Raw genomic sequence first — 71261 nt, forward strand, 5'->3', positions numbered from 1 at the left:
AGAGAAGGATTTTACTTGCTGCAAATTTCTGTACCGGAGGTTTTCTTCTCCAATTTATTACCTAGAAAACTATACTTGAGTCAAAAGGCCGCACGCCCAAGGCCGTGGCTAGTATCCCCACCCTGGCTGTTATGGACTCCCATAAAACTGCATAACTGTGGCTAGAGAACTCTTCCTGTCTGACAGCTGAGGCTCGACTCCACCATGTCAACCCTTCAGCCTTTTTGGTGATCAAAACTGCTTTTCATAAGAGAGATCTAGCCATACTGGTTTAATCTGCTTGCCTCCCCCAACAATGTGAAGTTCGAAGTGAAGGCCTTTTGAACTTTAGTAACTTTGAGGGGTGTGTGCACAGCAGTGCTCTGTATAACAAGAGAGTACAGTGAGAGAAGAACCTACGACCAGCAGCTTACTGGCAAGGGCTGAACTCAGCAATGGGATGAATTTGGCTGCACGGTATACCGACTATGTGTATAGTCTTGCATGTGCTAGTGGTAGTGCACGTTCAAAACTACCTTTACGGTCTCTAGGATATTGGATATATATCACTGACAAATTGGAATTCATTGGAACATCAAAGCAATGTTCATTGTAATAGATACTGCAATATGACTCGAAACCATCAAATTGAATGGTTTGCAGTTGTTCTAGAAGTCATTTTCTTCGAACTGTTTATTTACAATTTCTTAGTTTTGAACTAGTTCACGATGTAAGGGCATCAACTTAAGCAGGGTGTGATTTATTGCTTTTCGCTTGGTTAATAAAGGTCTGTAGAGTTGATATTAGTGTAAGGACCCCCCAGTGCACATCCAAAAAGTCCATCCATGCAATACTGCTTAGAAATCGAATTATCTATGACTGAGCATTTTTTTCCTTTCCACCGACTATATTGAAGGTGCAGTTTGTTGACTGACCAAGTTTAATCGGTTGATAAAGTTATATAATTATTTTTTCTTTTGCGGATGAATGTGAAGTCCAGTATCATATCATGCTTCCAGAACTGTCTTGCATACACAAGCATAGGGAAAGGTTACAGACTTTAGAGATTGCAATAGAAAAATTTATTGAAGGATGAAAAGGAGAGGAGATTCAACATCTTTACAGCAAGATTTTGTAGACTTCTTTTATGGCTTCTATTGCTATGACGCGATACATGCTCTCAGTTGGATGCACTGCATCCCAGAAGACATACTTAGATGGCTGGCTGCATGTGCTCAACCCCCTGCAAGTCGTCCCAAACTCCATCACACCACTCCCACAGCAGCCCTTTGATGATACTGAGAAACCTGGAGAATGGAACCATTTTGTTCAAAATATCCGTCGGTCATTCAATAGAAGAACTAAAGTAAACAATGTCGGGAAAGAAACCTTTCTTTTCTTCCAATCAATCCACAGGTCATTCCAAAGAAGATTTATCAAGGGAACATAGTTTAGCAGTAAATGAAAATGTTACAGGAAGCTATGCATGAAATGGTGATGGGGAGAAAGAGAGAGATGGTGATGGTGGTCGTGGTGGAAGCACAAAGGTAATTTGCTTACCGTATCTGGTGGGGCTCTCCACAGCACGTAGAAGGACAGTATAGGCATCAACAAAAGCTCCTCTCACATGATCACTCAGCCATTGATCTACGGTAGCAAGCTTGGCTTTTATCTTGGAGTTGAATTCCATCACCACCTCGTTGATTTCAGCAACGCACTTGCTCCTTCCATACAGGGCTCTCACCAGGGGCATGCACCCCAAAGGAGGCACTGCGACCACTGCAAATCGTTCTCCTCCTAATCGATGGATCTCCTGTAATCAGATAAATTAACATGACAGGAAATGCAACCTTAGCTTCTTCCATGACGTGAGAAATCCCATGAAATGAAACAATATTAGTTTCAGAAGGGTGCTGCATCAACTGTGTAACGTAGTCCAGGTCGCCACAGAACGCGGTGTTCGTGTAAGGCCAAAAAAAATACGTTCTCAGTGTTCCATGTTTGAGACAAGGACTCACGGCGAACTCACGGTAACACAACGTGTTCCCATGCTCCGAACATGAAAGATTGTGTTGTGTGCACACAACAAGTAATGCACGAAAGAGGGTTGGGGACATTTTTTGAATTTTTTTTATTACAGTAAGTGGACATTTTAGCTTTTTTTTTTTTACTTTCTCACAATTCTCTTTTATCCTTTTAAAAAGTTCTATTTTCATAAGGGTATTGTGGTCATTGCACACCTATATGCACAGTTTTGTGTGCAACTAACCAGCTTCCAGGAGATGAACGCAGTAACATTTACTGTACCAAACAAAATCAATGCCGTGCCCAAAAGACTTTGTCTGTGAACCAAGTACTACAATCTTATTTTGTGTTCAATGGTTGATGGATTCATCACGGTTGCTTATATTTCGGGTAAGCAGAATGCTAACAACCCACTAGACTTCTCATTCCACCTGCTGGTATACTCTTTAACTTGAATATTGCGATAATGTTTTTAATGATAGGAAAATAACAATTATAAGGCGATACACCTTGTCCGTACGTACCTCCAACCAGTTATGCTATGGCTCATTGAGGAACACATATTGAGGAACACATATGTACACAATCTAAAGCAGTCAAATTGCCTAAGACAAAAAACCATATATACAAATTGCATCAGACTGACGAAGAAAAACGACCGATAAAATGGGTTTTGGTTCTTTTGAATGCGTTGCAGTTTAGAGGAAAGGGTTATTGGCGACGAGGGAGAGTGTCCCAACAAATAAAAATTACGATCGACTCTGAGTGCCGAGAATTTGACCTGGATGTCTCTGGCCATGCATTCAACCAGGAAATCGGTGTACCGGTCGACCGAGAACTGCTTTCTGCGATCAGGGTTGAGGAAGTAGTTCTCGATGAAGTCGTTGGTCCCTGAACTCAAGACGGCTATGGAATTCTTTATCACCTGCTGTGCCCTCGTCTCTCCGACCACCCTCCTTAGCTGCACGATATAGTGCCTCAGATATTGTATTTGCATCCGTATGGGCAGCACATCCTGGTAGAATACATCAAATCTCCCACATCATGCATTGCCTAAACTTATATACATATACGCACATAAATTTATATAAATCTACATACATATATACACAAAGAGAGGAAGAGAGAGAGAGAGACATACATGGAGATTAGCTGTGAGGTCATCATAACCGGAGGCAGCAGAGGCAAAACTGAATCCATGCAAGAATTCTTGTTTGGTGAGGTTATGCCGTAGGAATGCGGGGATTGCATCTCCAAGACCAAGTGCCTCAGCTGCAGTATATAACACATCATGTTCCTTATCATACTCGCTCCTATATATATATATATATATATATATATATATATATATATATATATCTATCTATACACCAGCAGGTCTATACAGTGGCCTGCTATCAAACATTACTGTCAACATATTCCATTATTTGATGTATGGTGATGATGATGAACAACTTTTACAGTGGTGGACCAACCACGTGTAATTGGAAGCTGGGTGGAATTAAGGAGGGGGTGGTGGTGGTGATGATGGGAGAATATGAAGAGCATTTACCCTCCGTGCTACATGGCAATGGCTGATTACTTGAACCTGCTGCCCGCCCCTCCACCACCCAACATTGTTTTGACTTTCAAGTGGCTGCTAAGCTTCATTTATCAGTGGTGCCATTAATGAGATAATGAAGTCACACCAAAGCCTTCTATGATCGTATTTTTTTTCTTTCTCTTATTTTTTTCTCTCTAATATATATATATATATATGAAAAATTAAATGGCGACTCTAGCTTTTTAGAGTCCTTCAGCAATTTAATGTGAATGTCTGGTCCAATATAATGAATCATTACGAGAAAAAAAAAAAAAAAGAAGGCGATGGACATTTTCATAATATTAGTTTACACCTTTTTTTTCTTCTTGTTATTCTCTTAATTATCTATGTGCTTTCATGGATTAGATAGTGGTTGAGTGACTCATATATATAAAGTGTAGGTTAATTTTTTGTCCATTGAAAAGACTAAGAAATTTGACGAAAAATAGAAGGACAAGGAGAAATTTAAGTTATAAGAACTATGCCGAAAACACACACAAACAAAGAGAGAGAGAGAGAGAGATCTTGAGGTATCTTCATAAGCAAGATACAGCTAGGAGATAGGAATGTCACGCTAAGTTCTTGACTAACCTCAATAAGTTTTCAACTTAGTTTGGCTATTAGCAGAGCATGGCAGGACATGCAGGCCTTTGAATAAAAAACTAGGAGGATGTACATAGAAAACATAAGTGGCTAAGTTCTTGACTAACCCCAATAATTCTTCGACTTAGTTTGGCTATTAGCAGAGAATGGCAGGACATGCAGGCCTTTGAATAAAAACTAAGAGGATGTACATAGAAAACATAAGTGGCTAAGTTCTTGACTAACCCCAATGTATTTTTGACTTAGATTGGCTATTAGCAGAGAATGGCAGGACATGCAGGCCTTTGAATAAAAACTAAGGAGGATGTACGTAGAAAACATAAGTGGCTCATTACCTGATTTTAACATCACAATGGATTTAGAAAAACTGCGGATGCTAAAGTTTCGTTTTAACATCGACATTCTTAACAAGAACAGTCCTTAGAAAAAAATTAGATTAATTTACTTCGAATGAACAGTATATGAAAAAGCTTATGTAACACTTGCGCATGTCTGTACGTGTACATATCTTTTCAATAAGCTGACTACTCTACAATGAATTGAAATAGTGCAGAGCTCGAATGTCTGTAAATGGCGGAATTCACTGCATGAAATTTGTCCAAAAGTCATGGAAAAGACAACAGCTTCAACGAAGGGAAGAGAGAGAAAAACGAAAAATATCTTTAATGATCATCATGCATGCACTGCGGAGCTCGGTACGGTACTGGTCGATGGAGAACCAACATCAATGATACATTGAGCTACTCGCATTTTCTCATATGAAAACAACATAGGACTGTTTATATTAATGGCTAAAAATTAAAAAATTATCTTTAAAATTCATGGTGTTCTTAACAACTGTTCATTTTATATATATATATATATATATACCATTTGTGTGAGGGACAAAAGATATACGTCTGAAGTTTTTAGTAAAAACGTTTTTAAAATGTGAACGGTTTGTGTTTATAAATACTGTTTGAATATAAAATATGCCTCAGTTACTTATTTTTAAGAAAAACATTGTTTTTTCTACTATTGAAAATTTGATGTCATAATAGCCGGCCATTTTTTATTATTATAAAAACATGTTGAACTTAAAAACATGATTAATTTAGCGTATGATTCTCATCAAAATAATTTGAAGTTCATATAATACAAAAGAAAATGTTTTGGCAACCGACTTTTAGTAGTATAGTTATGGGCATGGGATCTCTATCTCCCTTCCTCTCTCTGTATATTTTTGTTTCCTTTGTATTTTGCTGACTTTTTTTGTGTTTCTTGCGACTTCTTGTCATTCAATTTTTTCAATGAATTTTCATTTCGTCGGTTTATATAAACTCGACATGACATTTGAGAAAACCAGTCACGAAGAAGACTAGGGAACTAACAAAAGAAAAGAAACGGAAACTGTCAAATCACGCCATTAAATCTGAATATCCGTTGGTTCCAGGAAACCAAACTGGTGAAACAAAAGGAGGGTAGTGTTGGTACCTATGAAGTCTGTGGTGAGTCTTCCATTGCTGAACCTTCCGGTGGGTCTGTGACCGGCGAAGTTGATGCCGTAAGGGAGGAAGTTGCTCTTGAAGGTGGTGTTTAGGACATTGTTGTTGCCGGGATCTACGCTGGAGTCCCCAAACACGAGCAGGCAGCTGACGTTGGCTCGTCTTAACCTGGCCCTCAGCCATGAATCATGCACCAGTTCGGCCTTCGCTAAGGCGGCAAGCTCAGACGCGACCAAGGCCATTACCGTCACCGCCACGAAGGACGCCGTTGCTACCCCTCTCTGGCTCGTCATTTTCCTGGGCGTGGGCTCTGACACCTGCTCTGATAGAAGGGCTCTGCGTAGTAAGGTTCCCTGCCTTACTGCTCTTTATATAAACCGACGGCACGGTTGTTGAATGCAAGGGCTTCTTTGGTGTTGACTTACTTCTTTCTTTTTCAGTTTTTATGTGAATATTAATGACACTGTTTTCTTCTTTTCTCTCTCTCTCTCTGTCTCACTCTCGACTGAACCCATGTTGCGGGTGGTTGGCAAGGAGATTCAATAGTTGTTGTATTTTTCCTTTGGTTACTGAGAGTGCTTGTCGAGGTATCCATTCAGAGATATTTATGACATTGATTCCCAGCTGGTTCAGTTGGAGGCATATCTTCATGGTGATGATGTTATAATCTTTCTTTTAGGTGGGAGATCTTTTATTGTTTCAGCTTTTGGAGAACTTTCAGGTTAAGTAAAACTGTTCAAGCATCGTTGGACCTTCTTACAGGTTGAAAGCTTACCAATGAAATATCAGGAAGCTTCTGTTTTTGTTGGTAAGACTGGATGGTAACATTCAAGGCAATAGTCCGGTATGTCCTCCTCTTCTCGTCAGGACATCGTCTGGTGGGTCTCATAAAGAAGCTGGTTATGTGTATACAAGCGTGGAGTTGAGATTTTTTTATAAGTTGAATTATAGTTTTAAAATTTTGATGAAATATAATTTGTAAAGTCTTTATTGGTGACAATTCATAAGCACATGTCTAATAAGGAACTAGATTCGGGTAGGCCCGACACCTGAAACTTGGGCCCAGGTTTGACCTAACGATTAAAACTCGAGTCCAAGCTCAACCCGATTAAATTAAAAAAATATATTTTAATATAAAGTGTAACTAATGGTAATAAAATATTATATATATATAATAAATATTAAAAAATTATCAAGCCTATACAGGCTTATCGAGCTCATACGGGTTTATTGAGCTCACTTGGGCCGGCCCGATCAATTATGGAGCTAGTGCTCTTTTTTTGGGGTTTGGGTCTGAGCTGGGCTCGAGTAAGACAAAGTACCGGGTGCCCACCAGTAACCTGTTCTTGTTAGGTGCCCAACTTTGCCATGAATCTTGCCCTTGCCGATGCATTATGCAACATTTCTTAATTTATGAAGAAATTAATAATATTTTAAGACATATTTCTTGGGCATAAAAATATGGATTTTCAATGTTCAAAATTCGATGCATTGTAAACTACTGATGGGGAGGGCGGTAAGGGAATTAATATTCACCCAAGCGCTGAAACGAAACTACTAGATATCCAATTTAGATTTAGATTTTTTTTTTTCAAAGCTCTAACTGTATAAATGAAATCTATATGGATTGCAACACAAAAATAACTTAATGAATCAGATTACTTGGATGTATAAATAAGAATTTTAGCTTACAAAGCTTAAAATACTTTGCACATATATCGGAATGTTTCAATACTCTTAAAATTTTGTCTACATATACTTCTAAAAGAAGTGTAATCTTGGTAGTTAGGTTAAGTTGATATTAAGCTTGGGCAAGAACATGTTACTACCCACATGAAGAGAGAAAATAGGTGCTTCACCGCCGCTTTGTAATTCTGAGCTCACAGACAAATAACGGTAGAAAAAGACTTTAGCTTGGGAAACATGGCAATTTAGAGTTCAGGTTTTGTCTCCAATAGTTTAGGTGGATCTTGGCTCTTTAAGCTTGGGATCCAAACGTCATTTCTTTTAAACTCACCTACCAACATACACTCTTTCCAAGCCTTGGATTTGTTTTTATTTTTATTTATTTTTTTCTATCAAGCAAATAACAAGTTCACTGTGTAGCCCAAGAGGAGCTTGAGATCCACTTTGTTTTCTGTTTGTCTCTGTTGTTAGTATCAGCCGGGTCGGCTTGAATTGGCATGTACATTTCATATTGGCTATCCCCTTATAAAATTATTGGCTCATGTTTCTCTTTTCTGTTGTTTACTTAATGTGAATTAGTTTTTGTTTATCTTTTCAATACAAAAAGATGGGGTTTTGTGCCACCAAGCGAGTCACAAAGTCTCTTGACCCGAATGCCGTTTCCTTGAGCAAGGATTGGAATACAAAAATAGAACTGATCAGCAAACACATTTTCTATATAAGCAATCCGGCGCAGAGGGAAGGGGACCCAGCAGGGGACAATGGCCCCCCACAATTTTGGGAAAAAAATTGTAGTTATATTTTGGAAAATGTTTAATTTGGCCCCTGTAAAAATTTTGAAAAATAATGTTTGATTCCCATACAACTTTCGAAAATAATACTGGGGCCCCAAACTTCACACCTCTATGCAACTCTATAAAGTAATATTTTTCCTTTCTCATTGGGAGTAGTGAGACGCGCAGAAATGTATCAAGCTCGAGAATGACAGATGAGACTTAGGTCAACAGTTTTTAATTGAGCACCAGAAGTCTCCGTTTCCCATATATTCAGAGGTGCCTGTGGCTGTACTTCTTAACTTGATGTTGGCAGCAGCACCAGTTTTTACTCTAGCTACAAATGTGCCAATTCATATTAACCTAGATCCTTCTCTATGAGCACCGGCATAATGGCTTGTGAAAGAAATGGGGCAGGCCAGGCCAGGCCAATACCAATCTTTGCCAATTATTTTATTTAGGGAATTTTAATCATTTTAATTATTTCATTTTCCTCTAATACAAATGTTAGTTAATAGTCCAAGTTTGGCCTGGTTTTCTATACCATATTTATAAACAATCTGTATCACATTGTAAGAAAGTTCACTTCAAGTGCCTGCGTGAGCCAGACGATTACAACCCACCACTTAGGAATGAGCCCAAAGGCCCCTTCTCTCCCACCTCTATAGCCTTCACCTGCATCGGTGTCAGTAATAGCAACTCTGTACCCTTCAACTTAGATAACATACCATGTATGCAAAGACATAATGCCTACTAACTAGAGACAACCAACTTCCTGCGCCATAATTCAACCAGTTATGCTATGTCCTTTGAGGCAGTTCACTCTAATGTCGATATTAACAACATTAATCATCCTTTAAGGTGATTGACTAGCTCGGACATGCATACTGGAGATGAAAGGGAGGTCGCATTAGGTGGGCGTTGTTGGCGATGTTGTTGCCTTTCTTCTTTTTCCTTTTTCTGCGGGGAGTCTGGAAATGGGCAAGCTTCTAGGGAACAGATGACTGTTTAGTCTGAAAATTGGCGAAGAATAAATGAATGAAACAATGAATGGGTGGCAGCCTGAACCTTGAATAGTGTTCACGTTAATGGTGGGGGCTCTGCCCACTTTCGTGTCAGCTGAAGCCATAACTACCATTAATAAGCTAGGACATGTGAAGGGCCATCGCAGACCTGCCTCTGGCTTGATCCTTCCTGCAGCTGTTAGAGAGAGGCAGGAGTACTGCTGATCCATTCTTTCCATATGATATCAATGCTGCCTCAGCTTTCTTAACGTTCAGATTCTTTCATGTGATCCAAATGAATGCAGACCTTTCTCTCCCTAACCCTCGATCTCAGATGCTTGCATGGTTAATGGTGCATAGTAGAGTGAAAACTGAAGATAAGCTTCAAAGAGTTGGGTTTCACTTGGCCACAAGGATAACAATCTGTTGTACACTTATTCTGAAACTTCCCAGTTATGCAAGATGTCTACAGAAATACTTGGAGGCAACCTTTAGTGACTGTTCAGATTGAGTCTTTCACCTGTGATGTTCTAATTAGGCCCTTAGAGCTTAGTCTCTCCGAGCAAGCAAAGTGATTATGGAGGAGAATTATGGCTGGCAAGGAATGACGTGGTTTTTGAAGGTGCTCGACTGAATATAAGAAGGATCTGCTATGACATTATGTTTGATGTCGGTTATGTTTCGCCGCCAGCAGTGGAGGTCCAGTGGAAGCCACTTTGAGGAGGCGATCAACTTTTGAGCGACCGGTGGTTTTTTCTGTCGTGTTACTGTTTTCTTTTGCAGTGTTTCACCACTTGTACTGGTTCATGGCCTCTCCGACAGTCTCTTGGGAGAGTTTTGGCAATGTTGAATTAGTCTCTCTCTCTCTCTCAAACTCAGAGGTTTGCTAACTTCATTGCTGAAAGAAGAGAATTGCACTATAACGTTAGCACGGACACAAAGATATACATTCTACTTAAATGTCATTATTACATCTGTGCTGCAGAAATAGCAGTAGCATTGATATGTGGATTTTGGTGGATCCACAAGTTTTTTGGGTTTGGAATATCTGTAGCGATTGATTAATTTCTGTTGGGTGTGCACTCAATATGATCAACGGCAGCTTGGGAATAGTTGAGCTCCGAGTCGTTGGTATTTTCTACTGGAATTGAGATTCGAGGCGCCATTGGTTCGCTCTTGAAAGGAAAGAAAAAGAATTATTGAAGAACTTGTAAAAAGGTGCTGAACAAATCGTTGGAGAGGAGCCGGAAAGCCTCTTGGGATGGATGTACAGAATCCCAAAAGATGTATGATGATGGATCCGTGCAGGTATCACAGAGTGGGTTGCAGAGAGGGCCTGTCTCAAGCAAACCTGTTCCGCAGCAGCCCTTTTTTGTCTCCCGGAAACCTGAAATTGCAAAAATCATGATCCATTAAGAAAAAGGTTGCGACTAAAAGAAGTTCGACGCAGTTTTGATATATGTGGACCTCAAAATCATATCTTAAACATGGGAAAATCAATTCTGATAACTAATTGTGAAGATAATCTAGACTTCTTTTCCTGTTTCTTCATTGATTATAGAGTATTCGATAAGCAGATAATCCAAAACAGAAGAAAAATAAAATTGACAAATTCTAGCTTCCTTCCTAGACATTTAGACTTTTAATTGATTAGGTACAGTGAATACAAATGAGAGCAGATTGGGTGTAGGGCGCGTTGGATAGCTTTCTCATCCAATGTTGTCCATCTCTCTCTCTGATGAAAGGCTGTTGAAACCACTTCAAGCTTCAAGGGCAGTGCTCTAACAGTTCATAAGCAATGCAATAGAATTTTTCAATGCTTTCTTGTGCTATGTTCTCTTAAATATAGTGGGATAAATGGATTTGTAGGTATACTAATATATAAAAAGTCAAATTTTTAATAGGCTCATTATGATTTCAACAGACAAGCTCCAACGACCAATACTGAATACCTTTCTCAGAGATTTGGTTGGGTGTAATATAAATGCCAAAAGCAAACTAATTTCTCTTAGTCCACTTTACAATTCTGATGGCTTCAGCTACAAAACGTTAAAGTTGAATGAGCTTAATGAGATAAGTAGGCTTAGTCTTTTACCACATGCACCAAAGTCCACGCATATATATGTCCTATCAGGTTTCTTAATGCACTGAAGCCGGTAGTTGGTGTTTTACAGTAACATCCTACAACCTTCTGTCACGGTGACATGATCTCTGTTCCGTTTCCCAAGGCAGAAGACTCTTTCATGAACCATAGATAGTTTTAGTGCATCAGAAACTAGAGTAATAAATGAGTAATGACAAATATGCATCCACTAGCCCCAAGTCATGTTCCAGAAAACTGATAACAGTAGTCAAAAGAAAAAACACCAATTATCAGGATACAAAATGTTCACGAGAAAAAGAAGCAAAGGAACCAACATAAAAAAATAATCAGAAACAGAAAGCGAGATATGTTTGTAAAACAATTATATAAGCAAAAGGAACATGGTTAAATAGAAGCAAGTAAGATTTAAATAACTTATAAACAGGAAAAAAAAGAAGAAGATAGAAATCAATTGTACTTGCAGTAATGATCCCATCCACACTAGTTGTGTAAAGAGCACAATTGTGTTAACAAAAGTGAAAATTAAGGTAAAAGAATGAAATAAAATCAAGCATTTGAGTAATCTCGTTTTTAAGTTAACGTTAGACACTCTACATAATATACAATGCGTTAAATAATATCTGAATATATACATATGGCTGATGAATGGAACATTATGTTGATCTTAAAGCGGAAAGTGAGCAAATGTAATTAAAAGGGTAGCTTACCATATTTTTCAGGATACGTAAGCAATTCAACAAACGGGTTGTAGGTGTCTCCGTAAGCAACCTTGGCGCCATCGAGACCTTCGGCGGTCCACCTTCCCAACTGCGCCTGCAACTTTGTGTTGTATTGAGCGGAGACAAAGTTAAGGGCTTCGACGCATGAGCGGGACTCGTCGTCTGCGTTGCGCGTAGTGATCTCTGTGGGCAGGCAACCCAACGGCGACAAACCATTGACCACCATTCTTCGGAACCCATGGTCGTACAGCCTCTGCAAACAGCAATCAATCGCCTGATCATCTCTCATGTCGTATGTGAGAGAAAGAGAAACAGAGGTAGAGATTGAATGCTGTGCCACAAATTCGGCCGAATTCAAGAATCAACAGCAAGTTCTTTTTACTGCATTTGAAGGATCAAGGACACCCAATTTTTTCTTTTCTTGGCTCGATTTGGTGGTATGGTGAGATTGAACATAGTTTATATTCATTTGTACACGGCTTCGTTTAATTATGTTCGTTTTCAGCTCACTAGAGAGTGAGTAAGAAATAGCTCCTAATAGAACCCTGCCCACCACTTTGAAACAGAATCATCATGTTGCAACTTCGATAAAAATTTCAAAGATAACAAGAGTTAAAAGCGACTGTTTGATTACCCCTGGTTCTTTTCCCACCATTTCCTATCCATCTGTTGTAAGAAAGCGATCAAACAGCTGCCATTTTAAATGGTTCACATGGGAAGCTACAAAATGTCGCATGCTTTAATTCTTACCTATCGAAAATTCGATTGGAATTATTCAAATTTTGATTCTAACTCTCCGACTTGATTATTCGACATCTCAGGTACCCCCAGCACCATGAAAAGGCTATGCAACTGTTCAAAACTGAACCAAAAGAAATCTCGTGGCTTTCCTTGTTCCGTAACCATCAGACAAAGCTCTCCATGCCCTCGCAACCAAAAAATTAAAGGCGAGAGAGGGAAAGGGATCACCTACCTCTTCGGCGGCGACCATTAAATACATCAGCTCTCTCCACCCGTCTCTCATAATTAACCACCTAAATTTGATTTCCCCTGATTAACTCCCCCCTCCGCCATTCAATTTTGCAGCTCCTTTGGACGTTCATAAGAAACCCCAGAACTGGTGAGATGATTCCAGCAATTAAGCAGCTAGCTCTCTTTCTTAAGTTCACAACAGAAAGGTGAAAATCTGTTCACATTGTAGCAAGTCCCAGATCAATATTTTTCAAGAGTCCAACTTGGGTGCATCCAATCTTGAATTTCATTCAATCACACGGCTGCCTGATGCAACACAATGCATCAACTCAATGCACCACTACGCTAGAATAGAATACATACTACATGCAAACTCGTCTCATGCATATACCATTAGGTAAACCAGATTGACATTGTACAGTACATCTAATCACCTCAATATATGAATGCCTACACATAGGTATGGGGTTTTATCTATTATATATATATATATATATATATATATATATATATATATATATATATAAAACACGCTTTCTAGGAAAACCAGTGCCAGAACCGCACATAAGCCTTGCCGGCCTATTATAACTTCCAAAAATTCTTTCACAAATGCATAAACATATAGGTTCCCAGAATGCATAGTATGTTCCGCCCAGAACATGCAAAGCTATATTAGGATACCTCAGTCATTTTTAGAAGTACTGTAACCTTAATGTTCCTTCTACTGTCCTAAATTAACTCGGGCCTTCTGGTTCTGGCCCCAAAGTTGGGCATCGGGCTGACCCATAAGTTACTTCCACCTAATAACTTATTTATAATATTATTTTATTTAAAATATATATACATTTTATTATTTTCATATATTTTATTACATTATATTTTTTATATCTAGTTTATTATAATGAGGTCAGGCTGGGCTGAGCCCGGGCCAAGGTTGCAAGCAGTAGGGCTGGGTTCGAGCTAAAGCTCGAGCTCGAGCCCAACCCAACTAAAACTTCTTATCCGACCAGGCCGAGCCCATGCCCCGCCCTGCTGTAATCATCAATGCCCCATGCCCCAGCTTCGACGCCCATTACATTTGTTCCAACACCATTGAAATCATCAATGCCTTTCTCATATTTAACCATACCAAACTTTGGTGGCCACGATAATGGCTCTTCATAGCGTCGCCATAAAGTTACTAGCTGCCTCTCACACCGTACAACTGCTAGCATCGTCTCCTTTCTGAACCTACCTGCTTCTCTTTCACTGTAAAAGCTGTAGAAAAAACCCCAGCATTTCCATCGGATCGGAGGCAGTTACTACGTATGTCCTCTGCGTATGCATCTTCGCAGTGAACTGCCGGGACGATGGCCATCAATGTCTCTCCATCTCTAATGGAGATGGACTTGCAGAGGGGCCATGGCTAAGGGGAGTAATGACTGGTGGAGATCAGAGCTCGAATGGCACCTGTCATCTTCTTAATGGACACCACGTACCTTACGTCTGTAAGAGATCAAACACTGTATCCTTGATATTAATGAGCAACTACATGGGGCAAGAGAGCAACAAAAGGATCACAGAAGCGTCTTTTTCCATTGAATGGTCAAATCTACGGCCATGGTGTTGCCTTCTGAGTTCTGACAGTGAAAATTTTGAAGAAATTGAGCACCACTTTCACACTGGAATTTGATGGTAGAGGAGACTATGAAAAGTGTATCAAGTAGAACACAGGCTGAACCAAGTGGAACAGTACTGCCACTGTAGTTCGAGCTTTTGGGAGCAGGAGTTTGAAAGTGGAGCAAGTAAATTTCACCGACTTCTGAGATATCAAAAAGTGGTATCGACGATCTACCACCATTTCGTATTGTTATCAATACGGCTTCTATATCGGCGCATATATTGAAAACAGAGCGTATTAATACGGGCAATAATATATGTTGTCCAATATACGGTATTGAGGAGCAAATGGATGCGAATGTGACACCAGCTTATACTACATTGCCCTTGATACAGGAAATACTAAGTATTTTTCAATTCTTGTTTATATGGGGTTGTCCTAGTGAAGTACTAGTAGTCGGTATATATTTATCAGCCAAGCTTCACAGGCGTACCACCTGGAGTGGATGGGGTTGTACAACGAGCCGAGTCAACTCGGGCTCGACTCCAACTCACTCTAAAAAACTTGGCTCGTGCTCGACTCGTTTATAAACAAGTCAAGTCGAGCTTACAAATATACTCGAAACGATAAACAAGTCGAGTTCGAGTTTCAGGAACTCGAGTCTTTTATACTCTACTCGACTTGCACCGGTAATCTATATAATATTGCCAAAACCGGTTCACCGAATCACCGATTTTTAATTTTTAACCTAAAAACATATTTTCACAAGTTACATGAGTTAAGCAGTTAATGCTTACATGAGTTAAATGGTAATTTGAGTTAATGCTTACACGAGTTAACATTAAACAAGTTAAATGAGGTAAACGAGTTGAGTTTGAGCTCGATTTTGTATAGTCAAGTAGAATTTGAGGTTGCTGTAAGAAGCTCCTGCTCCAGCAAGCAAGTGTTTAAACTGGCTCAGACTGAACTGGCTCAGAATGGTGTTGGGGTATGAGAACGTTTCAGTACCTGGATCGTCTGGCGCAGCAGTTCCAGCACAAAGTCCTGGTATTCCTCCACGTTGAATTTTTGCCTCCTCACGGGCAGGACGAAGTAGTTCAGGATGAAGTCGTTGCCGCCGCAAGCTATGAGGATCAACGAGTTGCTGATGAGCGCCGCAGTTCCTTCCCTCCCCAAGATCTTCTCCACTCTGTAGATGTATTCCTTCATGTAGTCGAGTTGCTCGCATACTGGTATCACGCCCTGCGCCAGGAAACAGTAAAGGCAACACCCAATTAGTGAAACTGTTTACCATCGATGCTTGCGCAGAAGGATCACAAGGCTCATGAGATTCCACAGAGAACAATAGCATCATTTATGGGCCCCCAGCAGTATGATCACCACATGGTCCACAATTAAGCAACTTCCAGTTTGACGCTCTAGCAGCCATGAGGATTCCTTTTTGAAAATTGGGAACAGAGGGGGGAAAGAACTGCGACCACTTGAAGAGTAGGTGCATCTTCAACCACTCTTTTATTGCTCCAGTTTTATGAGAATTTGTGTGTGTGCCTGTGTGTGTATGTGTGTGTGTGTGTGTGAGAGAGAGAGAGAGAGAGAGAGAGAGAGAGAGAGTTTCTTTCTCTGGACATGTAAATTCCCTTTCCTACAACTGAGGAAAACTATCATGTTTTTCAGATGGCAGTTCAGAGGATGCATGTTAATTCAGCCAGGAGATTGAATCAACCATTTGGGAAATTTTCTGAATTTGCAGTGTTTACTGTAAGAATTCAGTTAATGTTTAGGGCAGGCAGCAAATCTGTGCCAAACTCGTGTACAGAGGTTCCAAACATGGTTTCTTTTGTGAATAATTTATATGAAAAGCATTTGATACGGAACACCCATGTTCATGTTTTTGGGAAGGACTGGTTTGGCTTTCCCGACTAAATGAGACACATTCAAATGTCGACAATGCAAAAAACTTGAAAAATATTTGCAGTGGTAAAAAATTGGAAGCGTGTGATCTCTTTTCACCTTCACGTTTCATCATTTCCACATTCAAGAAATTCAAACGCCATCAAGAGAGATAGGAAGAGACATACACTGATTTTTGCTGTCAATGGATCAAAACCGGAGCCAGCTGAGGCAAAATTCACTCCAGTTAGTAGCTCCTCGTCGCCAAGGGTGTAATCCAAGTAAGGAGGAATAGTTTCTTTAAGCCCCAAGTATGAAACTGTAATCATTCAAGAAAGTCTTAACAGGGTGAGAAAAAAACAGGGGAACTGACACTAGTGATTACAGAAGCTGAAAAATATTTCTGTCCACAACTTTTGTTCCCATATATAAAACGAACAGATGAGGAATGAGATCAAGGAACAAACTGAGATAATCAGCACCAACTTTTCCGTTGGTGAACCTTCCACTGGGAACTCCACCCATGAAATCCCTCCCATACGGCGGCCAGTTGCTCCTGAACGGAGTTGGAATGAAGTTGTTGTTGCCGGTGTCGGCGCTTGAGTCGCCCAATACGAAGAAGGCAGAGACATTATACAGATTCTGCTGAGACTCTGATAATGGTAGACCATGAATCATTAGCAGCAGCAACAGCAGCAGGAACGGGAGATGCTTATGGATGGTTCTAGGCCTCCCCATCTCTGTGGTGTAGTAGTACTACTGCCTTTGATGCGGACAAAACTTTGCATCTGCACCCTTTGTCATATATAGAGGCGCAACAGATGGACGCAGTATGTTCCAACTGTGTAGTTGTAACTCCCTTTCTCTCCCTCATTTATGAACTTGCTTGGAGGGCCTTTTTTCAGCTGCCATTTGCTTAGAATCGTCTCGATCTGTTCAATGCCAACTGCACCAATGTTATTGGCGTGGACGCTAAGAGCAGTCGCTTTCACCTTGGCATACTCCTACTTTTACTCTGCTGCTTGGTTTCTTAAGATTGCGATCCATCATTTTAAGGCCATGGATTCAGGTGATATTTTCTTATGAAGCAGTTCTGGTTGTAGGATACTTCAATAGCTTATGAGAAATTAGGAAGATCTCCAAGGGACCGAAACTCTTAAGGTTCGAAACCTGCATGACATGCAATAACACATATACCATTTGACGCTTACTGAAATGAAACTAATGGCCAACTTTCACCAACCCACCAATTTAACCATCCATACTATTTTATAATGGCTAACTTATAAAGAATTCGGGAACTTTGCTCTGGATATATGGGCGCGTTGAATGCAGAAATCTATGGAGTACCGTAAAATGCTTCCACATATAAATTTCACCGTAGGGGACCAACTTTTTTACTGTGGTAAACGTACTCATGTAAGAACCTTACTAACTTCTCCGGCCATTCAATATATAGTTGGGCAATCACTGTCCAGTCAAGTTTAGTACATAAGATTTCAAATCCTCCAAAACTTTTAAAACGACATTTTGAAGTTTTGTTCTTTTCTTGAGTTAGGCAGGCTCTTACCATGTTACACTTAGACACTTTAACTTCTCGGAATGTGCACCCATTAGTGGATGCTGGTCAAGCATGGACTTCCTATAAGTAAGTTACTGTCACGGGCTGACAACTGCGGCACATCAAGAACCTATTTGCCGTCAGCCATGACACAAGGGAACAGTTACAATATTATTATTTAAGTTAGTGATGTCAATATATCTGATTCGAATTTGATAGCCGAGCGAACCATTCTAAAAAAAACAGACATAAAAAAGTTAGTTTCAGTTAAGAAATCGGATCGGATCCGGATTGCATTCAGATCTAGAAGTACATAAATATCCAATTGAATTCAGATTTGATTTAATTTCAAATAAATATTCTATACCCAACGCCCTTACGTCTCAAAAATCAGTTGCATTTAATTTAGAATTCGAATGCATATGTGAATCTAAAAGTTAGATTCCGATCGGATTTGGGTTGTGGACAGATTTTGGCTTTGGATATATCTTCACGTGTGTTCAAATCTGAATTTGAATATGAACATGTGAACATGTAAACAAGGGAATATGGTTAAGAACACATTTCACTCGAATCTGATTTGTTGACATCTCTAGTTTAAGGAGTCAAACAGGATGGAAATATGCGGCATTTGGTTCTCTCTTGAAACAAATATAGTTCCAGTCTAGAAAGATTACAGCTCCCAACTCTCAGCGTGGATGTTGGTGCATTAGATTAATTCGCACGATTAATATTGCAAACAAACTGTTAGTCTTTATGAATCTATCCCAAATATTAGAGCAGATTCACAAAATCTAACACAATACAATGTTTCATAAATATATTTCAATTTTTGAGCCAAATTCATGAAACAGTAACATTTGATTGCTGTTGCCAACCACTTCTTATTACTTTGATATAAATAAAAATAGGGCGATAAATAATTAAATACTGCCCCAGCATGCAACTTTACATCCAAATCCAAGTCTGAACCTGAATTAAGATCAATTCGATCTGGTTCCATATAAAAGTCAGACCCGGCTTGGAGTTTCAAAATGAGGTCCTCAAAGCCGAAGGTAACGCCAATAAGCAAATTTTGATGAAATGGACTTGGTAATTCCTAGAGCCAACCTAGTTCAGCACGTTTTACCCAAAAACTGAATTAGGATACACTATTGAAGTTCAGAATATATAGTACCATTTACTACTCTCCTCGTTTTATATTATATTATATTATATTATATTTATGGATTTACTTATTATTTGAGGTTACAATGCACCAGGACCATATTGCAATTCAGAGAGGGGGACTTGTCTAATTTAGTGGCCACACTCATTAATTGCCCATTGGACGGCCAGAAATAAGGGGGATATATTACAGGCTAGATCAAGTTAAGATTAAATTCTATTGAATGTTTGCAAAAAAATTGAAGTGAATTTAAGAAAATTTATTATCAATATAATCATTAAACCATTAAAAAGATCTTTCATTTTCAGCCATTTAAATTCTGGCGGTGATATTTAGGTAGCGAAGATGAAAGAAAACGATGTTATCTAACAGCTTAGATGGCCTCCATTGAAAGCGTGCAATAATAGTATAACACGTTGAACGGTCCATTGCACCATTAATCATATTGCATCAATCATGTCCATATATCATAATAGCTACTAAATCTGATGAGTCGTTGTGGCTTTTAAGATTTTGAAGATTAGATAAGATTTTTACCATAGCTTAATAGTTTTTACTATTATATTTTGGTTAAAGTACTGTGACGCATCGCAAACCATGAACTTCTTTGTAATCGTATGGGTGCTCTAGAAAGTTTCAATTGAAAGGGTAATTTAAACCATTTTTAACTTAATTGTAATTCCACAATTATATCTAATATTCTCTTTTTTTCTCTCTCTACCCTTGGCATAGACTATTTTTTGGCGTAAAAAGTCTGCGCACAATTAACTGGGAATATATATATATATACACCAGTTTTGTATTGGATGTCTTAGTTACTAGGGGTCAATCCTAATTAGCTTATTAATCCTTTAAAAAGATGTATATATACTTGACTATGTTTAACAAAGCATAATAGAACATTTAAACTTAGTAAAGACTGCAGTATGTTTTGCAAGATCTTTTAAATGAATAAAACAATCGAGTACGTCGTTTAAATGAATAAAAATTGAGAACCCAATTTCAGAAGGCATACGAGAAAACTTATCAGGTTTTTTTTATCATGGAAGTTACGGAAGAATGGTTAAAAGTTTTAGCGGAAGTGAATGAAATACATTTAATGCTATAGCATAAATTCATACTCATTCATTTGATAGTATACTATGATGTTTCATGGCTCCTGCAATAACGAAGGTGCAGATGTTTCCCCGCGGATCTCAGATCTGGAATCCCTGTCTTCTGGGACCCATGTACTGTTTTAAACAAACAGTGGATCTAAGTTGTTCATGTATCAACACAGTGGCAGTTCGATCTTAATTGTAGCGTGTGCTGCTCTAGTGAATGAATACTAAACTGGAGGATGAGCTGTCCCCAAAATTATATGCTTAAAGAAAAAGCTAGCATGCATAAAAATTTAACACAAAAATCATTTTTATATATGAAGTTTAAGATTAATTGTCTTAATTATTGCTGTAAAGGCAATCCCCAAGAGGGTTGGCGCAACCGGACCATCCTGAGACACTGAAGGCAGCATTCAACTCTGAGAGATGGAAGGAAAGAGGGTGTTGGCTTCATTGCAGCGGAACGGCACCCTTGATCAGCTCTTCATCTGCGTAACCCTAGATCAAAGAATCACTGGGCATATATAGTGCCGCCTCATAGGTTTTTCTGTAGTCCAGTGGACGGTTATGGCGAGTAAAAGGTTGGCGGAGATAATCAAGCTTGTTACTGCCAGTGGGCCCCCTCGGAGTTACGAGATAAAATGGATAGGGCTCTTGGCCACTGTCCAACAGAGGGGTGCTTGGGCTTTCACTCGGATGTTCAAACACTGATTTTTCAACATCCTATTGTGTTTGAATGTTGAAGAAAAAGGTGTACGAAGATGAAGGAATAGTCAAATGGACTGTAGCCAGAATTATTTAGGGTTGCATTTAATAGCCTCAGATCTTAGATCTAGGCTACATAAAAAAAAAAGTGTGTTTTTGAAAGATCTTCAGTTTAAACAAACTAAGGATCTCAGTAGTATGTTAAAAACATTAGATTTAAGGTCGGTGAGGGAGGCCTGACCTTAAATCAAATGATATAAGATTTTAAGATCTCAGATCATCACAGATCTTAGATCCACGATCAAACAAACACAACCAAATAGAGAATTAATTAAGAAACTGAACAGATAAATGAACATATTGCATTTTAGTTCCAAACACAAGCAAAAGTATTACTTCATTGATCATTTCACACATTTGGCCCCAAAGCATATTACAGAATTATATATGCAAAATATATTGCGTATTGATGGCAGCCATATGCTCTCTTATATTAGCTATTACTTGGCAAACGGACTATATCAGCGTTCCAACTTTACTATATAATTTCTAGGTTAAACATCAGTATCGGATAATTGTTAATTTCAGAGCATACGTTAAAAAAAAAAAAAGATTTGGAGTAATATATCAGAGTAATAGTTGATATGGAGATAATAAAGAAATTTTTTTTTTTGGCTCTGCTTTTCATGGATGAAAATAAATGATATATTTACCATTAAGTTAATTCACTCATAATGTCTGGAATGACAGTGTTAAAAAGAATATTGTAGGTCTTTTGTGTGGGGTGGATGGCGTCCCAAAATAAATATGATGATCTATCAGGGCAAATAGGAGTATAAGGATTACATGAATATCCCATTTCGATCAAACCTGTGCCGCAGCAACCTCTCTTTACCTCCTCAAAACCTGAAAATATAATCAAGGACATACTCAAACATAATGTTCTTTGAATAAATTCTTACAATCAAACATCATAAAAAAAAAAAAGAAAATTATAAGCATGTGTAATGTTTGTGGTCAAAACGGCAGGAAAGGAGCTCTCTGAATCACATTATGTAGGTGCATTAAATGGGGCCTTTAAAGATCCAAGTTTCAGTACTCTGAAATTTTGAAATTCCGGCAATCTTAAAATCTGATCTTTATGTCCATACTAAGTTGAACCTGGTTTCACATTGATTAAGCGCATCTACAATGTTCAAAATAAAAAATAATAATAAAAAATTAAGAATATTTAAATTGTAAAAAAAAAAGTTACGTCAAGACACTGCATGCATCACACTTAAACTTGATAAATGAGTACGTGTCATCAAAGTTGGGACTCTAAATTAAGTCGTGTTTGAATGCCTGGAATATCAGACCCATGGATTTCAAAGCAACCCCGGATCCTTTGTTTGAAAGATGCATGTATTACAAAAGGGATCTACAATCTATGCATCTCAATTCATGGATTTGAAATCAAATCCCTTCCCTGTTGCTCTGACTGATATCTATTGATCTAGAAGAAAAAGGAAATCACAAATCCAAGATTCAGAAATCTAGACTTGGACAAAACCAACACTATTGATTTAAGGTGGTGCTCATAACTTCTCCGATTTGTGACCCAAGGCAATCAAATGTGGGCCAGATTTGAATGCTCAAGGCAGGGGAGAAGGAAGGCTTGGGGCATGCATGGTGTGGGCAATTGCCTGCCTAGAACTCCCAAAAGCAACAAGTTAAAATTGCACTAGAAACATATTTCAATGTTTGTCATTGTGAAGGCAAGATCAAGAAGTGTGACACTTTAGTTAATGGATGGCAAGTAGAGAAGCACTAGTTGATGGGTACACGATCGGTCCACCACCCATATCTTAAGGGCAACCCTATACCCCGAGGCTAGAGGGAAAGGATTTTTTGAGCTTTGGCCCTTCTTCAGGCGGCTTCTGCTCACCCGAAAACAATGTTAGGCAAAAAAAAGTTAGAGTTTTCTCATGGTATGCCTGTACATTCATGCATTAAGTCACAAACTCACCATATTTGTCAGGATTCTGCATCATGTCCAGCATGGGGTAATAAGTGTCAGCGTATGCAAGCTTTGCACCACTAAATCCACTTTGTTTGATCGTTCTCAGTGCATTTTCAAGCTTGAGATTGTAGCTTGTTGCGACGGCATTCAAACTCTCAATGCAGTTCCTAACAAATGCATCTGCAGGATCTATGGTCATCTCCACTGGCAAGCAACCCAGAGGTGAAATGCCTGCAACTATAAACCTTCGAGCTCCAAGTCTATACAGCCCCTAAATACATGAAACAAACATTAGGAGGTGAAATGCCTGCAACTATAAACCTTCGAGCTCCAAGCCTATACAGGCCCTAAAATTGCATTGGATACATGAAACAAACATTAGATACATGCGAACGAAATATTAAATTATACATGTTTCAGACTGAAAATTAACTTGAAGCCCTAGTTTGCCAAATGTTGGTAGGGTTAGTATGTGGCAACAAAGGCGGCTGATTCATATAAAAGTTCACTTTGTCTTCCCTTCATTGTATTCAACATAAATATTGAAGACTTTATATCACAATAATTTTTTGCAATTTTGCAAACGAGCTTGGTGCTTAAACTTGTTCTTATTAAGTCAAACATATGCAAGTTTTTTGTACGGATCAATTCATTTTTGGGTAAGCAAGAGGAGTATTTCATCCTATCAATGAGAGCCGAAGCTTTTGCCCAACCCTATGTTCCAAGTGTCTCGAGGTGTTGCCCCTATCATACATTAACTTGCCTGTCGGCATCCCCCTCTCCCTTTTACAGCACAAAGACTTGACACCCTGGAGATTTAGAACAGGAATTGGTTGTCTAACTCTCTCTAGGACAATTTGATCAACTCATTTACCAATGAAATGATCAACTCATTTACCAATGAAATGCCCAAGGGATTTGCAATTCCACACGTACTATTTAAGTAAGGAAATCATGTGAATTTACCTCAAGGATGCCCAGAAGTTGATCAATTAGGAAGTTCTGATACTGATCCACCGTAAACGTAAATCGCCGGAGAGGAAGGTTGTAGTAGTTAACAAGAAAATCGTTGGTCCCTGCACTTATGAGGAAGACTGCATTCTGCATCACGTCGGCTGCCATTGCCGGCCCAACCGTGGTTTCTACTCGGCCAAATAATTGCCTCATGAGTTGGAGTTGCTGAGGCACCGATATTACGTTCTGATAAACCAAAACCAAATCTTCTGATCAATATTTGTTTAAATGCTCATCAATTAACCAGTTTTGTTCATTGGAAAAAAAAAAAAGAATTCACAGTTTTAAAAGCTAATATGTTGGTGTTTTTTAGAAAAAATACACATGCTCACGGTCTTCATGGACCATATAAAAAACACAATCAATTTTGGATAATTTCTTTCATTTAACAGCTTGTTTTCATGTAACTAAATAAATATTTAGACAAAAGAAATCAAAACTTAAGTTTGTTTACAGAACTGCTTCTGTAAAAAGTGAGAGCGAGACAGAGAAAGGGCTCATGAAATTTCGAGAAAGATTTTATTATGCTCTGTCCTAACCCGTGCCTTGCGCACACATAAATAGAGATATGCTGCCAGTTTGTAGCTTCACTAGGGTCCTGACCGGTTCTGGCTGTAAAGTGGAGGAAAGTTCACGCACCCAAAGTTAATGCCCAACGTGATCCTTCAAAAGTTTGTTGGGAGGCCGAAAGAATAAGTGTTTTTTTTTTAACAATAAATGTATAACACAAGTTTCCCTCAGTGTTAGGCAGCTGGTCCTTCATTGAGTAGGCATGGCCGCTTTCATCTTGTACTTAGCACTGGTTTCCCTAGCCATCGACAAAGTCACCTGCCCCACAATGGCTTGCCCAAATCAATATTAAAACTTTGAACTTTTGCTCTTTCTTTATATATATATATATACTTTAGTTTTTTTAGAGTCACCCAACTATTTAATCCTATAATGGATATTAAAAAGAAAAAGCGATGGACATTTTTATCATCTGATATTAGTTTACATATTTTTTTCTTGTTTTTTTCTCAACCATCTACATGCTTTAGACGAATGACTTTAGTTAGATGGTTGAGTGATTCTAGATAACAAAAGTTGTTGTTCACTCACTATATATATATATATCTATATATAGAAAGAGAGATATAAAACACAAGTACAATCCTAGTGTCTGAAGACTCCAAACAAAAAGTTATTTCCTATTTTATCCTTAGAGAGGGAAACCACGATCATTCTAACATCTCAGTCACTAGACCTGCCCAAGGTAAAATTTTTGATTGGATCACGCTACTTTGAAATCCAATGGTGTTTTTGGTAGGAGACCAAGGCGCCCCAGTACCCCCTTTAAAGCATATCTATGCATCTAGGTCCACATAAAAGAATACAATAAGTAAAAACTAAGTCCATGACTATATTTTTCTGGCCCAATGGTTTATTCGAGAAATGACCTATAAGTCTGTCATGGGATAATTGCGAGGAGAATGACAAGTAGCAAGGTCCATTTAAGGGAAGCGATTATCGGGACTCGTTGATTTAAAGTAAAAAATTAAACATGCTTAATTTAAGTGCAAGAGATTGAGAGTGAGGGAGACAGAGAGACTTACAACAATGGCAGCAGTCAATGGGTCATAGCCAGTGCCAGCACAGGCGAAGCTCACACCAGTCAGCAACTCTTCCATAGTAAGCGTGGGATCCAGGAAGGGAGGAATCGTCTCCTTAATTCCCCAGTGTGAAGCTATCCAAAACAAGTTACACCACCATATAAATCTTGAGATCAGCAAAATGATAGAAGGAGATGACGCGTTAAATCAAATCTCAACTCTACCATTTCGATGTTTGAGCATTTCCAAGGTGGTGTTCAAAATTCACTTGCTTTTTTAGAACAAGTCTCGAAAAGCTCAAGCTCAAATTGGTCAGTTGAAAGCCAATCGACTTCGCCTTAAAGCAACTTCTATTGAATAGATAGCAGTGAGTTGATGTATACCAAGAAAATCAGTGAAGAGCTTCCCGTTGCAGAACCTCCCGGTGGGGACCTGGTCGATGAAGTCTATCCCATAAGGCTGGAAATTGCTCCTAACAAGGGTACGCAAGTAGTTGTTGTTGCCAGGATCCACTGTCGAGTCCCCAAGAACAAAGAGCGCGGAAAAGGATGCATTGGTTCGCGGGGGTGGCGGTGGCGGGGGCGGAGGCGGAGACGGAGGCGGAGGTGGAGGTGGACGGGAAGTTGCTGGGGAAGGCGCAGGCGGAGGCAGGGAAGGTTGTGGGGGAGGGGAAGGAGGAGGCGGAGGCGGAGACGAAGACGGACAGGGAGACGGGGGCACCGATGGTGGAGACGGCGGTGGCGCCGAGTGGGATAAGGGGAACTGCAGTTGAAAGATGAAGATGATGTGAAGAAGATGGCAGGAAGAAGCAGCGTGACGATGAAGGATGCAACCCAATATTCTTGTGAGCTCGGCTGATGCCATCCCGTGGTTCAATCTTCTTTCCTCACTTGATCGGCCGACAATGACGAATCCTGCATAAAATATATAGTCTGCATGATATTCCTCGTGAAAGGAAAAGAGGAGGAGCTCGTGAAGGAAAGTACGTAGCTGGCGACACTTTCTTCGCCGGCGATCATCGACGGCCGTATCTCTAATCTTCATCGGCACACTCACTTCCAAAGTGGCCACTGTAGTTTAAGCTTAGGCATGCATGGTGAGTTGAGTTCTTCCATCGTAGCAAGATCCTGCGGTACACATTCACAGGCATAGGTAGAACATGCATTCAGCAATATTTTCAAGAGAGGTGGTTCTTTCGTTCAATTAACCATACTATATTAATGCGTTTTCTTCATGTTTGCAAACTTAAAATCAGCTTGAAATTGTGTTTTCTATGTATAGGTTTGAGTTCTATGCATGAAGATCTCAAAATAGGACATTTCTAGTTGTAAAATCTGTTCCGTGCATAGGAATGTCAGCTTTTAAGTCATTATACTTGTGAAACACAAAATCATAGTTGGCAAACTTGTGACTTAGTTTCAGTTTGGTCATCGGGGTAAAAAAAAAATGACTGATTGACTCAGCTAGATTAGGTCATAAGTTTTCTATTGCATTTTTTAAAAGTAGATAAAGAAAATAAGTATGTCTAGACTTCATGTTTGATTTTTTCATCAACTGAATAACATGTTTTGTGTGTGTTTAGTAAAGTTTGTGATACTTTATGATTAAATGCATGCATCTAAAGTATATTCGATTACTAACTCGATTTTGAATTTCTTTAGTCAAACTCCGTTAAAAATAGATTTGATTACCAATCAGATTCATTTTTTTGTATGAAACTGAGTTTGAACCTAAGTTCAGTATCCGGTCCTGATCCATTAAAGGCACAATTCAATTGTATATAAATTAATGCGAAATCGTAGATACACTGGTCAGAGGGCCTTAAAACAACCTTAGGTTCTAAATCAAATCAAATTCAACAAAGACAGGATCAGACCATAATCCAAAGAAGATCATAAAAAATGAGCCATCCAGGTGTTGATTGGCGAAAGCTTCTTTTCCTGATCTTTTTCTTTTCCGGTGAACAGACCTTCCTATTGTATCCGGCTTGGTTCTGGTGTTCTAACTTTTACTTTTTAGTAGTTGGCATGAACTTCATTTGTGTCATCCCACCTTTTTCTACAAACATCTTTGGTTCTGGTGTTCTAACTTTTACTTTTTACTGGTTCGCATGAACTTCATTTATGTCATCCCACCTTTTTCTACAAACATCTTGCAGTGCAAGTTTTACTTTTGAATAAAGAAGGGTTCGTGATCATTTTCTGGCCGTAACCTTCTAGCATCGTTCTCGTAACGATAGTCAGAGCTCACCACACCTTCACAAAAGAAAAAAAGGGTGAGGCAGATTTAGGGGTGAAAGTCGAGTCGAGTTCAGTAGGCTCAAACTCGGCTCGATTAATGAAACCTCAAACTCGACGGAAGCAGTTCGAGCTCGACTCGGCAGTTATGTGTTGTGTTCAAACTCGACTCGACTAATAGTCGACAAACTCGTTTGAATAGAATTGATATTCATTGTTACGTATTAAGCTCGAGCTCGATTCGATTAAGACTCGACAAACTCGTTTGAATAGAATTGATATTCAGTGTTACGTGCTGAGCTCGAGCTCGACTCGATTAAGGCTCGACAAATTAGTAAACTCTTTTGAATATATCAACTTGATTAAGGCTCAACAAACTCAATTAAGACTCGAGTTCGACTCAGCAATTAAGTGTTGAGCTCGAACTCAACTCGATTATTTGAATGAGTGGACTCATGTACTCGAACTTGACTCGTTAAACAAATAATTCGGCTCGAACTCGTTCACGAGCCTAGTTTTAACGAGTTGAGATCGAGTAGCTCGACTCGTTGTTCACTCCTAGGCAAATTGCATTAAACATGACATAGTTGGACGTTCTATATTTAGAAAATAAGAAGACGAAAAAAAATTTCAATCTCAAGCATGTTTCTGTGGGAGTGAACGGTTTCATTACACTCCTTAAACACATCATCTGAGTTGTCTCCAAGTGGCCTGAATTGGCGGATCTAGATCGAACCGGAGCCGTGATGTCAACTTTTAGCTAATTTTTAAAGATGTTTTAAGAGCTTTATTTTTATTTTTTAAAGTTTCGTGTACATTTTTGAAAATTTATTTTAAAAGCGATTTTGTTACAATTTTTCTTGTCTGAATCAATGAATCAGCAGTATTGAGAAATAAGAAAAATAATAGTAAACTTGTAAAACACAGGGGCGAGAAGAAACTCTTGCTCAGATTCTTACAAGAGGAGAGGCGATCTTCTAATCAATATTAAGAAAAACTTATACATAAAATGCATATCAATTTCAATATGTTTTTTGTGGTGGGAAACTGAATTGAAAGAGAGAAAAAGAAAGATGAAGTTCCTAGATCATGAGCAAAATCACTGAGTTAATTTACCCAGAAGGTTATTATAGGCTGCTCATATAACCCGTTTCAACTCTTATTGGGTACGCAAATAATCAATTTTGTCGGCAAAGTTAAGTTTTCGCGTTACTGTTTTTGCTGGAATTCTTTTATACTTTTGCTTTGCCCTTTTATCATTTCCTTCTTCAAGTCAATCGCGTTCAGATCTTCTCATCAAGTCAAACTAATGGAATTCAAATTGAACTTGAATCTCCAATAGTGTCTCAAGTAAGCTTGGCATCGGCCCGACCACGGCAGAGTCGGGCTCTGGTTGACCCGACATTTAAAACTTGGGCACAGGCTCGGCCCGACTCAAAAAATCCAAGCTCGACCCGATCCGATTACATTAAAAAAATATTTTTAATATAAATAATACTTAAAAATAATTAATGGTAATAAATTATATATATCTCAAGTTTAGTCTAAAGTCTAGACCATTTAAACATCAGTTTCCTTCACACTGAAAACCCAAATCATGACCGTACATATCAGCCTATATCGAACATTTTTAATGAAGTTAATTTCTTTAAAATTATAAAGGCCGAAGGAGGGTGTTCGAGAAATAGTTTATCAAAAGAGTGCGGAACTATGGATTTGCTATAATTTAGTTCGTCCTTGCGAGCATGTTAGAAACTAAGCACGAAGTTTTTTTTGGCGTTTCTTTCCAGTGGCGGGAAGTCGGCGTTCCCACTTCCCAATCTCATCGCGTCCATCAGTTTGGGCGAGTGGCGCGTTTTTTTGAATGTCTCAAGCCGTGGCCGGAGGCTGAGGAGGACGGCGGCGATGGGGAGTGGGAGGGGGAGCGATGGCGGAGGAAGGAAGGGTTCCCTGTCGGAGGAGAACCTGATGGCCATGCTCGAATCTTCCGGCTGCAAGGACGTCCGAGATCTCCACGAAGACAGTAAGCTCCTCTCTTCGATCCTTTTCTCCTTTGCTAAACTGTTTGTGAAATATGGTTCTCCCGTTGGAGAAATTTATGAAATTGAGGCCCTGTTTGCTTTCTTGTTCTCTTTCCTAATAGTCTTAACAATTGCAGGATTGTCCTTCCTGGAAGGCGTCCGATCGGCGACGATCATCCACCGTAATAGATCCACTCCTACATGGTCTCTGCTTCTTCTTATTCTCGTTGTTGTTTGATGAGCGATAACTGTGTGGTATGTTGCATTAATATGTGCTGTTCCTGTATGATGAGGGGCCAAATGGTTCTTCTGCAAACATCGTATGTGTTATATGTATAATTCGTTGAACTTCTAGATTTAAACGGGAGACGCTGACATTTAATACGTGTGGAATATGTCGAGAAATTTCTGCGAATTCGTTAGAAGAATCAACCTTTAAAAGGGAGTACTTGACATGCGAGTGGTAGGTAAAATAGGAGGGAATGCAGAACATGGATCAGCAAACAAATGCAGTTGATGGGATGGATCTATTGTAGCACGACGTGCATCAGAAACGCAGTAATGGAAGACGATAAGGACTGAAGGGGGCTGAGGCCTTGAGGAACACGAAGAGAAGAAATAGGCCATAGGGCAAGTAGGGTTTCGTTACATTCAATGCTAGATTTAACTGAAACCAATAAGATAAATGAAGCTTGCTTTGCGGACTCTCTCTCTCTCTCGGGAGCGGGCGGAACTAGGGCTACGGACTTGGGCTATGGGGAAGAGAAACTCGCCGGCGGCGGTAATCGCGCTGGCGGGCAGGGTTGTCCAGGTAGAGGAGCATGGAGTGTGAGTCAGAAGAGGGTGAGGAGGGAACGATGCTGTGGAGGAGCCTCGCGGTTGGGATCCTGGGGAGGCACAACAGCAGGCTGAATCCAATAAGATTATTGGAAAAAATGTCGGTTGGGAAAAGGTTCACTACTTAAATTCTTAAACTTCAAATGTGTGTTGGACATGCTTTTTTTGTTCCGTTCCTTTTTTTTGGGTTAAATATCTTCTTATATATGTTTGATTTAAACAAGTATGATTAACATGAATATTAGTTCGTTTTACGGCTTTTAAGCTATTATTTGGGGATTTCGATATATCCACGTATATGATGGATCTACTTTAATTTAACCATATGTCCTTGTAGTTCTCATTAGTGGTTTTTGAGTTAAGAAGTTAAGATCGAACAAAGTACTCTGATGCTTGTGGTAATTATGAAAATAATGATTTTCATAACAATAACATAAAGTTTTAGACTTGTAGTAGGTTAAGATTAAACAGGCACATTATATAACCTAATTTAACCCCCTGGTGTGTGAGAAGATGTTTAAGTGTCTACTCTTGTTTCTTTTTTAAAATTCTTAAAGCTGTAAACCGTGAATAGAAGGGAGAAGTTTCTTTCCCTCTTTATGTACTGACACTAATTGTTTTGTACAAGGAAAATGTATGATGCAGTTTTTCAAATCCTCAAGGATGGTTCCTGTTTAGAGTTGACTATGGCAAGTTATAAACTACTGGTGGACCTCGAGAAGGTAACTGACACCTGCATGTACATGAGATTGCCTATAAACTTGGGAATGCTAATATAGTCAACTTAAAAGTCTCTCTCTCTCTCTGCTAATTTTGATATTGTTGTGATGTTACACCAATTTGTGTTGATGGATGGTTAAAAGTTTCATCCTTAAGTATGCTTTTTGACTAGTTACATTAGTTTAGATTAACCATCTTTCCACTTGGGCCTAGATATTGTATATTTTGTAGATAAAAGTGGTAGGCATCGGTTGGTGCCAAATAAGAGGTGGCTTAGGCTGGAGTGATTTAGTGCCATTTTTAAAGAAACTGGAAACATTATATTAAATTGTGAAAATAAATAGACAAATGTTTGAAATTTTGAATTAGGCCAAAGGAAATACATGGATCCTGTAATAGTGTTTTCCAAAACAATTAGGAGTTAAAATAGCTGGTCAGGAGGCACCAATTCATTGGTCTAGAAGCTAGTAAACAGATAAAAGTATTGGACATTTAAAAATTTATAATTTTTGTGATGCACACCAGACACAGGGTGATAGTTTTTAGAGGGTTACTTTTGCCCATGTCTTGATTATAAACGAGCAACTTCTGACTGACTTCAATGGGACTTCTCTATCAAAGATCAACATGGAAAAACAAAAGAACCAAGATAAAAAATGTGAACAATGAGTGAACTGAATTCTTGAATTTAGCTGGAAAAAACAGGGAAGGCTGTTAAGTTTAAGTTATCCTTGTTTAATTAGAAGGTCAAGAATGAACAAGAGAAAAGCTGATACTGATGACTAAGCGACATGGCTCCTAGCTGCATTTGTGTTGCTAAGATTTGACAGACTAGGCACCCTGCTGGTAGGTTCAGAACATGCCTGACCTAAATGGGTCCCTAACCAGCAGGCTGTCCAAGTTTTAACCATAGAGCTACATACTAGGAAAACAAAATATTTGCTTGATCTCAACTGTGTAGTAATGAAGAAAGGCGGGTAGACTGCCTATTATCCATGACACTGTTATAATTTCCATGCTATTGCAGTGTTATCCTCGAGTATATTTACCAAGTTCAGGGACCTCGGCATCTACTTCTAGTAATTCCGTCGATTTGGTTATAGTCTCTGAGGTACTACCATTAATCCCTTTCATAGTTACTCTCTTCAATGTCTTTCATCTCTATTTACAAGACGTAGATTTATGATCACCTTTTATTATGAACATTGAATGCTTTGCTTATATTTTATTTGTAGGCATGGTCACCATTTAATTTTGGTTCCAAACAATTGGACCTTCTTGGGGAAGAGGGAAGACCAAGGGATGCTACAAAGTACATAGATCCCATGGTGAGATACTTTCATTGACATGAACTGTGAGTTTTCATACTTTTAGATGCCAATTGTTTGTCAACTGCCTTTAAAAATAAGTATACTAGCAGCTAGTTGTTCTCTTGGAATATTTATGAAATACATGTTTCTTAATGGAGTGTTATTTCTCTGCTTACTTTGCTAGTTTTTCTTAAGAAGACTAAACCATGTTGTTTATTGGAGTGCTGCACTCATGGTCGACTATCTATTCATAAGGAAAGATGTCAAAGAGATGTTCATTGCTGAGTTATTCATTTTGTTGAGCCTTTTGGTTGGCTGATGGGGCTTCTCGATAGATGGATGCTAATTGAGCGTAGGGTGTTTTTCTTTTTGGATGACCATTATCATAATCATTGTTTTGGTATGTGATATCTCTCTTCTATTCCTACTTGCTTTTGGGTAGCTTTCATCTTGTCTCCTGTGTCTGCTGTTGAGGCATGCTGCAGCTGGGTGGTTCATTTAGTGCAATGTTCTACACAGTGGCATCAACTCTTATATGCAGTATGCATTGGATAATGATGCAAAATTTCTCCTTCTATCAATTTAGTGGGCATATGCCCTTTCTGGGTGTTTGTATTGGTACTGTCTGATGAGATTTATCTCTATACCCTTAGAAGCACCAAAGATCATTCCTAAAGCTTTTTGTGCAGCTTAGATGCTAAGGGTGATTCACATGCTAGTAGGGCTAGGACACTTTAGAAAGAGATTCAGGTCCCATTCTTTTATTCTACTCTGATCTTTGAGCCTTCTTCTCTTTCTTCTTCTTTGCTTTAATTTTTTTTTTCTTTTTGTTCATTAATTAATTTTTTCCCATTCACAATATTTCCTTGTGCTTCTCTTTTTTTGTTTTTTGGTTTTTATTCACACTTTTTTTGCTTTAATTTTTTTTCTTTTGTGCCAAGGAAGCTGAAGATTCAATTCTAAGAAGGTCAAATGGTAGTTCATTACTTGTAAAGGTTTTTATGGTTATATAATCTCAATGGAAGTATAATATGAAAATTAGTACCAGAAGTCCTTTAAAGCATATGAGCTTCTGTTGCTACAATTATAATAAAAAAAAAAAGTGTAAACCTTGTATAGCATATAACCTGCTTGGTCAGTAAGTCATGAAGACTCTTGAATCATTTGCCAACATTGTCCCAACATAATATCCTCTAATAATCTTATGAAATTTACGTTCTCACTTTTAATATCTTATTTAGAGTTTCATATTTTTTTTGTTCTAATCTTGTGAAACCCATTTACACTCAGCAAGTTTCTTCGCTAGAGTGAAGTTATGTAATGGGAAGATGCAGGTTCTCTATCTGAATAAGCTGCAGTAAAAGCAGAACTACCTTGAAGTCTGTCAACACTAAAGAAGAAGACGACCAGAAGGTCATTCTGAACATATTTATCATGAGCTAGAATTTCTTACAGAAACGATGAGCGTGACTACTTCAAGAAAGTTTTTAAGGATCAATATTTTAAAAAATGCATTACCTTCTAAGGAAAAATAAGCCCACATAAATTAATTAAGAAACACAAAAATTCAAGGTGTCAAAGAGGATATCATACAATCCACAAGTTGACTCATACCAAGCTTGCAACAGCACACATAGCCACATACAACAATAGAATACTGTTGTTGGTTACATTTAAAAATGATAACAAAAATTTACCAGGTGGAAAAATGTAGAACAGCATTCAAAAACCAAACAATGTTTTTATTAACATTAGAAAGCTCCAGAAAAAAGACAGTTTACCAGGTCGATCCTATTATGTATAAGGAGGTGCATGGCTATAATCCTTGATATCTGGCACCAGAAAAAGGAATAACAGAAAATTGGAAGAGATCATATACATACATACACATCATAGCAATGAGCAGTTGCTGCTTATGTTCGAAACATCTTTATTCAATATCTTTCATTCTGTGTATATCATGCTTTTAGATGCCTTTATCAGTAAGTACACTGGATCGCCTGGTTGCTGCTGTTTGGAAATTGCTCATGTTATATTAGAATATTTACCAACCTCTGGAATGTTGATTAAAGCTTTTACCTATGGCTTATGAATGGTGCGTCTGTTCTAATTGATTCTTGTGTTGTTTGTCCTGCAGAGTTTCTTCTCTTTAACTCAGAGTGTTGCTCAAGAGCTTTCTGAGATGGATGTTTGTGAAGTGAGATCCAAAGTATGTTTATTGTAAATGGAAAGGTTGAGATACATGTAAGAGGCTTCACAAGATGAGCAAAATGCAAACACACAAATTTGAATAAGTGAAAAAGCATGTAGGAAAGTGAAGTAATTGTTAAATGTTAAGACTTAGGAACACAAAAATGTTGTGTACTTAAGGAGATTATTTAGAACCCGTCACACCTTGTGTAACAAACCAGCAATATGGACTACAGAAAGATGGTCCTGCCACGCTGATCAGTATACTGATCAATGTACACTGAGAAATACATGAGTGGCTGTACTGGTGTTTCACCTTTTTAGGTAGAATCAAGGTGTGGCCTGATATGCGCTTGATAACTTAATTATTTGGAATGATATACTGAAATGGGAAGCCTAAACCACAATGTATTTTTGAAGTCCTAGCTCTATTTGTTCATAAATTCTATGACTAATAAGTTTGTTTAATTTAAAGCATCAATTGGTTTGCTTTCGTTTCAGACACTCAGTAGATTCTTGCTACTCAATTATCTTATCATTGTCCTTGAGGTGGATTTCTTGCCTCGGTACAAGAAGTATAAAGGTACATGTTTATACATTTGTATGCAACACCAACATTTTTTGCTGTTTCATGGAACTAATGGTTCTTCAAATAATCATGGCAGAAACGCTGGACTGGGACCTTCTCAAAGAATGTCTCATCAATCTACTTTTGGTAAATATTTATTCTGCTGATATCATCAAATGGATGGAGTTCTTGTGGTCTGATTTGGGTGCTAATAGATGTGAACCTGTCTTCATAACTAACTTGAACTGAGAAAATGCAGGGATCGCGAAGAATAAATTTTAAAAACTTGATCAGGGAATGCTTGTCAATTATATCAAAGATTTCTTATCATCATGGCAAGCTCAACCATGTTGATAGAAATGCAAGCCAGGATGTCTCACATATGTTAATACCTGATGGTGATACTCATCTACAAACTGCCATTGCCGAATATAAAGATGAAGTTTGTACGTTAGCAAAGAAGTTTTTGATATTTGTATGTACTCTTTTACCATTCATAACATGGACTTTGTTTTGTTCATTCACAGATTGCAGTTTAATTTTTTTTTGTTGCATTCCAGATCATGGAACTTGACAATGTAAAGAAAGAAGCCGACATGAATGGTTTAACAACAAGAACTGATGGTTCAAGGTGCAAATGTCTGAGTTCATTATTTGAAATTTTTTTTTATGATCATGTTGCAGATCTGAGTTTTAGTGGTTTTTTCTAGATTACCTCTTGTTGAGATCATTGTAGATGAACTTACATATAATAAAGAACTGGTGCCTCTCTTTCTTGAGGTGAGTTGTATCAGTTAGAATAGCACTTCCCCCTTTTGCTTGTGACAGGTAATTCTTTTTGTGATGCTTATGCAATGCAGATCCATTACACACTGATTCAGTGTCTTTTGTGTAGATTCTATCCTAATTACTCTTTGTAGTGAATAACATGTAGGAAGTCAATTTCTCATGGTTGAGTTTGTGTTCTTACAGGGGTTCACTGATCCAAAATGGAAATTGGAAATAATCTTGCAATATTTTTGGAAGTATTGTACAAAGGTAGTACTTTCTTAGTCTTTGATTTGCTTAATTTCATTTTGATAATTGATAAGACATTTAAATTTACTAGTTGTTGCTCTTGGTTAGGTAACCTATTCTGATTTGGTTGACAAATAGGAAGGCTAATAATTTCACTAAATGAAAGTTCGAAAGATAACAAATAGAAAGGCTAGCAATTTCACTGAATGAAACTACGAAAGTCAACCCTCCCCTACATGAACAAAAAAGAGCCATAGCATAAAAAATCAAAATTTCATCTGTTCAATGTAACGACTCCCCTTGCAGCCACCAAATTATATCTTTTGGCCTGAAAAGAACAAACTTTCCATCCTATTGCCTATTCCCTCCTGAAATCTTATGGATTGGTATGCGAGATGAATTTGTGGAACGGAAGGCAAATGGTCTAATGGATAATCAAAGGATATTTTGAAGACTCACCTCTCTTCTAAAGATAGTGCTGCAAAATTAGAAGGATGGGACATGAGACTCACTCCTTTGTTCGTGTTTCAACCACTCTTGGTCTATTGATCAGGGGTAACAAAGCCAAGGATTGTGATAGTTTACTTTGTACAATTTATTGAAGTTGTAATGAACCTTGTTGCTGCAGCTTGCATTAACTCAGCCTCTTTGTAGACTTCAAGTTTAAGTGTTTAACACCACCCAGATGTTTATAGTTAAATCCTTGTAATTCTCTCACTTGTCTCAGTTTGAAATGTGATTCCACTTTTCCTCATCGACTTTTCCAACAATAACATCAACACAGTCTGGTGACACCATTGCCAATCTTTATCATTCTTCTAGAAACTCTAAAGCTTTTGGTGTTATGAGTAATCAGCTAACCTATACTGTGATGTTATAAATATTATAGCCTACTTATCAGATAGAATGGGTTTACCTTTATATCAGTAAGTTACGAAGTATCATTATGTTAGGTGAAGAAACCAAGAATTCACATTCTTTGTCATAGATTTATCTAGCTTTTCCATTCACTGCATAACTTTGTCCTAGTCATCACTTTAGAGGATTTTATTTTCAAAACTTTGGCAGTTTTTGGGGCTTTGATGTCACTTTCAATGTGCTAAACATAATCTCCTTTCTAATGATTTTATATGGATCTAACCTAGTGCTGTTTGACCAATTGAACTTTTAAGATTGAGAAAGGTTGCATCCTTGTTTAAAGAAAAATGTTCATGGTTACAATGGTCTAGAGAAACCATGAACCCAATAATTCAAATGCAGCAAACTTCAGGTTGTCTACAAGAACTTAGTCCTTCAAAAGAAACTTGGAAGAACCAGGTCGAGTCTCTGATACAATGTTCAATAAAATCAACATTGGAAAGGCTCTTTAAGGAAGCCCATTACAAAGAATGGTGCTCTTTAAATCAAACACGAGCACTCAAAAGTCAAAACTCAGGATAGAGGAAATGTGATTGTTAAGCAGTGAACCTAGGAGGAAACAGGAGGGCACCTTACAGACGATCAATTTGAAAGTTAAATCAGGTTGATTAGATAAATTAGACTCTCCATGCCATTCTTACAGCTAGGGATACCTTCCCCTTAAGTAACACCTTGCTGTGCCTTGCAGGACTGCATCCATGCTTTTTTTCCACCAATATACCACATGCATGCTTGCATCGGCACCTGCGCACCTACACCTGCACCGTGCACTTATGTAACGGGTTCCACAAAAATCACCAGTATCGTTTCCTTTTTAATCTATAACTTTGGAATGTGCTGAATAAAGTCAGGAAAATGGCTGTAAAATGTCTGCGTTTATGTCACAACTGAAATGTATTTAATGTCCATTATTACTTGACAGTTTTTCTTCTTTCTTCTGAGCTTTATTTTCGTTCAATGAGCTAATAGTGTCCTTACTAACGGCTCAATTGGTTAATTTTGTGATTGTTCCTGGCGTATCATTTAGAGTTTGGTACGCACCAGGAGATCAAATAATTCAACAGAAGATGGAACGCTTACTGGTCTGTTGCAATATTTTTTAAACGGAACTAGCACAAAAACTGTCATCAAGAAACTCAGCATGGAAATTGTCCAATTGCTTTTGGCACATGCATTTCAGGTAAATTTCTCTTCTTTATGGCTTGGCCGAGTCATCAGCCTGCATTTGTATATTTTATTATCCAAATTTAAGATGTCAATGAAATTCTTAGTCTGTATGTCTTTACCATTTGTATCTCATATCAATACATTTTTGTCACCTGATGAACAGGTAGCCAACTTTAAAATATCAACTTACATGCCGGGCGGCTGTTTCATCTACATGTTCTTTGGGAAAATATGTTTGGTTTGTAAACATGAAAGCCATTAAATTGTTGCTGGAAGCCTGGAACCAAATAGGAACTTTTCATGGATTGGAAATGTTTCAAGTTTCAAGCCATTATGTACGGTCATTATCCCTCAGTGTCTTGAAGACAACCTGTAGACAATCTTCTCCCCTGAAACTTATCAGAAGATCAGTCAGTTAGCTTCCCACCACATAATTTTTTGAGGCTCTCCCTTCCAGATTGGATCCCTTTTTGTCATTATATCTCATGCAATTATATACTGTCTATTTAAGTGTAACTGATACTTGACTTGCGTGATTCAAGCTTGGCTTGACAGTCCCAGGCTAAGACAAGATTGTGCATTGTGCAGATAGCTTATTTGGAACTAATGTTCTGAGAGTTAATTCATGTAACTATTTATTGTTTCTCATCACTTCTTTTCTGCTTCTCCATTTTACAGGCCTTTCTCTCTATACAAATATTTGCAAAGCAATTCACCTTTTCTTGTAAAAAGATGGGTTTATGTGGCTCCCTTGTAGAGATATGCAAGAACTTGCAGTTGGTCTTTGCTAGTCTTAAAAAAGTTGATGAGTAAGTTCTCTTTTCATGTCCCATCTTGGTTCTGAAGTTGCTGATTGGATTATTTCTTGCATAATTCTCTTAATAGTTTTAATTCAAATATGGTGTATCAAGCATCTTATTGGAGTCGTTGACACATTTGATTATGCTATGTTTTTTTCTTAGCGGATGTAGGGTTAATAGTTATCTTTTGTCGAGCATGTTGCATTGGTCGAAACTGGTCGCTGTACTGTAGAATCAGTGGAAAGACGAATCTAGTACGAAAAAAAATGGAAGAGAGAAGAGGTTTTTAATATATTTTAAAGAGAAGATCATAATCTGGTGTACATATCCGAGAAGGAAATATATTTGACAACAAAAAATAAAAAGATTGCTACGGGCCACATGGGTGAACATATCGAAACTGCTTCCCGTCTCCTGTCTTTGGAAAGAAGTGAGACGTCTAGATTCTAAGCATGGCCTTGCGGTGACCTCCTTAAGGTCACATCTTTCCATGTACAAAATTAGAGCAATATCCCTTGGGGTTGGAGTATGGTGCACTTTCTCATATGAAAAGCAAACAAAGTTTATGTGCTCTGTTTTCGAGAGTTAAAGGGAAATTGTACTATCAAATTAGGAAAAATGAACATAATACTAAACAATGTCATTGTTGAGAGCATCCGTATTGGAGCCATATCGTTTTTCCTGAAGACGGCATACTCTTGATTTCACTAAATCAGGTCCCTGTTGGGTTATGTTGAATATGATACTGGAGCTTCATTTCTCTTGTAGAAGTGTTCTGCCTGAGTAGACCTTATCATGACAGCGTGCCATTTAAACTCGGAATGTTCTCTTCCTGTTTTCTCGTTTTTGCAGGAAAATGGAGATCATACCTTTCGCAAAAGAGGCTCTGTTCACAGCGGCCGTTCTTAGCTCAGGCAAATGCTAACATTTGGAGAAGGCGTCTCTGTTTTGCTCGTCTCGTGCCAAAGAGAAGGTTCAAACAGGACTCTGTAATCCAGCACAGACAGGTTACTGGAGACGATGGGTCTGTTATGGTTCCGGTCTGGTTCTGATATACGTTTTAGAACAAGCCTAAATGCGAACAAAATTCCGGTACTGGTGCACATAAATGTCATGTCTTGAGCAGGTCGGACCGGCGTTTGGCAGCTTTGGCCTCGAAAAAAGTCAAGTCCAAGTTTGAATTTGAAACTAAATCCGAGTAATTGACTTGGTGGATGTCAGGCCTGGATCATTTCTCTCTGGTAGTGAGATCGGGATGACTGAAAGGCTTGGTGATAGCCCTAGAAATTGGGTATCCTCCTACCTGCATTTACGTCCCCCACAGAAGAGGCCTGTCATATCTGAATGAAGTTATCAGTCTCTGGGCTGTTGCATGAATCGCCATAAAAGCTGCTACACCATCAAGGCGTGGCCCCTGCCGTGATAGCCATTAATTGCCTCTGGCCATTAATTGCGTATCTATTGCTGAAAGAAGATTTTATTTAACAGTCTAGTTCTTCCATTTTAGTTTTAGTTCAGTTGTCAAATCCATTTATTCTCTTTTCCTAAGAAACAAACTTACAACAGACGTATGTGTAAAATTAAACAAAACTATAACAGGCCTAACATTGTGTTTTTTAATAAATAATATGAAAAATATAAAATTTTCTTGTTATAAAATAATAATATTGGCAGTATAAAGGCAGTAGGAAACATGGATCATTAGAGGTGGAGCGGGTGGTAAAAAGAGATTGTGAAGAATGTCAGCTCGTTCGAGTGAGTGGTTGAATCAAGCTCATCGTTTTACACCCTCAAAGCTTAAGGGGGCGTTTGGATGACGCTTTAGAACTGCCTTTTTGAGGGTAAAAGTCTGTTCTGCATATATAATGCTTTAAAGGTTCTGTGATAGTCGAGACAATGATTTTTACAAATCCACTTTTGAAAAATTGTGTTTTGAAAAGGAACTGTGTGTGTATGTGTGTGTATGTATGTATATATATATATACATATATGAATGCTTTTTTATGTGTCACTCTAAGACTTCCAAACAAGTCCCAAGAAAAGGGAGGAAAAGTTAAATTTATGTTTTGTTTTTTAAACTTTGCCATCGAAACGCTACCTAAACATTTTCATGATGCGTGTTTTCATCTCACGACCGAGCGACTTTTTTTTCTCTCAAAATAATCTGCTTGATTAAGTGGACCGTCTATTTATCGAGAGTTTCTCCACGAAAGATATAAAAGAAAAAAAAAAGAGGTTGGCCGTAGAAAACAGTTGTCAGTTGGAAACCATGGGCTGTGGGCTTTGGTCGGCCATGTAAATTGGCAGAGAATCCCCTGTCGTCCTCATCTGCCCTTCACTTAGCCTGTACCCTTGGGCTACCCCACATGGTTCCCGTACGAGACGCCCTCGAGGAACGCAAAAAATTCGATCAATCATGCCATGTTAACCTACTGGATCGAGACGTTAATGTTTTCATAAAATTATATATATATATAAATATATGTATGGTTTTCCTTTTTCATGGTTAGTACGGAAGGTGACTGATTCTCGAAAAGCAAAGCAAATCGGTCTTCTTAGATCGGCAAGATATCGTTACTGTTTTATTATATAAGAGACCAATATGCGCGAATCTGTCGCAGGAGCTGGTCCGTCCAAAACGAATCACGTTGATCCAGGAAAACACCTCTTCTGGGGTTACCCCATATTCGTTGCAAACAAAGAAGTATGTAAAAATGGATCATGTTGGTCATGCTCTATTGTCGTGACTAGTTTTAGAAAATAAAAATTCAATTTGATTTTTCATCTTCTTCATAAATTAACCGGTTGCATGAGAGTAGTACATGTTTAAGACGATGCAGATGTGAACATGTGGCGTTCAATGCAGCAGGTGCTGCTTAAGATTGACTGCAATCTAGTCCTTTCTAGTCAGTATTTTCTGATGGATGGCCAGGGCTGGGCAGCTTAATAAATGCCTTTGTTTATATTTGCAATTTTTTTTAGCGATTTAAAACTTTTGTAGCTGTGGTTACCCAGAAAAGGGAAGGTAATTCCTGTCATGTATTTAAGTCAAAGATGATAGAAGGTATGAATTCTTATCATCTTTTGGGCGTTAAAGAGTTGTCATTTTCATTTCGGGTAAAAAGAATGTGGGGAGGGAAAAAAAAGCGAAAAATGAAACTAATGGACCACAATGGAGGAAGGCAATGTATTGAATGAAGAAGAAACGAAGGAGATGAAAATGAAAGTACTTGGACATTTATTTTCCAATTGGTAAAGAAACAAAACTTCAGGACCGGCTCCACATCTACAGGCTGGGATTGATTCTGCGCAATATATAACCAAGCTGAACTGAGCTTATGAAAGTGCTATTGTTCTCCAGTAAAGTTTCTGACAACCTTTCTTCGATTCAAGCTTCGAACAATCGCGGGTCTGGTTTCGAGGCTGCTTTGCGCTAGGTGAAGCTCGTCTTCGATAATTTGTCTTTGTCTTGACTGAAGAACTTTTCTGTATTCTCCCCTTGTCTTTTTGAGACGGAGACAAGTTTTGTCCACTATTTGTTTGATTGCGAGGATAAACCCTTTTCTAATATGAGTTAAAATTTCACCCGATACAAAATTTTCTCGAGTAAAAAGCTACCTTGCTCTTTTAAATTCGCCTCTTATTGTTGGAGCACAAGTATCGATAAAGTGTTTTCACGAGTAAAACAAGCACATGAGGCTCAAGAACTGGTGGATCCCACCACCATTTGGGGCACATGGTGTTCCTAGTGTGGGCCGAGGGGCGTTCAAGTGATCTGCTACGAGAAAGTGATATGACGAAAAGCAGGACATATTCATTGGAATGCTATGGCTTCTAGTTTCCCTGAGGAAGCCATTGAAGAAAAAGTTGTAAGATTAAGTGGAAGTTTTTATCGACGTGCCTCGTTTCAATGAGGGAGCAAGATAAACTAAGAGTTTGATTGTTGATAAGAGATAAAAAAGAAAGCAAATGAAAAGCTTTTTCCATAGTATCAGCACCACACCGTAAAGTGGTTGGTAGTGCTCTGCTCCCAGGCCTAAGTGTCAAAAGCAAAAGAACTGAAAGAAAAGAGAAGGCATATTCTTTCTTTCCAAGGGGAACATGAACAGAACCAACTGTTCTCTGGAACATTAGAAGACAAACCCAGTCAGATCCAAGTCAACCCATATTTCAGTCCAGGGACTCGTTTTCCCTGCACTGACAAACGAAGACGAGGACAAATTGTCCAAGGAAAACTTGTTTTGCTTTCCTTTTTTTACTCATTCACCATGTTCAATTATATATAACCGGAATTCATCTCCGTGCTCGTCTCCGTCCAATTATGCATCCCTCACAGGGCTGTATGTATTATTTTCTCCCATTCACGAGACTGTACGTGGCTGTCTGGACTCCCCCACTTTAATACTTCTTCCACCTCTCTCTCTGTGTTTTGGGGTTGCAAACTTGGCTGCGCTAGTTAAACTTCTCACGTCTCTGTTAATGCATTGCCATCTCAACAGCATAAAATTTCGAGGTAATGGTCAAGAAGCTCTCACAGTGCGAGGTTTGAACCTATGACCAGTAGGTTCACTGAACAGAGCCGTCCTCTACTACCGTAACAAGGGGAAGGAGATGCCGCCTTTCGCCACCAACATCTGCGCATTGGTTTGCCTCTGCTCCTTGGTACAAGTTTCCGACCAACTCTCCGTCGATTTCTACTCGAAATCATGTCCCAAGCTGGAGCAGCTCGTCTTCTCCGTCGCGTCTCAGCGGTTCAAGGAAGCTCCCGTGTCGGGGCCGTCAACCATTCGCCTCTTCTTTCATGATTGCTTCGTCGATGTATTATGATCATTCTCTCTCTATCTCTCTCTGTTGTTCTTGGTATTCTTCGTTTGATCATTAATGGAGCTGCTTGTTGGTGGGAGTCAGGGGTGCGATGCGTCCATTCTGATAAGTGGGAGGGGGACGGAGAGGGAGGCGTTCGACAACAGGAACCTGGCAGTGGAGGCGTTCGAGACCGTGAACAGGGCGAAGGCGGTGGTGGAGGCCAACTGCCCCGGCGTCGTCTCCTGCGCTGACATCCTCGCAATCGCCGCTCGAGATTTCGTCCATCTGGTACCAACCAACTCCATTCTCCCCTTCCTCTGCTGACGCTTCTTATCTTTGGTTGTTTTCTCTGAGCATCCATTCCGCTGCCTTCCACGACTTGCGCAGAGAGAATGATCGATCACCTCTCTCTGATATGACCACATGAGACTGCTAACGCACAGAGAACCCCTACCGCCCCTAAAAGTTGAACGGACGGCGTCTCCGGCCACCTGCTCTTTCCCTTCTTTTTCTTTTCCGTCCGTCGAACTTTAAAAGCGAAAAATTGAGGCCGTAAGAGCATTTGGCTTCGAATAAATTACTCGTGTACGATTGTTTGATTGTCAACCTTTTTCAAGAAAAACAAAAGCCCATTCTTTGGAATCGAAAAGCCAAAATGAAGAACCCGTACGTACTCACACGTTCTTGCATGCGTGCATGCTTGTTTGTACATGTGCATGTGTCCTTGGTATATATATATATATATGCGTCTCCCTTAGAATTGTTGAGTTCTTAATCTCTTGTAAGATCTCATTTTAACAATGAATAATGTGTAAATTTCTTTTTCTTTTGTTTTGTTAAAGGCGTTAGTATATGTCTATATACTGTACATTTTTTTATATGCCTGAGTTTGTAAAATGTGATGATTTTAGGCAGGTGGGCCAAACTATCCGGTGATGAAAGGAAGGAGAGACGGGACAATTTCACTGGCATCCCGTGTGAGAAATAATATGCCCCGTCCAAATTCTACCGTAGACGAACTTCTCCGGCTGTTTTCCAGCAAAGGGCTGAACAAGTCGGACCTGGTTGCACTCTCCGGCGCACACACGATTGGGTTCGTCCACTGCGACCAGTTCGTGAACCGGCTTTACGACTTCCATCACACCAAGCAGCCGGACCCGTCCATGGAGCCTAGGCTCCTCAAGGCTCTGCGGATGACGTGCCCGCCCGCCGGCGGCAACACCGACGTCGTCGCTCCCTGTGATGTAATGACTCCGTTCACCTTTGATCACATGTATTATGGGAATTTAGAGGCCAAGATGGGGATTCTAGCGACTGACCAAGCTCTCTTTCTAGATCCAAGGACTAAAGAACTGGTGCAAATGCTGGGGAAGGACAAGGTCAGGTTCTTTCAGGCTTTTTCGCAAGGAATGGAAAAGATGGGAGTCATTGGGATTAAAGTGGGAAAGTTAGGGGAGATTAGGAAAAACTGCAGCAGGCACAATTGACCAATAAATTTTCCATGTTAACCTCCTTTTTTTACTATCTATTTCTTTTTAGGCAATGACATGATCATATTTATCCAGCAGCCTGCTTCCCCACTTCTGGTTTTCTTCCGGATCTTCAGGCCGCTTTCCTAGATCCCTCGGCTTATGCTTATATACATATTGCTTTTCAATACCGACTGGGTGTTTGGTGTTTGATTGGTGGAGGAGAACGCCTGAGACAAAGTCTACCATGGAAAGAGTCTACCATTTAACATGTAAAAAATGTACCCATGTACTCAAATATCTGTTCCATTAAGCAGATCTTAAAATAATTCTAGATGCTCTGTCTCAAACCTTTTCTACCATGATTCAAACACGCCCTTACTACATAGCTTGTTGCTTTTCTTTTCTTGGTTTGTGTGTGGACATGATTATTTGTCTATAAATTATTGGCCGAACGCTTTCTTGTTCTCAATGCTGATAAAAGCTGCCCGGTTTTTGGGTTTTTGTTTTTCTGGGAGTGCGCCGGAGTGGCTGTTACTGTAAGAGAAGGTGTGTTTGAACTACCATGTCTGTTCTGGTTGACGTGGTGTGAGTGAAGAGCCACCATTTGAATTTAGGTTGATCGGATCATGTGGAACTGGACTGGTTGAGCCCACTTGCTGCACGCTGGTCAGCTCTTGGACAACTTTTCAGGCGGGAAGGCCTGAAGGCCATTGAATAGAGTTGTGGGGAGCGTCGTCTTATGTCTTGGAGCGAACTCAAACAAGGATTGAAGCGTCTTCTTGGTGTTTTCTTCTGCTTGTCATTGCCGTGTGGATTCCGGTTTCTTTTATTTCTGTCATTTAAGCTGCTGATGCTGGGGGATTTTGCCTCAGGATTTGATTGGTGGTGTGGTCCATTAAAAGTTGAAATATTAACATATATAATAAGAACTTGTCCTCTCACTTGCGCCCTTCTTGAAAAACGTGGCTCAGTAGCGGAGATACATGGAGGCTGGTGCGAGCCACCGCCTATGCCGGCCATCAAAATTTCACTGGAAAATGGAAATGACATTGTTGATGTTGCGATGACTTAAAAAGTATATGGAGCTTACACATCAGACCTGTGCTAGTGACTTCAGTGCCCTTTAGATAAAAATCATAAAATATCCTAACTCTTCCACTTCCTTCACTCTATCTCTCTCCTCCCCATGAGTTCTCTTTAGTTATGTTGTTCACTTATGAAGCTTTTGGGTTTTCATGTATGTAATGTGTGCTGAACTGAATGTACCTATTGAGAAAGGCAATAAGAAACAAACGTGAACTATGATTGTCATACCACGCCCTTTTTGCATTCCAATGCCCGGTTGCAGGGGAAGTTTGATGGACAGAACGTTCTTCATTTCAGGTGAAGTATGTGCCCCTTTCATACACAGGAGAAACAATCCACAAACAACTTCTAATTGAGGGTGTGATTCATAATGTGAAGTCGCTGCCCCACTATTTTGGGCTTCAGACTCTGATGGCTGTAAACGGTAGATGTACGATTCTTAGTTCATAAGTATCCAAATTTTTACCGAGGTCTTGAAGTATCTTTGGATCAAAGGGGAAGAGGGAAAAGGAAGAGGCCATTCCACCAAAGGTCATGGTTGAAGGAAAAGTTGAACCATGTACTAGAACAAAATTATCTCTTTTTCATGTAAAAATGGGTGAAATAAATTACATTTGCACTAAGAGCAGTCGCATAGTTGATGGGGCAAGCATAGGTGTAGAAAGTGTGTTCTTTGTTTGTTTTAGTGGGTGCTATTTTTCTGGACTGTAGAAAATGAAATCATGACACTCGAACAAAAGGGTGCACCATACCTTACCTAGGTCCCAACACAACTCAGGACGCAGGAGGAACCCGTTGGTAGGGAAATGAAGGGCGCCTTTGGGCCTCCGAGCAATGGAGTAACCTCCGGCTCACCTGAAATTATACCTCCGGCTCACCTGAAATTATATTATTAATGAATGATGTGTAAAAATAAAGACTTTCTTCAATGGAAATGAAGAAAGTCCCACTCTTCAGCACGTCCAAGATGCCCTTTTTTTCCTCGTTTCTTTCTGACGGGCTGTCCTACCATTAGTCTAATCTCATTTACCCAAGGCATTTGCATCCTTTCATTACTGCAATTTTTGGACATAAACAGCGAACAGGATCAATAGATCGACCTTGATGCCAGTTAATTAATTGATGCTAAAGATTTTCTTTTAGAAGCTAAAGCATTTGAAGCATTGTGGTACACGCAACAATGCTCTGACTACAAGATTTGGGATTTCAATAATGTTGCCTTCCTACTGCCACGCGCCGCCATTAGGAGAAAGGAATGGGGAGCAAGAGATAGGGATGTGAAGGCTTCAGACTTTGTTAATTTTGGATCCACTGCTTACCTGGTCTGACTTAGATCTTCTTCTCTCAGATCTGGAGTCAGACTCAAATAGTGGTAAGATCCAGAGTCTACATCTAATTGGGTAAGTGGGTTCCTCATGAAAGTCTTGGGTTGTGTATTTGGTCATGTAACCAATATGCAAGATTAAGACCTGGATCCATTTTCATATTTGGATAAACAAGACGGCACAAGGAAAAACATGTGCTTGCTGAGTTAAAGGATGGGTTTGATACGTACAAAACCTTTCACAGTTGAATCCAAGCATAGAGATCGAACATGATTCGGCACCAAACTCTAGTTCTATATCACGATCCGTACTAAAAAAAAAAAAGCACCCAAACTGAGCTTGATCCTTTTGCTGTAAGAACCAACTACATCTACTAGGAAATTAAGGAGCCCAAGGAACTAAACGAGTACTCGGTTCACTAATTAATTTGTTTGACTAGGTCTGACTTGGTTCGCGTTCTTCAAATGTCTAGTTTGAGTCATTTATGGATCTCATGAACTGTTTGATTAGCATAACAAGCTGAGCTAAAATGCAGTTCAAGTTCAAGCTCCAAGTTGCAAGCATAATTTAATGGTTGTGACTGCATATATAATCGTAATCCGTTCATGAAATTGTTAGTCGTTTTCATTCATCAATTTGTATGAGTTAGTATAAAATTTCTTACACAGCTCCAAACAACAAATAGATGGACTTAATATAAACAGAACCATATATTAAGGGGCAGAATGTACCGAGGGCGCCACACAATGTTGTTAAGGCTTCATAGCGCGCGTGCATGCACACACTCACATATGAAGTGATCATTTTTAAAGATTAGAACTCGCAAACCTAAGACTCATCAATTTGAAGTCAAAGTAAAATGCGATTCATCCTTCATATTTACATGATATTTTTTTTTAATCTTATGGTTTTGGATCTGCAGAATCCATCTATATAGTTGGATTCATTAAAAACATGTCCCAATCGCTAGAAAGATTCAAGTCGGCGCTTTGGATGTCAAGTTGTACTTTCCCTCTCTTCATATTCAGCTCATCTTGTAGAACCACAAGCACAGCATGAGACGAATTGGTCCAACTAACCAGCTTTTTGGTTTATGAGACTAATCAGAATAGTTTGGACCTAGATCCAAATCTAGACCCATGATCGGATTCCATACAACGATAAATAGTTTGCCGGCTGGCCCATACCTGGTGAAAATAGTCTTTATTTTTTTACACCTAAAATCACGTGTGGCCGTTAGTGAGAATCACGGCTTGACATGCAAGTTGAAGCATGGTGGGGGTGGGCACCCCCGAGGTACCTAAAGCATATCTTGTACCTTAAAAGGACGAGAGATCGGTAAGAGACTTATGTTTTCATTTGGACAATAGGATGAAATACATCTTCTGTACACTATGACTCTTTTATACTCAAATTACATGTCTGGAATCTCAACTACAATGCCGTTGTATTCTGCAGATGATTACCAAGAATTTCGAAGATCAAATTGAGCAGCTGAAGTTTTCTCATTACGTGCCGCTTCTACTCATTGTTTTCATGCCATCGTCCACTGATCAAGTCGGATGTGTTTCAATCTCAGCATATCTACATGTGTTCACATGTATAGCCTTTTTTGTTCGTTGGAAGTGTGTTCTTTTAGCATCTGTTGGAATCAAATAGTAAAGTCATTCTGTTGCAGGTAATTGAAAGTTCAGACCTGCAATTGGGTCAGAGAACAGGTTAGGTGGGGATTTCGGTCTAAGGAATTCACCCTGGTTATGTGACCTTTGTTGAATAAAAGATGTCCATGCTTTGTGCGTTTTACACCCTCTTAGGGTAGTAGCATTGTGCAACAACAGACGTGTATCTAACTATTTTGATTGAGTGCATATGTACTTGATGACATACTCTGTGCCATCTGTGGTCTTCATCTATTTTGTCGACCCCCTTGTATATTTATTGTAACATGCATTTACTAAAATTTCTTGCTTAATTGCACAGACTTTTATCATCACTTCGACATGACTTTGCACATTGCTGCCTAGGACCTAAACAGTTCCCCTGTATAGATTGCTTGCTTTCTGGGTCATTTGAAATTTGAAATGATAAGTTCACAACTTCAATTCCAGTTTGCTGTCTCCACTTTCTATTTTCATCTTAGCTAAATTTGAGATTGATCTTCCATAAGTTCACTTACAGCCAGTAGTATTATTTCAATTTTATAAAGTTACCTTGTTTTGAATTTGGTTTAGTGTGATACTTTAGAACTGCAATCTTGGTATGTCATTTTTCTGTTGCTGCAATATATATTTCTATTACATGGGTTCACGGTTGTTCTAACCTCAGTAACCATTGCAGTTTTCGTCAGCTTTCAAACTTTTAGTTGTTATGACATGACAAATGTCACCACTTTGGCTACATGTGGGGCAATTTGAAAAGAAACCACTACATTACATGTATATCTTGTCTGGATGTTGAAAACAACTATCATTTTTCCCTCTTTCAAGTCTCCTTGCGCAGTGGTTTTTCTTTTGTTCTGTTGGTTCCTGTAATATATAGATATATTACAGTTGATATTTAAGGTTTCTAAGTATTTCAAGATTTACAGCGCTTGATCTGGCGCTTGTTGAAGTTTTTAATGAAGAACCATTTTCATTTGAAGGCAGCCTGCAAGTCTTGTTTAGTTGTTACATAAATCTTTAAAGTCCTTTACGAGTAATTCAGCTACCAAACGACCCCTCGAGGATAATTACATAATTTCTGCAGTTCTCAGATAGATAGATAGATAGATAGATAGAGGATACTTGCCGCCCCTAGTAGTGGGTCAATCATTAACGATCTGGAGTTTTCCTTGATACAATCGATCAATTAATGCAAATAATTTCTGTTAGAAAGCTAAATCATTTCAAGCATGGTCCGGCGATTTAAGCAACAGTAAATTATCAATACTGTTGCATTCTCATTGCCAGGAGCTGCCGTCGGGAGAAAGTAAAGGGGAGTGTGAGATTGGAATGTAAAGAGGGCATTCAGTAATGGGAATGATGCAGCATCCCCACATTCATAGAACACTGTATTCCAAAAGTTGCAATAGTCTTATAAATCGAACACTTTAAGGGGTCATTTAGCAGCAGGAACATCCATGAATCTACCGTAAAAATTAGGCCAGATTTATAAAACATTGGTTCAAGTATTTCATGAATCTGCCCCAATCTATATAGTGTCATTAATTGGGAACATTTCTAAAATTCGCTTGACACTTTGGATGTCATAATACTTTCCTCCTCCATTCATATACACCAAGTCGAGACAAGCATAGATAGTTGATTCAGCTGACTAGCTTTCACTTCCTAATTCTACGGATGTCCTTAATTAGAAGAGTTTGGATCTGGGTCCAGGTCTGAGATGCTAGCGCCAGATGTAGGTGCAGATTTGGTTTAGACACAGAAAGGAAAGGATCATGCACGGATTCCATGGTCAAGGATAAAGCTATATGGACAGACCTGGTGAATATGGTCTTACTTTTTAGACCTAATTGAAAAGATCGTGGTTGCACACAAAGCTCCTAACCCCTATGCCAGAGGTTGAACTCAAAAACCTTCTGTATTTGATAGTCTCGGATCTCATAGCCAGATTCGATACAAAATACCTAAACATGTGAGACCAGTAGAGTAACTAAACATTAGATTTCATCACCATGATGTAAACAAAAGGATTTGAGATTCTTATTACATGGGGAAAAACCTCAGGTTTGATGTCAGACAAGAGGGTGTTTGATCTCAAATCCTTGGATCTGAGATCCTTAGTGATTTCAAATCACTCCAGATCTCATATCAGAGGTAACAAATGCCCCCTTAAGTCCACCAAGCAGAATGCCTTCAGATTTCGGATCGAGATTCTCAAGTCAATTTCAGATCACGGCGGAAAAAACCTCAGGTTTGAGGTCAGACAAGAGGGGTATTTGATCTCAAATCCTTGGATCTGAGATCCTTAGTGATTTCAAATCACGATTTCATATCAGAGGTAACAAATGCCCCCCGTAAGTCCACCAAGCAGAATGCCTTCAGATTTCGGATCGAGATTCTCAAGTCAATTTCAGATCACAGCGGAATGCCTTTGATTTTGGATCGAGACAAGAAGTGGTACTATATAAATTGACAAAATTTTGAAGCCAGAATGAAACCATTTACATGCAACCTATCATCAGTGCGTTCTTAGCAGCGCAGAGTTTTAATTTATGGAGGGGACATCGCTCGTATCTTTTTCAAAAATTTAAGGAGGAAGGAGGGCCCGTCAGTATTCTTTTTAGAAATTTAGGAAAAGAAGTAGGTCACATGAATTTTGTAAAAATTTTAATATAGGAACCTAACAGGTACCGTGTTTACTCGTTCTAGAAAACTTCAAATGCGTCAGAGTATAATATCTTGTCCGTAAGGACAATCTATTTGCTTAAGTCGAGTAATATTATATATATATATATATATCTATATATGTATATATATATATATAAATGAACTGCCAAACGTTCGTCGCTCTTCTGCTTTTTCTTTACGTTGCCTTTTTGTAGTTTCCAGTCATCAACTTCCTCACTCTTCGAATTGCTTATGTCTTTTACGTACACATTAAGATATATATGACTCATTAATTCACATATAAAACTTACACAAACTAGTCTTAATTAACGTTTAAACTTTTAGGCTGCAATCAACAAAAACTCTTTAACATCTATATATGCTTGATATTATATTTGCAGGCACTTTAATATCACAATTATTAACAATATCTCGCATATATATATATATATATATAGCACTCCAAAACAAAAATATGGTTGAATATGTAGGTTATAAGGCCATACTTGCTCATGAAAAGACTTGAATAACCTATGTAATAAGGAAACGAGGCCCTCTCTGTTGATTGCTTTTGACACCAAGGGAAGAAAACAAAGAAAAGAAAGAAGAAGACAAAGATTTTACATGGTTCGAAGACCATGTTATCCTATGTCTATTTACCATCGCATAAAGATCAAAGAATACAACAAATCGCCCTGAGGATTAGGGCAAACCTGCACAAGGCAAAATTATAACAGTGTTCTTACAAGAAGTATGTGGAAATTAGATAAGCCTATTAAGTATATATCAAGCTCCACACTCCAACAACCTATCCTAACAAATGGGCCGGGCTGCGTCATCAACATGTGTTGGCTTAACCAAGTTTTGTTTTAATATCATTTGCTAGCTAGGATCGGTTCCATTGCCCCCTTCACTAAGACAGCGCCGTTCTACCAATTCAGCAACCATATATAATTCCATATGATATATAGCTATAACGATAGTGAACTACCAAATACCGGGATCATTATTTTTGCAACCCAAAACAACGTAGCAACCACTGATAAAGAAAAAGTTAGTTTCGATATAATGCATTGGAGCAATAGGACGTCTCACCTCCCAATCCCAACTTGGAGATCGATAAGATGCGTCTTGCTTTTGGGAGCACATCTTGCACCAAGTTGATGACCACAAAGTTAAGCAACTTGTAATTGAAAACAATATCTTTTAGTGTTAGAATGGTAGGGGCAAAGGCAATGCAGTTTGAGACGTCACCATATATTTATATCATCATCATCTACTCCGCTTTAAATGCTACCAACTTATGGGTTGAGGAAACCAAATCAAAATCTGCCTGTCGCAGAAGGAAGCTTTGGCAGAAACAATTAGATAAATCATGAGCAGAACCATGTTGCCATCTCTTTAAATGCGGCTAACTGATCCCATGCATAAAGCTCAATGTGGTTGAGAAGAATGATCTATCATGTCATGAAGAAGGACGCCCGACTACTCTTCATTGATGAGCAAAGGCACTCGATCTAGATGCAGTGTGGGAGAAGACAGCTCCGTGGAGGGAAAAAGAGAAAAGATTACGAAAGAAAGGCAACCAACAACCAAAGCGTTTATAAAAAGCCCGTCCCACAAGTCATTTGAGAACGTTGATGCCGATACTGACACGCGTGATCATATTTATCGGTTCCTAACAACTCTCAAATGCTGTTATGAAGGACTCATTTGTTAAAGGACCGAAAAAGTTAATCTTTGTTGATTGGTCATAGGCTGCAATTGAAAGATGTGAATGGTGTCCAATTGAAAACCCAAATCAAGTTTCAATCCAAACTTTCATTTTTTGTTTTAAGTTATGATGGTGTTGTTTGGCATATGTAATTATTTCATGAATAGGACTGAAAGATTAAAACAAAAGACATTGTAAAGTATTTTATGAATCAATTTGTGAAACAGTTGCAAACTGTTTTGTTTGGTAAACGGGGGCCCTTAAGAGTAGAGATTTTACGGAATCGGATTTGTTCCGTGTGAAAAGCACAATCGCCTGCCAGTTCCAGGAAGATGTGAATGGTATCAAATTGAAAACCCAAATCAAGTTTCAACCTAAATTTTCATTTTTTTTTAAAAAAAAAATTGTTGTTGTTTGACAAATATAATAATATGTAATTGTTTCATGAATACGAAAGATTGAGACGTTAAAAAGTATTTTATTAATCTATTCGTGAAACAATTGCAAACTGTTTTGTTTAGTAAATGGGCCCTTAAGGAGTTTCTTATCATCATAAAAATGTGAAAGTTTATGTGTTTTGGATATGAACACACGACCTGTGTTCGGGTGTTTGTAACTTACAAAAATGGCCCCAGAAAAATAAACACAATAGGCCGTTCTACGAGGACAAAATGGGAAAATGTAGTGAGGGCCCGGGGCAGCATCGACATCGTGCACTATCAGTTGTCAAACATGCACCACGGACACCAATGTGGGCTTGACATGGGTGCACTTTGTAAGAACCGAAGTTCCAAAGCCGCCTTACTCTCCCACTTCTTGCTAGTAGCAACATTGAAATACTATTTTTATCATTTTTCTCAAACTCATTTTTTTTTATTGACAATTATGTTTTTCAATTTTCTAAATTTGGACAAAGAACTCAAACCAGAGAATAACGTCGACAAGGGAATCAAGTTCAAGACCCCAGCAAGATTCCTTTCACATTAAAACAAGTTTCATAGTAGACGCACATGGATAACCAATAAATTTATTATACCTCAAGAGGTGGTAGCGTATTAGGAGGCAAGGTGGTCCGACTTCTCTAAAGACTCAGGTTCGAGTATTGGAGTCGTCACTATCACATTTTAGTACGCTCTACCTTTGACCCGTAAAATGGCCCGAAGCATACTATGTGAAAACTCTGAGAGGCAGACACAAGGGGGAGGGTATTGGCCTCTCTTGAGGGTGGTGGGATGAACCATTCACCCTTAAAAAAAAAAAGTTCTTATAAAACAATAACCAACACCTTCACATAGCCAATAATGCTGATTTGATCTGATATCCCACCAAATTGCATCTAAAAAGTCAGATATGAAAAAAAAAAAAACATTTAATTGGGGGATTGGATCAAATTCAAATTAAAGAAATAACATCTAAACAAAGTCAGATTTAATTAACATATAATTGGGTTCAAATTTGTTTTAAATAAATAGCTTATATTTAACATCAGGAGCAGATGTAAGTGTGGGCTGCATGGGGCATATGCTCCACAGAGCCCATTCTAAAACCATATCTTTAATGTCTGAATCTATCAGCCCCAAGAGACCCTGGCTACTGCCCCAAGACCAACTCAAAAATTTGTTCCATATATATTTAATGCTCCATCGACAAAAATTTATGGCTCTGTCATGTTTAATGTCCATCCATTTTGAAATTTAGTTAACGGATATGGTAATGTAGCTCTGGTTTGGTTTAAAACACTTTCACTAACGCACAAAATTGCTTTGATAAAAATTAATAGCAACGTTTAGGAATCGTCGGCTAAAGCATTACCAATATCTGGCATGGTGTCAATAAAATGTTTTACCGACGTTAAACATCTACCGATGTCTGCCAATTTGTCGGTAAAAAATTTACCAATGTCCACGTGGGTGCCGGCAAACACATTTATTAATGACGCGTTATAACGCAGAAGTCAGGGAAACCTTTACCAACACGTTGCTCATCTTTTTCACCGACATTTATCTGCTGTCAGTAATTTGTCATTTTTTTGTAGTTTTAAGATATAAATATGGTTGTGAATCGGGGGACAAGGATTGTCTTCATGACCCCAAAAAGGTCCAAGATCCCTTACTGGTTCACCGGATTTAAATCAGATTTGCCGAAAAGCGTCGGTAAAAATGAATACACACCAATAAAGGACTTACCGGCATCTGGGGATGTTGTCGGTGAAGAAAAAATGAAGATAGTAAGCTGTCAAATGGATCTACAGGTTAAGTTATAATAATGACATGCAGTTCTTATTAATATTATGAGAAAATTTAGGTTGGTGTTGCTGAAATTTAGTACGGGTGCATCTCCGTTCTTCTCTTTTTAAGCGTCATTCCATTGGTAAGTACCTTGAGTAAATTTAACTTACATAAACTAAACTCATAACTTCTAATGGTTAAAATAGTGGCGGCTCATCCAACATTCATTACAAACTTGATATTATATAAAAAAAACTAACTCTGTCTTGTGACTAAGATTTTAAATTCACATGGTATAACAACTCGACCTACTCCTGCACTCGGACCCTGTTTCGATGGATTCCAATCCACCCCCCTAACAGTTTCGGTTCCAACCCCAAACAGTCTAAGAATCAGGACAACCATTTATTCAATAACCTTTTTTATAAGCTCTTGAAGATCTCTCATCATCTTCGAGACTAAATTTTTGACGTGTTACAATCCACCCTCCTTAAGGCACATGCATCCGCGCATGTAGGATCTTATGTCCGAGTGTTGAATCTGCTTTGATACCATTGTAATAACTCAACCCACTTCTAGACTCGGGCCTCTGGTTCGGCGGTTCCCAACACGCCTCCTAGTAGTTTCGGCTCCAATTCTAAAAAGACTGAGAACCATGCCAACCATCTATTCAATAATCCATTTTACAAGTTCTTGAAGATATTTCACAATCTTCAATACGAAACTAAATTTTTGAAGTGTTACACATGGAGGAATGCCATGAATTTAACTGATCCATCATCCGCCATCACATAATAAATTACTAAGAAAAAAGAAGTCTACATCTGAACAAAATTAAAAGAAAGGGAAACAGCTAAGTGGTCAACAATCAATTGAAAGAGAAGCTTCATCATGAGAGAAGACTTCTTAACAAAGCGTGGTCCCATTGCATGGACTCCGATGATCGATAGTCTGCATACGATCTTTTTACAGGATCGACTCCCATGCAATTATTTAAGGAGAAAGATCGGCGGTCACTTGCAGGAGCTCCGTCTACATCCATGGTGACGAAGGAGCCGGCTCCTCTCACTTGGCTAACTGCTTAATATTTTAAAGGAAATCAAGAGTATCAATTCAAGATGCATACTAAAGACGGATATGCAGAAGTTGTAAAAGAAAAGATAGAAGAGATTCTTGAGCTAGGAATGGTTAGCCTAACATAGGCTGATGATAAGTGTTAGGTTATGAACTTGATAGGAGGAATTCTGTTGAACCATCTGGCTGTTACCAAGATCTGGAATCTCCTAAATGCATGCTTCCAATTTCTACTTTATATCTTATAACTGATATTATTGTAAGAAGATCAGGCATATCTTAACACTTAGCTTTAGTTATTGCAGGTTTTTTTTTTCAAGTTTTCTATACAATATATTGATGGTCTACTTATTTTATGCATTTATCATACTTAATTTTTCTCTTTCGTACGCTATACGGCGTCTTGTTTCTTTATTTTGTATGGACATGATCATGCCCTTAATTTATTTTAGTGTATGCATGTCCTCTACATGCACGGATCCGTTTTCAATTCTTCCCGACCCGTCCGGTTTGGACGGCAACAAATATGCACCAAAAGGAAATGAGGCATTTTTGTCATTTCAAAAAATGGTGCAATTTTGGTAAACCTGTCCTTTTCGCTTCCCTTTTTTTTTTTTTTGTCAATGTGGTTATGTGCGCAATATAAGTACGTAATGACCAAAATACCCCGAATTAGTAAAAGGAATAATTCCTTGCAAGAACAAATAAAATAGTGAAAAAGTTAAAAATCTAAAAAAGAAACATTTTTTAAAATCTCTAAAATACCCCAACTCCACCTTTTTTCTCTCCTTGTATTTCTCTGTGACACGCACCACTCGGTCTGATCATTTTGCCATTATAATTGGTTTTACCTTTGACATGCCAGGGGCAATCTGGTCATTTCACATCCTGGGAGAGGGGGCTGCACATATAGCTAGAGAGCTCATTTTAATACTCATATTTTTGTTTTGAATAAATTAAAAAAAAAAGCCACTTCTCTCGCTGTCCCTCTCCCTATCAAGTTAAGTTCAAGTTCAAGTTCAAGTGGGCTTTCCCTTCCTAACTTTCTTTTGATTTCATAAATCTTCATTACCACTCCTCATCCCTTTCTAGACCTACCCATAAATATCCTTTCTAAGTTATGAATATCTTTCATAAGTAACCATCTTTTTCTCCACGGTACTAAGTTTTAGAAACAACAACCACTTTTCAAGACTCAAGAAATCTTTATATATATATATATATATATATATATATATATATATATATATATATATATATAGAGAGAGAGAGAGAGAGAGAGAGAGAGAGAGAGGGGATCGACTCAAGAAACCTGAACTAAGGATGTAACTGATGCACGTAGAGTCAACAAAGTCACTATGTATGCAACACTACTTTTCACATTGAAAAGTACATACCGATCATCCCACCTTGTGATATGTTTTGCGCTCTGGGGGATGGTAGGTACCTAAAAGACGTTTGGTAACCAGAAAATATTATGTTTCATGAATCTGTTTCAATCTTACAAACTAAAAATAACACATAACTGAATTTATGTTATTTATAGTTCTCATTTTCTCTCTCTTACACACACACATGGTCCAGCAGTCTGCCCAAGGGAGCCCAAGGGAAGAAGGAAGTGATACATAGATAAGGGAACCAATAATTTAGATAATAAATTGAGTTGATAGACAGACCTTGTGCACGCCATTATGAGTATCGTTTTCCTGTAGGACTCATAACCATCTGTTGCGAGCGAGCGAGCTCCCAATTAATGATCGCTATTTTTAACCGCTTTCTTTGCCCAGCCAACAGCATCTATAGATTGTTGCAAGGACTCGAAGTTGATGAATAATGTTTTTGTTGAAGTAGATGTTTTACTCCAATCATTGGTTTACAATAAGTTCAAGTGGTAGGCAAAACTGAAATCAACCTCAGAAAGGTAAAGGATTTGAGTTTTTCAAATGACTGAAAAATGTAGAGTTTAAGAAGATTAGGAAATTGTGGACAACATAGATCATAGTTTAAGCACTCAGATGCTCGACCAATAAAGAACAACTTCCGTCTTTTGTCATTTAATATTAATTCACATTTTCCTTTTCAACTGTCGTATATATATATATATATTATTATGCATGTGGGTGGTGCATGCAACTTGGTAGGTCCCAGCCGATGTGGCTCCCAACCTGGAGACCTAATGTTTAATAAGGTTTGCTCCTGATAGCTAAATCATAACCCCGGTCCATCAACAAAGGCCATATTTTAGAAATTCTCTCTCTCTCTCTCTCTCTAAATGAGAGGTAGAGGGACTGAAAGGCTGTAGCCCCCCCTTTCATTGGAAAATTTTATTTATAAATTTTAAAAATTATAGTTTACTTTATATAAACATTTTGAAAATTTATTTAAAATTTTGAAATTATAGTTCGCCCTCCTATGATAAAAAATTTCTTGCTCTGCCCTTGCATCTCTCTTGATTGACTCAGCAGAGTTGGAGTGCCCAGTGAGCCAGCTAAGAGGCAGGGAAGTCATATAGACCCCACATGGATCTGAGTACTGGCTCAAAATCTAGATCCAAGCCCCTTATTTGTTGCTGCCAGCCACATCTTCCTCAGTTGCCTTGGTTTGCGTCCAGAGTTTGTCGTTTGGATGGACGATGATTTGGATGTTGCCCATATCAAATATTAATTGATTCCTCCAATTAACAATTCTCTAGGCGACTTTCTGTCCAATCTCTAATAATTGGAGCTCAATTTTGCATTTTGTTGTATATGAAACCGTATTTAATTAAGCAACAATATCTCATCAGCCAACTCCAAAATTAAATTCTGCATTGATCATCCAATCTGCTTGCATCCAAACTCTCCTCTCGCCCATAGAAAAGAGTATGTTCAAATTATGAGCTTTCGGGAATCGAGGAACTGCTATGAGGAGGTTCAAATCTTCCGGCCATTTAAAACTTCGTCCAATCACGGGAGTTTGATGCATTGGGTAGGCATGATTAAATACACTGTTCAAGTTATCTGATAGTGTTTATTGAGAAGACGGATGAATTCTCCATTACAAAAAAGTTCCAAAAAACCTTATTAATATAAACCTCTGTAAAAACTTTTGAAGAATGTAAGTTACAAATGTATGGAGGTGCAAAATTTGATGACTATTGTTATCCAAAATAAATTCGGCAGGTTTTTAGTTCAATTCTCATGGGTGTTATACTTTTGTCTCTTGTTACATCAAAGCAGCTCAGGACCCTAAGAGGCCCCAAGAATGGGGGGAGGGAGGGCTTTCGAGCCTCGCTTCGAGCGGTGGGATGACCCTCTTGCTCACCCGAAAACCTATGGGTACCCCATCAAAAGATCAAAATACCCTTGAACCTAATACAAGCGACAAGAAAGAACTCCCCATACAAATACAAAGTTGGAAGAATAAAAAAAAAGTTAATTTTTTAACAAGAGTAAAAGTTCCGAACAAAAATAATCACCTTCATCTCATTTAGAAACACCTCTCGTCTCAGCGCTTTTTGTAATCACTACCCAAATTTTTTTTTTTTTAACTCTAAGGGCTATGAGCTATAGAAATGGTTTATATATACACTACGCACGGAAAATTATGCACGTCAGTGTGAAATTACCTAAATGACCCTAATTAAAGTAAAAAAAAATAAAACTAAAAAGGTAAAAATTGTTTACGAAAAAGTTTAAAATGGACATTAATTCACAAAAAATAAATTAAAAAAATACCCTTATGCGTGCTGCATAAGGGTGTGCACGCAACAACTCGATCTCATAAAGGGCATTTTAGTCATTTAAAGCCACCTGTGAGCCACTTTTGGACCGAGACGGCCATGCACAGTGGAGAAATCGGAGCGGTAAACGAAGAATGAATTGATGGATACGCCGGCCGGAAAAGCATTTCGCCGCCGGTGATTCTACGGTACCGTGTTATTCTGTTAGATGAAGGAGGTACTGATTTTCAACAAACTTTATATTTGGGGAGATTCTGCACGTCAGTGACAGGCGGAGGGAGAGTAAATAGGTGCACGACCGGCACCAAACCAGATCAAAAATGGAAAGGATTTGGAAATTTTTACTTAAGCGCCTCATTTTTTCTCCATAATTCTGAAAACGCTTATTTTGATTCTTCAGAAAGAGCCTCTTTCTTGTTTCTAACTGCCAAATAGAGGTCTCAAGTAAAATGTACAATCCTGTAGCATATAAAGGCGTGTACAGGTGTTTCTTTCTTTCCCATGTGGATAAAAGTATATCAACAGGAATTAATTCTAATTCCCACATCGTGGAAAAAACATATAGAAGAAAATGTGCATATATATGACAACGATGTTTTCTTTTTAATTTCAAGCCTATTTTGTTAACAATTTGAAAAGAACACCATATTTTTGTGGTTTTTTTTTTTTATATAAAGGCTTAACTAGAGAACTATTAAATAAAAGCTTGAAGCTGTGAAATGCCATTAACTTGATAAATAACAAAACATTAGCTGCAACCTCTTTCAACATTGCCGTCCCTCTCTCAATCACGTTTTTGGCATTTTATCTACTATTTTTTCTTGTTAATGGAAGGGCATTTTCAAATCTTTATTTGATAGACATTACAAGAAGCGTGACAGCAAAATACAATCGGTTTTTTGAATTATAAGTAAATTGTAAGCCTCTGAGCGAAATTATTCTTTTTAAATAAAAATGACAGCATACCTAACCTAAAAAGAGATCATATTTCATCACGGTAAATATCCTTTGCGAGATTTAAATGGTGAGGTTTTGTGTGGGTAGTAATGTTTTTACAAAAAAAAAAAAGAAAATATATTTTCTCGTTTTATTCGGCTGATATATATATATATATATATATATATATATATATATATGAGTTCAACATATTATGAAACGTGGCTTCATATTTTGATATTATAGCCAACCAAGGCAGGCTCCTAGGGAAAGGTGTCCATAGAATTATAGTTGATATTGGTGCTTATAGTTGAGGTTGGGTGCTACGGGGAGCGGCAGTAAAACTGGTGGCGAGCACAACCAACTGCGTCTGCCCTTAATGAGAGTCAAATGGGTTGTTAGCCATCCCCTCCCTCGCCCCAACGGGGGTTAGCTGAGCCGTTATATCTAAAATATAACCCCTTCCTTCCCTAGCAAGTCTTCTTATATCTTCCCCCCATAATCAAATCACTCCCTTCTATTTATACCACTCTAGTTTCCCCAACTTTACCACGCCTCACTATCCCCTCTGCTCCCACCCTTGGCTTTAGAGAGATGATGGGGTCAGAGATCTTGACATCGTGGTGGCCGGCGGCGGACACGCAGTTGCTGCCGCGGCTGATGGAGCTCTTGTCTAACTTCCGGTGGCCGGAGGCGATTGTGGCCGCGGTCTGCCTCTACCTCATACACACGTACCGAAAGCAACGAGACGAGCTGGTCGTCGACTGGCCTCTGGTGGGCATGCTGCCGGCTGCGCTCTTGAACATCCACGACCTCTACGAGTGGACCACCAAGGGGCTCAGCATCACCGGCGGAACCTTGTATTTCAGAGGCCCCTGGTTCAGCGGCATGGAGTACTTGGTTACCAGTGATCCGAGAAACATCGAGTACATGCTCAAGACCAACTTCGGCAACTACCCAAAAGGCGAGGAGTTCGACGACATCTTCCGCGACTTGATGGGCCACGGCATCTTCAACTCCGACGCCGACGCCTGGAAGGCCCAGCGGAAGGTGGCTAGCACCCTCGTCCATGGCAAACCCTTCCGGCAGTTTGTCGGCCGGACCTCCGACGACATGGTCCGCCACAAGCTGGTCCCGCTCCTCAACCACGCCGCCCAGTCCGGCGAGACCATCAACCTCCAGGACGTGTTCCTCAGGTTCACCTTCGACAGCACATGCACCGCGGTGTTTGGGAACAACCCCGGCTGCCTTTCCGTCGGCCTTCCCACCGTTCCCTTCGCGAAAGCCATCGACGACGCCATGGAGTCCATCCTCTTCCGCCACGCCCTCCCTGAAAACTGGTGGCGCCTCCTCCGCTTCCTCAAGCTCGGCAAGGAGCGCCAGTTCGCCAAGTCCATGGCCGTCGTCGAGAACTTCGTCGATGACCAGCTCGCCCAGAGGAAGGCGTTGCTCGACTCCCAGCGCGCCGCCGGCTCCGGCGCCAGTCCAGTCGTCGGCGATGACTTGCTCTCCAATTACATGGCCATGTCGGAGGGCGACTCGAAGTTTCTCCGAGACACCTGCGTCAACTTCCTCATCGCCGGAAGGGACACCTCCGGCGTCGCGCTCAGCTGGTTCTTCTGGCTCCTGTCCAAGCACCCCGACATCGAGGCCAGGCTCCTGGAGGAGCTCGCCACGATTGTCCGCGACAAGAAAGAAGGCGAACAGTCCTTCACCCACGAGGACCTCCAGAAAATGGTGTACCTCCAAGCTGCCCTCTGCGAGAGCCTGAGGCTCTACCCTTCCGTCCCCATTGGGCACAAGAGCGTCCTCAAGGAGGACGTCCTCCCCAGCGGCGACGTGGTGAAGCCGGGCGTGAAGATTCTCTACGTCATCTACTCGGTGGGGAGGATGGAGTGGGTGTGGGGGAAGGACTGCTTGGAGTTCGTCCCGGAGAGGTGGCTCGACGAAGATGGTAGGCTCAAGAAGCAGCAAATTAGCGACTTCAGGTTTCTGGCCTTTAATGGCGGACCGAGGACGTGCGTGGGGAAGGAGATGGCGTTTGTGCAGATGAAATACGCAGCGGCTCAGGTTCTGCTCAACTTTGAAATCAAGGTCATAGAGAGCCACCCAATTGTGCCCAAGCCTTCTGTCATTATGTCCATGAAGCATGGCCTAATGGTGAAGGTGAAGAAGAGAAGCGAGCCGTCAACTCATTAGAGATCCACTCATTCATCAGATGCAGTGTTGTATGGGTCCTTCCTCCATGAACGGGTTCATGATCAGAAAGAATCTCATGAACGTGGAAAGGTCCCTTGGTATTTAGCTTTCTTCCATTATACTATCGCTCTTGGTGTTTCGATAGAGTGAAAAAAATATGTGCAAAGCTACTGCCTGTGTAGATCATGTATGGTTTTAAACTTCAAAGCGTGTCTTTAAACTGAAGGATATAAAGTTTTGTTTCAAAAAGAAAAAGAAGTGGGAAAAAAGATTGGAGTTATTGTTTGGGGCTGCAAATGCATGGCTGAATAAATTCATATAGATGTTCTTTTTCTTGATCCTTGTGGCTTTCTGTTCGGAATTTAAATGGTACAAGTTTCCAGACACTGATCTTTAAGCAGCTAGCCGATCGAACGCGCATTAATGAAGCGCAGACCAACGATAGAAGATTTCTCATTTTCATCTAATCGAGAGAGAGACGGCATCGCATATTTCAACCTTAAGTTACTTAAGAAAAGGCCATCCAGATTCCTTGGTTGAAATCTTAGAAAATATATTATGATAACCGGTTGTCTGGATGTACAGATTGGATTTCATATGAATCAAGACACTAAAAAATTGAAATTTCTCAAAACATGCAAGTTATAAAGTCTTACTTAACGATCTAATAAAACCCATTTTAGAACAGCCTTGTGAGTTTCTTAATATGGAAGTTGCGTTAGTATGATGGAACATATATATTGAAAAGTTTGTGCTGATCAGGGGGAGAATGAGAAAGATTCCATTGGGCTTAGCTCCTTTATCTCCTATCAGCCCTTGAGTAAATGGTTGAATGATTCTAAAAAGCGATTATTCAGCATATATATATATATATATATATATATATATATATATATATATATAGTTTACCTTCAACAACTTGGCAACAGTCAACCTAATCTGGTAATGAGAAAAAATTAGTTGATCATAAAAATTTCACAACTGGTCGACCATGTATGGAAGAGTCTTCTCATCTTTAATTGTTATACTAATAGTGTGGATAGAGAGGACACGCTTTTTTTCTCATCCTTGGTAGATACCTAATTAAATGCTTCTCAAAGCGGTGTTCGTGCAACAAATGGTCGCCCATGCAGCCTAATTGAATTATAGAGCTCGACTTATAATTTTGGCCCCACCATAATTCAAAACCTTCAAAACCTGCCAACCAATCTCTCCTTTTGTGTTTCCTAATAAAAAAACGTTTTAAGATAGCATATAATTAAAAGTCAGTGCATTCAGGGGCGAAGCCAGGATTTTGTTGAGGGGCGGGTCAAACCATCCGCGGGTCGGGCCAAGAGGAGCGACGGTAGGGCCAAGAGGAACGATGGGTTGGGCCAAACTAAAAAAATTTGATTTTTTACATATAAAAAAAAATTCTAAGCTCACCCTGGCCATGGGCCGGGCAGCCCCCCTCCCTCCGCCCCTCAGTGCATTCATAGCCATGTATTTGGTTCATTAAGCAACGTAATTTGAATTATAGAGCTCGAGTTATAATTTTGGCCCCAGCATAATTCAAAACCTGCCAAGCAATCTCTCCTTTTGTGTTTCCTAATCAAAAAAACGTTGCCATATAATTAAAAGTCAATGCATTCAAAGCCATGATTTTGGGTCATTAAGCAACCTTTTACACATGATGGATTCATATGACAGTTCAAAGGTTGATCTCCACTCAATAATTTGCCATAAAAAACTATAGAATAAAAGGCAAAAAAGAAGAAATCTCAAGTAGCTTGCAATTGGAAACAACTGCTATATAAAAAGTATAGACGTAATAGACTAGTGTCCATCCTCTATTGCGTGAGATCTGATGGATGGACTAGATCACTTGAGTAAGGAATGAAAAAGGATTATATATATATATATATATGATACCTCTTCTTTTCCTACAAGCTGAATTGAGCCCTATAATTTTATTCCATGAAAAAGAGAAGTTGGCCAGCGATCGCCAACTAAGACAGCAGGAAATCTGATATCAAACTCGTAAGCAAGAAATTGACAATGGCTGATTAGGTTTTGAAAATTATTAGTTTAATAAGACGTCTTCTTCGCTTGAGATGGACTCCCAATTTCTTAGGATGAGTAAATATCAAACAATGGAAAGTACTGATCTCTCTTAGAGTCTTGCATGGCGCCCGAGTCTAAGGGGCCTTCCTGTTAATTTTTTATACTGCCGGGCCTCTGAACCAATGGCTGAGATACATGTGGGCTTGTGTGGGCAATTGCTAACACAGTCTTGGGTATCCCTTCAAAGTACTAATGCTTTCAACATGTGGCATTTTTATTTTCGAAAACCAAGAAAAATCCAATTTGGATTTCATGGAAACAAAATTATATTAATGTAAGAATTTAATGCAATTGCGAACTATAGTTTGTGAACTAAAATTCCTTCTCAAAATTCTTAGTGAAGATGAGACCTTGATACTTGTGCTTGGAATACTTAATGTACGACTAGTATTTAATAAAAGGTATGGCATGTTTTAATTACTTGAAATTCCCATGTACATTGGGAGTCTAGACTGTGGATTCTAGAGCCAATCTGTAAAATTAATGGTTTTTAAGTTTTTGGATGGATCGTGAAGATGGAAGGCGGCAGAACAAAAGAAATTCTAGAATTAAAACTAAGAAAAGAGGTCAACACTGGTGGAAAGCAAAACGGTGGTCGGTCAAATTTCAACCCTTGTAACTCCATAGCTCTCAGTTTTCCCATGGCAGATAAAAATTTGGAACAGTAAATATATCGTGAACAAAAAATTCATAGTAAAATGTTCAAAGTGTCCAACTTTTTTGGAGGGTAAAATTACCTTGATCTATATATATATATATATAAATGCAGGCTCGAAATATGACCAAAACACCACCAAATCTTTGTTATAAGCTCACGTTTTGAGCCCATTTACGTAGATTTTTTAGAATTAATGAAGCAGAAGTGCTAACTAAACATGGAGCCTAACTAGTTAATATCTCACGCTTTTATTTTAACTTTATTGGATGAAGAAAGTTGAAATTTTGAAATAAGGGTTGTCACATATAACTGAACAAGGATTTCAAGTGAACAGAAAGAGTATTTGATCATGCCGCCTGTTTGAGAGGCGAAGCTTGTCTCTACTCCTTTCTCCATCCTTTAAGGTATTAACTCTGCTTATGGCCATGTCATTTAGGCCTGGGCATCGGGCCGACCCAATAAGAGTCGGGCCCAGGCCGGCGTGATACCTGAAAATTGAGTCCTGGCCCAATACCCGACATCCAAGCCCAGGCCCGACCTGGTATGCTCTCTCAATAACTTCTCTGCATCACCAAACGCATCGAGACAAATCTTTGACGTGAAATTTTCACTTTCCTTGGTCCATTGGGCAGGTGGGGACTCTCAAATTAATTGAACTAAAATTTCATTCGAGTAAAAAAGTTCCAGTTTTTCGAAGTATAGTAAGCTTTTTGGTCCCACCGTAAAATCCACTTTAACCGGTGCAACACCCACTTTGACTCTTTGCTGTTTTAATGCAGCAAGAAAACGACCACAACTAGAAATGACGGTAGGAATTGCGAGCGACGATGAACACAAAGTAGTGACTGCGTAGAACAAGAACGGCATAAATTAATGGAATTATACCAACCTTTTCCTCCTGAAATTACTAGCTACAGCTCAGGCTAAGTCGCTTTCGTTGAGACTCAATATATAGAATCTTTTCACCCGTGGCGGAGTCAGAAAAATTAGTTGAATGGGCACATGTTTAGAAACATTCATATTTGGAGGGCACCTGTATATGTATAAAAATAAATATTAAATTTTTCAATGTAAAAGTAAATAAATTTTTAAAAACTGCAGTGGGCAACTGCCCACCCTGGTCTACATGTGGCTACCCCATTGCTTTTCATATCCAGGTTGGCAGTCAAAAGATGCAACGAATCACGCTGCCATTCCATATCTGGAATGACTCGGCTAATTTTTACTTTATAAGTTCAGCAAAATATAAAAGGTAGCTTAGATTAACTATTAGTAAGTTAAAAGTAAATAAACTTCAAGGGGCACAGAGCAACGGACTGACATTGAAGTTTCATGGTCGCTGTCATTCTTTGGTGTGTTATTTCATTCGGGCTACAAACTATGACAAACATAATACTCAATTTGAAGGATATACCCAAGGTCCATTCAGGCCCCAAAGCAAACCAGAACGGTAGAACCTTAAAAGCATAAGGGTGTAGTTCTGAAGGTTTTGTGCCGAAAGCAGTTTCCCACACCTAAATAAAACACTAAAAGTAAACAAAAAAACTGCATCAACCGCCCTTTTTTTTCCTGTAATGAAGATGATCTTCAATTGCAAAGTCTTTTAATGGAAGACAATAAGAAAGCTCGATAACAGTGATTAAGGGTCCTCAACTTGGCACCCAAGTGGTGATTCTTAAATATTCCATGGCAATATATATCTTGTACCGATCGGGGGTTAAGTTAATATGATATGTTTCTTGCCATACAAGTAGATACGCTCTGATATTGACAACAGAGCTGTTTGTTTCTAAGTCTACATGCACTAACCCTTGAAACTTACGCAGGAAGATGGCATGCCCCAATAGAATGTCCCTTTAGATATATGTGTTGGTGGGCAGTTCAACCACTGGTGCGCCCGTTCATCAAACCCATTAAACCTGTCTTCAGTCATCTCTTCAACCCCTTTTCTCTGCTTCTTGTAAAGCGTGAGAACGAGCGCTGGTAGTTTTTGCTTCGTACGATCTGTAGTTGGGTTTATGATAGTTAATTCATTTCTTAAAAATTTGACTCTTCGATCATAAAAATTTAACTTTTTTGCCTTAAATTTTTTCCACTTGGTAGGTGTTTAATTTTGTATGTTTATTTACAGTGGTCGGGTTCCAATTATTTAAAAGTGCATGTATGGTTGCATTAACAAGTAAACATCAATCACCCACCATTTTTGGTGGTAGTCCAAAGAATACCACCCACAAGAGACAAACTAACTGCTACATCCCTCAAAGCAGCAAGTAATTATATTGGGACGAGTGTACACTTAGACTATGAGGGCAGGAGATAAGGAGACTAGTTCTTACATTGCAAATAGAAACAAAGACGTCCCCCAACGTTCTTTAACGGGTTTCAGCTCCAGTTAGATGAAGACAACAGCAAATGTAACAAAACAGACGGCTGCATAAATCCAGAAAGTAGCTGATTAATGTCAAAATGGACCAACAATTCAATATTGCAGTTAACTTCCTAGTTAGCTGATAATTCGTGTTGAATGCTCCCACTCTTGATAAAGTGCGAGTTACACGGTAGGGATTAGGTTGATATGCTACTTTAGACCCAACGTTACAACTTATTTAAATTGGATGATTGGATCCATTGACGGAGATGGGTATTAAACGGCGAGAAAAAAAAACGGGTATAATACGGCAAAGTTTTATATATCGAGAATAAAACGAGAAAAGTTCGGCAAATTTTTTAAAAAATTTAAACATTTAATACATCTTAAAAATTATAAAAAATAATAATTAATAAAAAACGGCAAAAACGGGAAAATAATGGCAAAAAACGGAAAAATAATGTATAATACGGGTATTATACGTGTTTTTTGTTTTTTGATATTTTTTTAAAAAAAACGAGAATAGTACGGGTATTATACGGCAGAACTGTTTTTGGCGTTAAATACGCGTTTTTAAAAAAAAACGGCATTTTTTGTGACAATGATTGGATCTGAGAATCTTTATGATGCTAGCTAGTTTGATGCCAAAATATTAAGCATCAGTTTAGCTCAAGGGAAAGCACTCAAATCAATATACAATAGAGCACATGTAATGACATCGCACCCTCTCATACTGGCTTGCACCCTGGTTTGGTGGATCCCAACTCTTCCCTTAGCAATTTGAGACTTTTAGTTCCAGCTCAAGAAAAAAAATACTAGGAACTAGGACCGCCAATCACTTAGCTAATCTATTGCAAGTTGTCTAAGATTTTTTTTACAACCTTAATTATAAGACTAAACTTTTTAAAGTGGGCATTAATACAACACAAACTCAGCATAAGTCCCCTAATGGTCCTTTTGGCCAAGTTCTCATAAGAACTACAGCATGAACTTTAGTTTGTAGTCCCTTGTCATTTTGTTTCATCATCTGTAACATGCACTTGTATTAACAAGGCTTGACATGACTTAGGGGCATTTGATTACCTTTAATCTATGATCATCAAAGATTTGAGATTCATCAATTTAAGATCAGACCCCGCTTCCTTCTTTGATTTTAGATGTTCATCCCTGTGGATCTCAGTTCCATGGTTTGGAGTCAAGTCTTCCATAGCACGTTTGAGACTCCTATTTGTTTATACCATTTGTCTCACGTAATGTGGAATACTTTAGATTACCCTTGGATCAGAGAGGCTATGAAGCCCAAAAATGAAATATTACAAACTAGGGTGTATCTTTTGCTTACGTCATTAAACAACTTGAAAGCTTTTTACCTGCCTTATATGACATATTACAGGGCCATATGTATCTGTTTAGCCAAGATACTAATTTAACAACTGCAATACACAATAATCAAATAGAAGAAATGGATTGTTTAGCTTAGTTTCCTTAAGGTTGGTCTAATAGCTTAATTTTCACTCACTAGCAACTATCCAGACGATATATAGTTGTCAAACAGGATGATTAAGAAGGTTCCATGTGAAGGGCACACTTTGACTTTAACGACAGGGGCACGTCTTCAATCTATTCTGAAAGCAGCACATAAACCTTTTAAGCTTGCCTTAGAATTCCAGCTTCTTATTGCATGCTTGTTTTGTATCAAAGCATAGAAAATCTTGTCAATTTTTCTTCTTGAGCAGGACATGTTAATCACTCTTGGGACCAAGAGGAAGACGTAAATAAAACCCTAGTATCAATTAAGAGGGGGAACGTGCACTTTTCAATAATTAATGTAAGTTGCGTTGAATCTCTCATGCCTCACATAAAAAATGGGTTTCCCACTGTGAGAAAGAGAGAGA

At 38.9% G+C, this 71261-nt stretch overlaps 5 protein-coding genes across 6 annotated transcripts; 3 read left to right on the forward strand and 2 right to left on the reverse strand.

Annotated features, from left to right (window-relative positions):
- Nucleotides 1-1088: 1088 nt before the first annotated feature.
- LOC116260637 (uncharacterized) lies at nucleotides 1089-17322 on the reverse strand. The gene is made up of 10 exons (XM_050079609.1): nucleotides 16889-17322; nucleotides 16610-16740; nucleotides 15540-15773; nucleotides 11948-12212; nucleotides 10337-10523; nucleotides 5663-6009; nucleotides 3146-3276; nucleotides 2786-3019; nucleotides 1540-1792; nucleotides 1089-1286 (listed from the first exon to the last, which is right to left on the reverse strand). Exons 1-10 carry the CDS (start codon nucleotides 17157-17159, stop codon nucleotides 1099-1101), a joined length of 2241 nt encoding a protein of 746 aa, XP_049935566.1. The 5' UTR covers nucleotides 17160-17322; the 3' UTR covers nucleotides 1089-1098.
- A 4314-nt stretch (nucleotides 17323-21636) lies between these two features.
- Nucleotides 21637-26440, reverse strand: LOC116260380 (GDSL esterase/lipase At5g45960-like). Its single transcript, XM_031638685.2, has 5 exons — nucleotides 25947-26440; nucleotides 25567-25697; nucleotides 23924-24157; nucleotides 22964-23228; nucleotides 21637-21861 (listed from the first exon to the last, which is right to left on the reverse strand). Exons 1-5 carry the CDS (start codon nucleotides 26425-26427, stop codon nucleotides 21671-21673), a joined length of 1302 nt encoding a protein of 433 aa, XP_031494545.1. The 5' UTR covers nucleotides 26428-26440; the 3' UTR covers nucleotides 21637-21670.
- Nucleotides 26441-29572: 3132 nt separating this feature from the next.
- LOC116260379 (negative regulator of systemic acquired resistance SNI1) lies at nucleotides 29573-40860 on the forward strand. Its single transcript, XM_031638683.2, has 15 exons — nucleotides 29573-29823; nucleotides 29959-30025; nucleotides 31287-31380; nucleotides 32406-32489; nucleotides 32614-32706; nucleotides 34826-34897; nucleotides 35380-35461; nucleotides 35544-35593; nucleotides 35706-35921; nucleotides 36007-36077; nucleotides 36157-36226; nucleotides 36419-36484; nucleotides 38409-38561; nucleotides 39227-39357; nucleotides 40201-40860. Exons 1-15 carry the CDS (start codon nucleotides 29706-29708, stop codon nucleotides 40271-40273), a joined length of 1440 nt encoding a protein of 479 aa, XP_031494543.1. The 5' UTR covers nucleotides 29573-29705; the 3' UTR covers nucleotides 40274-40860.
- A 2570-nt stretch (nucleotides 40861-43430) lies between these two features.
- LOC116260381 (peroxidase 19-like) lies at nucleotides 43431-45957 on the forward strand. 2 transcript variants are annotated; one of them, XM_031638687.2, is made up of 4 exons: nucleotides 43431-44166; nucleotides 44257-44442; nucleotides 45066-45398; nucleotides 45490-45957. In XM_031638687.2, exons 1-4 carry the CDS (start codon nucleotides 43960-43962, stop codon nucleotides 45604-45606), a joined length of 843 nt encoding a protein of 280 aa, XP_031494547.1. In that variant the 5' UTR covers nucleotides 43431-43959; the 3' UTR covers nucleotides 45607-45957. The 2 variants fall into 2 exon arrangements, with proteins under 2 accessions (XP_031494547.1, XP_031494546.1); XM_031638686.2 differs by having other exon boundaries at nucleotides 43436-44166; nucleotides 45066-45957.
- Nucleotides 45958-62562: 16605 nt separating this feature from the next.
- Nucleotides 62563-64554, forward strand: LOC116260378 (cytochrome P450 86B1-like). The gene has a single exon (XM_031638682.2). The coding sequence runs from the start codon at nucleotides 62633-62635 to the stop codon at nucleotides 64235-64237; it is 1605 nt and encodes a 534-aa protein (XP_031494542.1). The 5' UTR covers nucleotides 62563-62632; the 3' UTR covers nucleotides 64238-64554.
- The last annotated feature ends 6707 nt before the right edge of the window (nucleotides 64555-71261 follow it).

This window comes from Nymphaea colorata, chromosome 9, assembly GCF_008831285.2.
Source record: "Nymphaea colorata isolate Beijing-Zhang1983 chromosome 9, ASM883128v2, whole genome shotgun sequence".
Classification (NCBI taxonomy): Eukaryota; Viridiplantae; Streptophyta; class Magnoliopsida; order Nymphaeales; family Nymphaeaceae; genus Nymphaea; species Nymphaea colorata.

What these genes read in the sequence shown, in the direction of transcription:
- LOC116260378 (XM_031638682.2), top strand. Translation starts at nt 62,633, where the DNA reads ATGATGGGGTCAGAGATCTTGACATCGTGGTGGCCGGCGGCGGACACG.
- LOC116260381 (XM_031638686.2), top strand. Translation starts at nt 43,960, where the DNA reads ATGCCGCCTTTCGCCACCAACATCTGCGCATTGGTTTGCCTCTGCTCC. An exon ending in TTCATGATTGCTTCGTCGAT is followed by an intron (nt 44,167 to 44,256) that starts GTATTATGATCA and finishes GGTGGGAGTCAG; the next exon opens with GGGTGCGATGCGTCCATTCT. An exon ending in CTCGAGATTTCGTCCATCTG is followed by an intron (nt 44,443 to 45,065) that starts GTACCAACCAAC and finishes TGATGATTTTAG; the next exon opens with GCAGGTGGGCCAAACTATCC.
- LOC116260637 (XM_050079609.1), bottom strand. Translation starts at nt 17,159, where the DNA reads ATGGGGAGGCCTAGAACCATCCATAAGCATCTCCCGTTCCTGCTGCTG. An exon ending in CATTGACAGCAAAAATCAGT is followed by an intron (nt 15,774 to 16,609) that starts GTATGTCTCTTC and finishes TTCCTGGCGCAG; the next exon opens with GGCGTGATACCAGTATGCGA. An exon ending in ACCTCACAGCTAATCTCCAT is followed by an intron (nt 3,020 to 3,145) that starts GTATGTCTCTCT and finishes GTATTCTACCAG; the next exon opens with GATGTGCTGCCCATACGGAT.
- LOC116260380 (XM_031638685.2), bottom strand. Translation starts at nt 26,427, where the DNA reads ATGGCATCAGCCGAGCTCACAAGAATATTGGGTTGCATCCTTCATCGT. An exon ending in CATTGACTGCTGCCATTGTT is followed by an intron (nt 24,158 to 25,566) that starts GTAAGTCTCTCT and finishes TTGGTTTATCAG; the next exon opens with AACGTAATATCGGTGCCTCA. An exon ending in GCAGAATCCTGACAAATATG is followed by an intron (nt 21,862 to 22,963) that starts GTGAGTTTGTGA and finishes TTATATTTTCAG; the next exon opens with GTTTTGAGGAGGTAAAGAGA.
- LOC116260379 (XM_031638683.2), top strand. Translation starts at nt 29,706, where the DNA reads ATGGGGAGTGGGAGGGGGAGCGATGGCGGAGGAAGGAAGGGTTCCCTG. An exon ending in TTTGTGAAGTGAGATCCAAA is followed by an intron (nt 34,898 to 35,379) that starts GTATGTTTATTG and finishes CTTTCGTTTCAG; the next exon opens with ACACTCAGTAGATTCTTGCT. An exon ending in ACAAGAACTGATGGTTCAAG is followed by an intron (nt 36,078 to 36,156) that starts GTGCAAATGTCT and finishes GGTTTTTTCTAG; the next exon opens with ATTACCTCTTGTTGAGATCA.